This window comes from Eleutherodactylus coqui, chromosome 3, assembly GCF_035609145.1.
Source record: "Eleutherodactylus coqui strain aEleCoq1 chromosome 3, aEleCoq1.hap1, whole genome shotgun sequence".
NCBI lineage: Eukaryota > Metazoa > Chordata > Amphibia > Anura > Eleutherodactylidae > Eleutherodactylus > Eleutherodactylus coqui.
In genome coordinates, this window is record NC_089839.1 from 154,455,472 (window position 1) to 154,527,560 (window position 72,089).

A 72,089-nucleotide genomic window follows, 5' to 3' on the forward strand; every position below is an offset into this window, starting at 1 on the left:
CCGGAGTATAAATAGATGATGGGAGAGATCTCTGTATTGTCCTCTGATATATTATATGAAGCAACTGAATCAGTCCAAGATTTCACTTTCCTTGGCTCTAGGATCGACTGCAGTGGCGAATCGGGGCCTGAAATCAAACAAAGAATCAGCCTTGGCCGTAGTGTAATGCAAGGAAGGGCAAAGATATGGAAAAGCAAAGACAACAGCATTACCACAAAGATCCGAATAATCAATGCAATCATTTTCCCAATAACTACATATGCATGCAAAAGCTGGACACTCAAGAAAGTAGACCGAAGAAGGATCGAGGCCTTTGCACTGTGGTTCTGGCGGCATATGCTGCGCATACCATTGACAGAGATGGTCACAAATAAGGCGATCCTAGACCGCGTCAAACCAAAAGTATCACCAGAAAGCAAAATTATCAAACAATGGCTTTCATACGTTGGTCATGTCATATGAGCCAATTCTCTAGAAACAACATTAATGCTTGGCACAGTCAGGGGGTCCACAAGCAAACGATACCAAAGAACACGCTGGCTAGACACAGTCAAGTTTGACACGGACATGACTGTGGAAAATTTGAAGGAAGGGGCCAAAGACAGGGAAGCATGGCGTATGCTTATCCACAAGGTCACCGAAAGTCGGCAACGACCGAACAGATAAATCATCATCATATTATACATAGCTACTATGTCACCCCTCAGCCATATTTTTCTAAGCTAAATAACCCGTTTTGATAACCTCTCTATATTATAGTCCGCCCATTCCATTTTTTACTTTAGTTGCCCGCCTCTATATCTGCTCAAGCTCTGATATTTCCTTCTTGAGTACCAGTACCCAAAACTGTGCCCCTAGACCTCTTTTTTTGGTTCAAAAATGTTTATAAAATTTTTCAACATACAAATTATTATAACATCCATAAAAGAAATTGGGATAAAAAGGGGTGGGACTAGGGAATTGTGAGCATTACTTATCATTATAGTTTTTACAGTAATCCCGTGGCATGACTAGACAAGACAAACTTCCTAAGGGGCATCACAATTAGTAGGCAAACAAACAAACACTACAAGACGTAGACACGGACCAGGAAGGACCACATTTGGGAAAAAACACCAGGGGGGGAGAAGAAGAGAAGGGGGTGAAAGCGCAAATCCGAGCCTACTCATCTACCGCACCCCCCTAGACCTCTTTTGATGCACCCCATAATCCTATTTACCTTGGCAGCAGCTGCCTGACACTGGTCGCTCCAGTTAAGCTTACAGTTAAACTAAAATCCCCAAGTCCTTCTCCATGTCAGGGTTACCCAGTGGTTAACCATTTAGTGTTTAATGGTGACATGTATTTCCTCTGCCCATGTGTAGAACCTGACATTTATCAGTGTTAAACCTCATTTGCCACTTTTCTTCCCCCAAGTTATCCAGATTTATTTGCAATTGCATTCTATCCTCTTTTGTGTTACTTACATTACATAGTTTTGTATCATCTGCAAATATTGATATTTTACTATACAAGCCCTCCATAATGTCGTTAATAAATATATTAAAAAGACTAGGGTCCAATATGGACTGTTGTGCTACCCTACTAGTAACAGTGACCCAATCAGAGTATGTATCATTTATAACCACCCTCTGCTTTCTAGCACTGAGCCACTTACTGACTTACACACATTCTCACCCAGACCAAGCATTCTCATTTTATATACCAACCTTTTATGCGGCACAGTATCAAACGCTTTGGAAAAGTCCAGATACACAAGATCCAGTAACTCCCCCGATCCAGTCAAAAATGTATCTCCTCATAGAAGCTGATCAGATTGGTTTGACATCAGCGATCTCTCATAAACCCGTGCTGATATGGAGATATACATCTATTTTCCTTGAGGTCCTCCAGGATAGCATCTCTTAGAAACCCTTCAAACATGTTAACCGCAATAGAAGTAAGACTTGTAATTTCCAGGTTCGCTTTTCGACCCCCTTTTGAATATTGGCACCACATTTGCTGTGCACCAATCCAGTAGAGCAGAACCTGTCACTATAAACTTCACAAAAATATATGAAATAATGCTCTGTTTATTACATTATTTAATTCCCTTAGAACCCGGAGGTGTACGCCATTACAACCCAGCGATTTGTCTATTTTAATCTTTTTAAGGCAGCTCTACACTTCTTCCTGGGTTAAACTAGTGACATTTAATGGAGAGTTTACTTTATCAGTCTTTAATTTACCTGTCATTTCATTTTCCTGTACAGTTTTTGGGGGCTAATTCAGCAAAATCCCATTTTCCATCATTGCACCCCTCACCTGATTACCTGTCACACTATGGACATCTCCTATGTGTATTGTAGCCACTTCCATGCAGTGTAACCTCCTGTCTGATACTTATCAGGCATCATCTTGACTCAGATTTCTACTTTCACCATTCTGTGCTATCAATTTCATGATACATCGGTGTACCATTATATGAGCAGCTAGAGAATATACTATATCTGCTGCAGGGAAAATACTGCTATAATATCTACATTTACCTAAATAAGCTATAGCCCTTAAGACTACAGTCAGGAGGATGAATTGTGATCTCCTCTATTATAACTGTGTGACAGAGGCTGTGATAGGATTGTCTGTGCTCTCCTCTGATGAGCATGTGTGGTACATTCCATGTGATATCACCACAAGAATTATACTGACTGAGAAACTGACTACTTTGTGACTACATAAAGCATGCTCACAGGTGAGAAAGTCAACATGCAAACATTTTTTTTTTATTGCATTACTGCTGTATGTCCTATACTTACAAATCTGAGGTTCTTAGCTCACATTTTGATCAATGCAAAGGACCTATCTGAGGGAGGTTGGCACAGTTCTTGCTAATGGGGGACCATTTATTTGCAAATAAAGGATTAGAACTGTAACAAAATTGTAGTTTTACTGGTGAGCATAGAGAAGATTGTTAGGATTAGGCATAATTTCAGGGACAATGGAGATAGGTTAGTGTAGAGGCTTATACCAGGACTTGAACCTCTGATACACAGGCACAGTAGTGATTCTGATATCACTGGTATGGAGGTATGGAAAGCCCAGCTTAAAAAAATAACCTCTCATTTGCTAGCTATATACATTTTTACATCTGCACGAGGGTTCCGCCACAGATCCGGCACAAAATACTGGTAGAAATAGCACTGCATGCAACACTTTTTCTTCCAGTAAAATGCCAGGCAGCTAAGTGAAAACCCAATGGAATCCATTATAGTCACTAACATGGAGTTTGAATAGTCTGAGAAAAGAAAAAAACTCGGTGCATGCATAACTGCGCTTAGCAGCCGTGAGCATAGATGCGAATACGCCCATCTGAAGAAGCCCTTAATCTGGATTATCTAAATTGCCTTTACTCTCCCTGGCATCAAACCTCCCTTAGCAACTTTTTATTTGTAGTTAAAATAGACATTTGCTTTCTGTTCCCTTCTTCTCAGATAGACAGATGGGTATGTTCAGGAAGGAGAGAGTTTGGGAAGTTATATTTAGCTTTCCTGCACTGTTAGACAATATAGTCTGAACCATCCATTGTTTTGTAGAGGAAAGGGTGCTCAGTTCTATTGAATTATTACAGTTCTAAAAACAGGTCAAATCTGGCAAGAAATAGAGAATATCTTGTAATAGGAGACTATCACACCCAAGTGGGTTTGAGATGACTTGTAATTGAATGCATGCATCTGGATGTACCACAGATAGGGGACTATGCTTACAAAATGTTAAATAAGTGCATTGTACTCACACATACGTAAAATTTAAAAAATCATGGTCTTGGAATGTAGTGACTGAAAAATATATTTTTTTGCATAAAACATGTTTTTATAGTGCAAAGTAGTAAAATATGCAATAAACTTTACATGTTCGGTATTACGACAATCAAAATAACTTGTAGAATAAAGTTACAATGTTATTTATATGACATAGTGTATGCCTTAAAACCAAAAACCGATAACCGTTTTACAATTTTTTTCCCATTCTGCCTAAAGAAAATTAAAAGGGATGGCTGCTTCCTCAAAATTTTACATAATCACCAGAGACGTAACTAGAAGCAATGCAAAATCTGTAACAGATATCTACCATGTGCTGTTTATAATACTGTTGTCTTCTAATGTGATGGAGGAGCCTTTGGACCAGGTAGTAACTGCTACCCTTACACCCCCTATAGCCACGCCCCTGATTAATCACCTCTAAACTGTCAAGCCTGCAGAATCTGTGATGAAGGCTCCAAATGGACCCTCAGGTGGCATTGTGAGTCTTATAACCAATCGCTTCCTTGGGGGCACTTAGTTGGAATGTCTTGTTACTAAGGGATATTAGGAAGATCGAACAATACCTGTACAGCACCACCTATTGGATAGCAGCATTCTTGCAAATCAGTGTCTGGCTATTTATACAGGTCTTTATATCAATGATTGGGAATTGAAAATCATTTTTCTAAAGGACCTGTGTAAAGGGTTGGGCATTAATTTGCAGGAATGCTGCCATCCAATAGGTGGTGCTGCAGAGGTATTGTTCCATCTTCCTTATTTGCACGTTTCCCAGAGGAGCATGCAAGGCCTTATAAGTCTCCTCACTCACCTCCAAGGGGCTCTCCTTAAGGAGAGATGATACCCCTCCCGACCAACGTCACTGGGGGATACTTGGCTTGAAAAGGTTGAGAAACACTGAGGATCTGTTGCTGACACTTAGATTTTTGTGCAGTTTGATGTGCCACAGATCTGCAGAAGAATTAGCCACATTCAATGTGACTAATATGCTAGGGGGGTAATTGATTGTATTTCTGTGTGGAATCGGTAAGTATAAGAAGCATATTACTTATTTTTGCAGATTCTTCTATTTTCTGTGGCGCTGACAGCACACATTAATTATTTTCCGTAGCACTCAAGTCGCATGCATCAGATGTGAAATGTAATTGGACTTGATGCAGATTTTGGAGTAGAATCTGCATTAAAATTTATGTAAAATCAATAATGTGAATAAACCCTTATAGCAGCAAAGCAGAGGGAGGGGAAGTGACTCTATAATTATGCCAAAGCTTATGAAATGAGATGTTCACAGAATATATTGTTCAGGTATCTTTCTACATTTCCCATGTTGGGTCCTTGCCTATCACTGAAGAATTTAGCATTAAAAGAGGTGCCAGTGACTCGAATATTACTTGTCTAGATAAAGGTTGGATAGCTGAGAGACCTGAAGACCTCTCTGAAAAGTTTAAAGGAGTTCTACTAGAATTTGAAGTTATTCCCTATCCACAGGATAGAGGATAACTTGCTGATCAGTGGTAGTCTCATCGCTGAGACCCTGCCGGTCTCAAGAACGTTCTAGAGATCAGCGGGGGTCTCAGTGGTGAGACTCCCACCGATCAGCAAGGTATCCCCTTATTCTGTAGGTAGGGGATAGCTTCAAATTCTAGTACAGCCTTTTTAAACAGTGTAATAATACATGTAATGACTACATACCTAGGTCAGTACCATTGGCGAGTTTATAGAGAGCACGTGTATACTGGTTAAAGCATTGCCCATTCTTAAACTGTCTGGTACCTAATGTCTGACTTAATCTAAATTCTCAGACGTATTTCAAGTCCTCGGGTGTAATTCCAGCACAGCAGCAAGCTTGGGATACAATCCTAGAACAATAGCCTTATTGAAAAAGACAGCTAGACGAGGAGTGAGACAGATGCACAAAGATGTCTGCAGTCATATTGCACAGACATACAGTACATGTTAAAGTATACTTACAAAGTTAAATTGTTAAAAACGAGAGTTCATAACAGGTGAGAGAGACATTCAGATGTTTAAAAGTAGAGTCGAAAATGGAAAGATGATATACAGATAACAGATGAAACACTGTGACAAATGTAAGCATATAGGAATTGCTCTGATTAATCGTCATACATAAAAGGTCAAATGCCATGAAGCCCAAAAATGGGCAACTCATAAAACTAGAATACTATTGGAATAAAACTTTAATACTAAACTGTGCACCGGACTCTGTTTTGGGGGTCCTCAAATACAAAGTGTGCAACTAGAATTTCTTTGTAGCATAGACTGTCAGCTGAAGGTTTGCACCCTCATACAAATATTTTACCCCGGAACACCATCTATCCACCTGTAAGCTGCTGACATGACAGGTGCTTGAGGACAGTCATAAATCAATGAATGAAGCACAAAAGACAAAGGGGAAATTTTCTTTCAACTTTTACTGACAGAACCAAAGAGTTATATACTGAGCCTGTGCCGCAGAGTGTAAGCTCTTGCCTACGACCTGAAGGTTGCAAGTTTAATCCCTGTGTGATTCAGGTAGGTTGACTTAGCCTTCCATCCTTCTGAGGTTGGTAAAATAAGAACCCAGCTTGGTGGGGGGTAATAAGTAATAATTACCTGAAAGCGCTGTGAAATAAGTTGGTGCTATACAAATACCAAGATTTACTGTAGATAGGCTAATACAAAGCTGTGTCTCAGCTTTGGTGGACAGTCTATACCACCCAGGTATAGCTTCCTAGTACGCAAATGTTGTTGTTCTTTTCCAGCAGCAGAGGCTACACAGGTTACACAGTGCACTGGTCTTCAGGGTGACAATTTCAATTACAATCCTTTCCACTACATTCAATTTCTCGGTGCCCAATTGGTCGCCTTTTCTGGCCCTACTGTCTCAGCCACATTGCCCGCAGCCGCAGTCTCTTTCTGTCCCGGTCTCCTGCACCAGACATTCCAGGGGAAAGTTCTTGTAGCAAGGAGGTAAGCACCAGCTAACTCTCCTGGGGTTTATTCTGTCACAGCTTTATGCTGTCTGGCAAACAGACATTCTCTTGTCAACAACCACAGCAGCCGGTTGATTAAAGGACCGCGTAAGCAACAAAGATCTTCCTCTGAATTTCTTCTGCTAGACAAATGTGTAAGAAACACATGGTAATAAAGCTTAAAAAAGTTTTTCCATCCCTAAACTACTGATGGTCTATCCTCAGGAAAGGTAAATAGTTGATCGGCAGAGGTCCACCATTCAGGATCCACTGATTGAAGTGACAGCCATGCTCAAGTGAGCTGTGCTGTCATTTTAGCCCATCCCTGCACAGTGCTATATATTGAATAGTGGCTGTGCTTGGTATTATAGCTCAGTCCCATTTACTTGAATCGGACAGAGCTGTGCTCAGGCTATGCAACTGATAATGTCACTGGCCTGAGAAGAGAACTCATGCCAATCAACTATTGATGATCCATCCTAAGGATAGGTAATAGTTTAGTCCCAGAAAACCCCTTGAGTCATACTATACAGTATTAACCAATGGGGCTCCTCCATTGCTTACATACACACAACTGCCCATTCCATAATTAGTAAATGGTTCTCAAGCCCCCAAAATGTCAACCACAGGAATAAAATGGTTAGGAATAGGAGAAAACCAATATGGCTCAATAAGGTTGTAAAGAGGGCAATAAACAACAAAAAGAAAGCATTTAAATTAGTAAAAAAAAAAAAGGCTGCGAAGAAGCACTAAAACCCTATAAGGAAAAAAATAAATGATGTATAAAGCAGATAAAGGCAGCAAAGATGGAGACAGAAACACTTATTGCCAAAGAGAGTAAAACTTACCCTAAACTGTTCTTCAACTAGATAAACAGTAAAAGGATTAATACTGAAAGTGTTGGCCCTGTAATACATAATCTAGGAGAAATCGTAGAGGGTGATGAGGAGAAAGCAAATCTATTAAATAGTTTTTTTCTCTAGAGGAAAATGAAATGTCAGATGAGAATCAGAGTGATAATGTAAATTCCCCACTAAATGTCACCAGTTTAACTCAGGAGGATGTGCAGAGCCGCTTTAAAAATATTAAAATAGATAAATCACCATTTCCGATGGCAGACACCCCCAGGCTCTAAGGGAATTAAACAAAGTTCCAGTGGATTGGCATATAGCCAATTTGGTTCTGATATTCAAAAAGGGGTCAAAAAATGACTATTCCTAAGACCGATGGCCAATACCTACCAATAAGTACGAACTTACGGTACTTACAAAAATTTACTGCATATCGGTTAAGTGTGTTATACAAATACACATATAGGGGGGAATTTATCATGTGCGCTTTTTTAAAGTCAGTTTTGCTGGAGGCCATGTTGTTATTTGTGACAAATGTATCAAATGCCGCACGCTGATGATAAAGTATTTGGATATTCTAGTAGATCTAGTAAATTGGGGTCCTTTTTTACGCCATCCAGCTGCGGTAGTGAGATTATGACAAATTTTGCCTCTTTTTAAAAAGTCATATTTCTTAAATCTATCTAAAAATTTCACTCCACTCAAACCCTGCCCTCTTTTTTAGACATTTTGGAATAGTGGGGTACAAAGGATACAACAGTAAGAAGCCACAAGATTTGAGCAACACTCTACTTGCACAAAAATTTTATGACTTTTTGATGACAGAAAACTACCAAATAGTCTTGATAAATCCCCTCCATATTGTATTGCCACAATTGTAATGACCCATATACTGAAATAAAGGTAGAACATTATTTAAACCACAAGGTAAATGGTTAATGTTCATGCTTGCAGGAGTGGGAGGTGTTCATTCAAAAAACTTACTATGGGGTCTGGCTTTCCTACTTACATCCTAGGCAGTTGGTTATCTATGCTTAACAAGCTTGCTGCAGTTGCCTCTGGATAGAGCTCCATATGCCAGTGTATGAACATATTAAACAACTGGGGGATTTCTGAAAACTGTCTTTGTTGCCCATCACAATCAATCACAGCGCAGATTTCATTTTGCAAGAGCAGAACACATAATGAAAGCTGAGCTGTGATTGGTTTAAGACTGTTTATACAGATGCTGTAGACCAGGGGTCCCCAACCACCAGTCCATGGACCGGGCCGCCGGGGGTTTCTTGCTGGTCCGCGATTCCGCTGTCGGCAGCTCACCCCATTAGTGGCAAATACTGTCAGGGGCCGCGGCTCTCCTGCCAGTATTCACTAAGTAGCATTACTACTGGCACTGATCCCAGCCACACTGTGACGTCAGTGTACAGCCGGGATCCTCCTCCCCTGACGTCTCCTACTACTTGGTTCCCCAAGAGCAGGGGAGGAGGCGTCAGGCAGCACACTGACGTCACAGTGTGCACTGGGATCATCGCTGGAGGAGGTGCTAAGTTTATAGGTCTCATGGGGGGCACTGTCACTGCTGGGGGCCACTGTGGGATGTCACTATTATACTGGGGGCTACTGTGGGGTGTCACTATTATACTGGGGCCACTGTGGGGTATCACTATTATACTGGGGGCCAAAGTGGGATGTTACTATTTTACTGTGGGCCACTGTGGGGTGTCACTATTATAGTGACTGTGGGATGTCACTGTTACTACTGGGGCCGCTGTGGGATGTCACTATTATACTGGGGGCCACTGTGGTATGTCACTATTACTACTGGGGGCCGCTGTGGGATGTCACTTTTACTACTGGAGCCGCTGTGGGATGTCACTATTACAACAGGGGGCTGCTGTGGAATGTCACTATTACTACTGTGGGCATGTTGTGGGATGTCACTATTAACACCAGGGCAGCTGTGGGATGTCTCTATTACTACTGGGGCTGATGTAGGTGATACTATTAGTAATAGTGTCCCCTATATCGGCCCCATTAGTAATAGCATTACTACTGAAGCCACTGAAACCCCACCCCCATATGGCCAAAGACCCACCCTGGCAGGCCATGGAAAAATAGTCGAGCCTGAAGCCAGTCCCTGGTGCAAAAGTTGGGGACCACTGCTGTAGACTGACCATAAGCGGGTATTATCCACACACCTCAACACCTGCAACAATAGCAACACTCCACACACATTAGGCTCTATTTGCATCTCCTTTTTACTCTAGAATTATTGAACCTCATCTCTTCCTGGCAAATATATTAGTTTGTTGACACTTTTCCTGACCATTAACCCCAATTTATTGCAGTTGTCATAAAGAACATTCACCCTGTAGCACTGGGTACTGTATACATTGTGGCATTCGCAACAGAAGTTTCGGAAAATGCAAACTATATAGTAACAATTATATGCAATATGAGTCGTTTTTGTGTGAATCACTCCAGCTTTCCAAAACAAATTGTTGCAGTTGTCAAAAACTGTTGCAATGACTTTTTGTGACCTAAACTGCATTCATGTGATTTGCCGAAGGGAATTTTTTTCACTTCAAAATTCAGTTGTTCCTTTTTCTGTGTGTAAAATGAAGATGTGTGCAGATGCTGTTACAAATGTCTGCTGAATAGTTTCACAAGTTTTCCCAAGCTTGTGAAATGGGTGTGAAACGGCAGGGGGGTTAATCTACTTTCGCTCCCTCAATCTTGCACTTTTTGCAAGATGGAACATAAATCACTCCCCAACACAGTCCTCTATGCCCCAACATATATGCTGCCACTACAGGCTGAATTATCAGTACAATGGTACTGTATGATAGATACAGACACTCAATCCAGCAGTTAAAGGGCTACAATCTATCAAAGGCTATAACTTCTATAGAACACACAAGGACTGAACTTATAAAAGTTTTAAGCTTTAATACAAAAGATGGAGTGCTTACAACAAGATACAAAAAGACATACAATACAAGGCAGAACAGTTTTCAAAATAAAAGCCAGTAAAAGACTACCAGACCTTTCACTAATTCGATTGGCGGAAAGCTAGAATGACAAGATACGCCAAAGAAACCTTATTGCAAAGATGCATTACAATCTTCTGGGTCTGACTAGAATCTGTGTTAATTTGATTCAGCTAATAAACATAATTTATGAATGATTGGACAATCCATATCAAGCAACATGGATTTTTTTTTACAAATTAGAATAAAAATACTAAAAATAAGGGGCCTATATTTACCATCTTGACCATGTTTGAAGACTGCAAGAATGCTAGTCATATCCATTATCATATAAAAAGATTCTTTTTGCTAGGATGAGCCTGAGATCATTCCCATCATAGAATAACATGGTCCTTTCATACCAGCTCATTGATTTCTCTCTCCCCAAAAAACTATAATTGAATAATATATTTTCAGTTTGAACTTATTTTTCATAGTATTTAAAGTTCATTCCCATCTTAGGGTCTCTTCACACCTGATTTAGGGCTTCTGTCGCAATTCAGTTTTTTCTGTTTAGTCTTTCATGCAGAAAAAACAGAATTAAAATGGATATAAACGTTTCATTTTTTTCCCATTGATTTCACTGGGTTTTCAACAAAAAGGAGAGTAAAAGGAAAGCTTTCAGTTCACTTCCATTCCGTCAGGTTTCAGTTTTTCAGGAACAAATAACTGCAATTCTTTTGACATTGTAGAAGCTCTTGTTCTCTCTTTTTCATATACTAAAAAAGTAATAAATAATTGGTAGTGAACAATATTCCTATTTAATGCCACTTTTAGAAGTAAGATGGGAACTGTATGCGACTGGATTCCATCTGGACGGACCTGTCACTACAAAATATGGCCTGGAGTTCCGATAATCATCTGGCTGCAGAGCTGACAACCAGGAATAACATATTGCAAATAGATAATTAAGCGGCACTGCGAGCTTAAGAAGATCTGGCTCCACCCTCTTCCACTTCAGCCCACCAGATGAGCAATCATGTTCCAGTATATCATTTTGAAGTTGTGCCCACTGATTGATCTGTGGTATTATGCTGACTGGGATCTTCTTAAAGGGAATCAGTCAGCTTGAACATGGTCTCTATAGAGCAAGAGGAACTGAGCAGATTGATATGTAGTAGAGATGAGCGAACGTACTCGTCCGAGCTTGATATTCGTGCGAATATTAGGGTGTTCGGGATGCTCGTTACTCGTAACGAGTACCACGCGGTGTTCCGGTTACTTTAAGTTTCCTCTCTGAGACGTTAGCACGCTTTTCTGGCCAATTGAAAGACAGGGAAGGCATTACAACTTCCCCCTGTGACGTTCAAGCCCTATACCACCCCCCTGCTGTGAGTGGCTGGAAAGATCAGATGTCACCCGAGTATAAAAATCGGCCCCTCCCGCGGCTCGCCACACATGCCTTGTGACTTAGCTGAGGGAAACTACTATCGTGCTGGAGCTGCTGTAGGGAGAGCGTTAGGAGTTAGTGTAGGCTTCAAGAACCCCAACGGCCCTTCTTAGGGCCACATCTACTAGTGTGCAGTACTGTATTAGCACAGTATTTTTTTTTTTTTTCCAAAATTGAATCTGCAGAGCATTGCGTCCTGCAATAGGGACAGAAGTGGGGGTTAGGCAGGGAGAGTGTTAGGAGTTAGTGTAGGCTTCAAGAACCCCAACGGTCCTTTCTAGGGCCACATCTATTCGTGTGCAGTACTGTCCAGGCTGCTGTTAGCAGTGTTGCATTTTTTTTTCTTTCTCAAAACCGGCTGTGCAGAGCATTGCACCCGGCATTAATACTACAGGGATAGAATTGTGTAGGCAGGGCCAGAAGACATACATTATTCATTGAATACACGCAGTGTGGGTGTTCCTTGTAAAAAGCAGGGAAAAAATTATATTTGGCCTGCCTCTGACAGTACTCAGGGCTCTGTGTACGTGTGTGCTGTGCGCTGAACGTTCAGAAAAAATCAGACGCAGTCAGCTACGTTTTACCGCAGGCGTGCGGCAATTTTTTTCCTGCATGGGAAATCCCTGATCTGCTGTAGGTAGCGAATTACTTTGCATCACTGCAGTTCTGGGACAAATTGGCAGGACCACAACACAGTTATTAAACTTAGTATTCATTGAATACACGCAGTGTGGGTGTTCCTTGTAAAAAGCAGGGAAAAAATTCTATTTGGCCTGCCTCTGACAGTACTCAGGGCTCTGTGTACATGTGTGCTGTGCGCTGAACGTTCAGAAAAAATCAGACGCAGTCAGCTACGTTTTACTGCAGGCGTGCGGCAATTTTTTTCCTGCATGGGAAATCCCTGATCTGCTGTAGGTAGCGAATTACTTTGCATCACTGCAGTTCTGGGACAAATTGGCAGGGCCACAACACAGTTATTAAACTTAGTATTCATTGAATACACGCAGTGTGGGTGTTCCTTGTAAAAAGCAGGGAAAAAATTCTATTTGGCCTGCCTCTGACAGTACTCAGGGCTCTGTGTACGTGTGTGCTGTGCACTGAACGTTCCCTTTTAAACAAAAGGGAAAAAAGTATATTTGCCCTGCCTCTGACAGCCGTCAGGGCTCTGGGTACGTGTGTGCTGCGTGGAGAACGTAAAAAAATCAGACGCAACCAGCTACGGTTGAGTGCAGCCTTGCGCCAATTTCTTTCCTGCCTGGGAAATACCTGCTCTGCCACAGTTAGTAACTCTGCAACAGTAAAGTTCTGTGACAGTTTTGCAGGGCCGCAACACAGTTATTAAACTTAGTAGTATTCATTGAATACACGCAGTGTGGCTTGTCCTTTGAAAAACAAGGGAAAAAATTGTATTTTGGCTGCAGGCTTGCGCCACTTTCTTTCCTGCCTGGGAAATCAAATCACTGGTAATACACCATGCTGAGGGGTAGGGGTAGGCCTATAGGATGTGGACGCGGGCGAGGACGCGGAGGCCCAAGTCAGGGTGTGGGCACAGGCCGAGCCAGTGTGGTGGCCAGGGGTAGAGGCAGGGCCTGACCGAATAATCCACCAACTGTTTCCCAAAGCGCCCCCTCGCGCCATGCCACCCTGCACAGGTCAAGGTGCTCTACTGTGTGGCAGTTTTTCACAGAGACGCCTGACGACTGACGAACAGTGGTGTGCAACCTTTGTCGCGCCAAGATCAGCTGGGGAGGCACCACCAACAGCATGCGCAGGCATATGATGGCCAAGCACCCCACAAGGTGGGACGATGCCCGTTCACCGCCTCCGGTTTGCACCACTGCCTCTCCCCCTGTGCCCCAACCTGCCACTGAGATCCAACCCCCCTCTGAGGACACAGGCACTACCGTCTCCTGGCCTGCACCCACACCCTCACCTCCGCTGTCCTCGGCCCCATCCAGCAATGTCTCTCAGCGTAGCGTCCAGACGTCGCTAGCGCCACAGTTTGAGCGCAAGCGCAAGTACGACGCCACGCACCCGCACGCTCAAGCGTTAAACGTGCACATTGCAAAATTGATCAGCCTAGAGATGCTGCCGTATAGGCTTGTGGAAATGGAGGCTTTCAAAACCATGATGGCGGCGGCCCCGCGCTACTCGGTTCCCAGTCGCCACTACTTTTCCCGATGTGCCGTCCCAGGCCTGCACGACCACGTCTCCCACAACATTGTACGCGCCCTCACCAACGCGGTTAATGCCAAGGTCCACTTAACAACAGACACATGGACAAGCACAGGCGGGCAGGGCCACTATATCTCCCTGACGGCACATTGGGTGAATTTAGTGGAGGCTGGGACAGTGTCAGAGCCTGGGACCGCTCACGTCCTACCCACCCCCAGAATTGCGGGCCACAGCTCGGTGGTGGTATCTGCGGCAGTGTATGCTTCCTCCACTAAAGCACCTTCCTCCTCCTCCTCCTCCAACACAACCTCTGTCTCGCAATCAAGATGTGTCAGCAGCACGTCGCCAGCAGTCGGTGTAACGCGGCGTGGCAGCACAGCGGTGGGCAAGCGTCAGCAGGCCGTGCTGAAACTACTCAGCTTAGGAGAGAAGAGGCACACGGCCCACGAACTGCTGCAGGGTCTGACAGAGCAGACCGACCGCTGGCTTGCGCCGCTGAGCCTCCAACCGGGCATGGTCGTGTGTGACAACGGCCGTAAGCTGGTGGCGGCTCTGCAGCTCGGCAGCCTCACGCACGTGCCATGCCTGGCCCATGTGTTTAATTTGGTGGTTCAGCGCTTTCTGAAAAGCTACCCCCACTTGTCATACCCGCTCGGAAAGGTGCGCCAGCTCTGCGCACATTTCCGCAAATCCCACACACACGCTGCCACCCTGCGGACACTGCAACATCGGTTTAATCTGCCAGTGCACGCACTGCTGTGCGACGTGCCCACACAGTGGAACTCTACGCTCCACATGTTGGCCAGACTCTATGAGCAGCGTAGAGCTATAGTGGAATACCAACTCCAACTTGCGCGGCGCAGTGTGAGTCAGCCTCCTCAATTATTTACAGAAGAGTGGCCCTGGTTGGCAGTCATCTGCCAGGTCCTTGGAAAATTTGAGGAGTCTACCCAGGTGGTGAGCGGCGATGCTGCAATCATTAGCGTCACCATTCCTCTGCTATGCATCTTGAGAAGTTCCCTGCAAAGCATAAAGGCAGACGCTTTGCGCTCGGAAACAGAGCCGGGGGAAGACAGTATGTCGCTGGATAGTCAGAGCACCCTCCTGTCTATATCTCAGCGCGTTCAGGAGGAGGAGGAGGAGCATGAGGAGGAGGAGGAGGAGGGGGAAGAGACAGCTTGGCCCACTGCTGACGGTACCCATGCTGCTTGCCTGTCATCATTTCAGCGTGTATGGCCTGAGGAGGAGGAGGATCCTGAAAGTGATCTTCCTAGTGAGGACAGCCATGTGTTGCGTACAGGTACCCTGGCACACATGGCTGACTTCATGTTAGGATGCCTTTCTCGTGACCCTCGCGTTACACGCATTCTGGCCACTACGGATTACTGGGTGTACACACTGCTCGACCCACGGTATAAGGAGAGCCTTTGCACTCTCATTCCCGAAGAGGAAAGGGGTTCGAGAATGATGCTTTACCACAGGGCGCTGGTGGACAAACTGATGGTAAACTTCCCATCCGACAGCGCTAGTGGCAGAAGGCGCAGTTCCGAGGGAGGACCAGGTAGCAGGGGAGGCGCAGAGATCAGGCAGCATGTACAGCGCAGGCAGGGGAACATTCTCCAAGGCCTTTGCCAGCTTTATGGCTCCCCAGCAAGACTGTGTCACCGCTCCCCAGTCACGGCTGAGTCGGCGGGAGCACTGTAAAAGGATGGTGAGGGAGTACGTAGCGGATCGCACGACCGTCCTCCGTGACGCCTCTGTCGAAGCTGGACACGTGGCCTGAACTCGCGCTGTATGCCCTGGAGGTGCTTGCTTGTCCTGCGGCTAGCGTCTTGTCAGAGAGTGTGTTTAGTGTGGCTGGGGGAATCATCACGGATAAGCGTACCCACCTGTCAACCGACAGTGCCGACAGGCTTACACTCATCAAGATGAACAAAGCCTGGATTTCCCCAGACTTCTCTTCTGCACCAGCGGACAGCAGCGATACCTAAGCAATACGTAGGCTGCACCTGCGGATGGAAGCATCGTTCTCTCTCACCATCCAAAACGGGGACATTTCTGCTTCATCAATCTGTGTATAATATTCCTCCTCCTCCTCCTCCTGCTCCTCCTCCTGAAACCTCACGTAATCACGCCGAACGGGCAATTTTTCTTAGGGCCACAAGGCTCACTCATATAATTTTTCTAAACAATTTTTATACGTTTCAATGCTCTTAAAAGCGTTGAAAGTTTAACTTGAACCAATTTTTCGTTAAACTGGGCTGCCTCCAGGCCTAGTTACCACTTAAGCCACATTAACCAAAGCGATTAATAGGTTTCACCTGCTATCTTGGTTGGGCATGGGCAATTTTTCTGAGGTACATTAGTACTGTTGGTACACCAATTTTTGTGGGCCCTCGCCTACAGTGTAATCCAATTAATTTTTTGCCCACCTGCATTACAGCTGACGTTACATCAGCTGTGTTGGGCACTGCAATGGGATATATTTATGTACCGCCGGTGGGTTCCAGGGAGCCACCCATGCCGTGGGTCCACACGGAGTTGTAACTACATGTGTCCACTTCTAAAGAGCCCCAGTCTGACTGGGGCATGCAGTGTGGGCCGAAGCCCACTTGCATTAAACATGACATTACCTCAGCTGTGATGGGCAATGCAATGGGATATATTTATGTACCGCCGGTGGCTTCCTGGCACCCACCCATGCTGTGGGTCCACAGGGAATTAAAAATGCATCTGTTTCCACTTGTAAAGAACCCCAGTCTGACTGGGGCATGCAGTGTGGGCCGAAGCCCACCTGCATTAAGCACGACATTACTACCTCAGCTGTGTTGGGCACTGCAATGGGATATTTCTATGTACCGCCGGTGGCTTCCTGGCACCCACCCATGCTGTGGGTCCACAGGGAATTATAAATGCATCTGTTTCCACTTGTAAAGAACCCCAGTCTGACTGGGGCATGCAGTGTGGGCCGAAGCCCACCTGCATTAAGCACGACATTACTACCTCAGCTGTGTTGGGCAATGCAATGGGATATTTTTGTGTATCGCCGGTGGGTTCCAGGGAGCCACCCATGCTGTCGGTCGACAGGGACTTCACAATAGGGAGTTGTACCTGCCTGTGTCTATGAATTAAAAACCCGGTCTGACTGGGGCATGCAGAGACACCTTGACAGAATGAATAGTGTGTGGCACATAGGTTCCCCATTGCTATGCCCACGTGTGCAGCTCCTGATGGCGGTGGCACAGGATTCTATTTCTCATTGCTTCTGTACAGCATTGTGGGCTATCGCCCCGCCCCTTTTAAAGAGGGTCGCTACCTAGCCGTGCCAGTCTCTGCAGTGTGTGCCTGCGGTTCCTCCTCATGGCAGACGCACTTCTAAATAGACATGAGGGTGGTGTGGCATTAGGGCAGCTGAAGGCTGCGCAGGGACAGTTTGGTGTGCGCTGTGGACGCAGGGTCGTGCAGGGGGGGGGTTGGGCAGCATGTAACCCAGGAGAAGTGGCAGTGGAGTGTCATGCAGGCAGTGATTGTGCTTTGTTGGAGGTAGTGTGGTGCTTAGCTAAGGTATGCCATGCTAATGAGGGCTTTTCAGAAGTAAAAGTTGTTGGGAGGGGGGGGGGCCCAACTCTAGCCGCTATTGTGGCTTAATAGTGGGACCTGTGAACTTGAGATGCAGCCCAACATGTAGCCCCTCGCCTGCCCTATCCGTTGCTGTGTCGTTCCCATCACTTTCTTGAATTGCCCAGATTTTCACACAAGGAAACCTTAGCGAGCACCGGCGAAATACAAAAATGCTCGGGTCGCCCATTGACTTCAATGGGGTTCGTTACTCGAAACGAACCCTCGAGCATCGCGAAAAGTTCGTCCCGAGTAACGAGCACCCGAGCATTTTGGTGCTCGCTCATCTCTAATATGTAGTTTTATGGGGAAACATTCAGTAGAGCTAGTATCTTATTCATCTAAATTTCTGCTCATTCTGAGTTGAACAGTCCAATGGGCAGGGCCATCAGTGACTCTATATACAGGAATAGCTCTCAATCAATGATAGCTCCGCGCACTGGACTGTTCAACTCAGAATGTACAGAGATATAAATGAATAAGATACAAGTTATACTGAATCTTTCCTCACAAATCTATATCATTCTGCTCAGCTCCTCCTCCTATAACATGATGTCTGCAGTTTGGCAGTATGTTCCAGCTGACAGGCTCCCTTTGAGCGGTTGGATTCCTGAGTCGTGGACTCTGGCTAATCAGCTATTGATGACCTATGCTGAGGATAGGTCATCAATGGTATTACTGCCTGGAAAAGCCTTCTAATGAAAGAGTGAGCCATAAAAATGTACAATGTTTGAGCAGAGTTTTGCCTATATGTGCATTTATTACTGACTAACCACTCATCACCAATTTTTTGTCTTATTCAAATTACTAATTGCTTTCACATAAGAGTGATATCGTTCAGTGAATGGAGGTGAAGCAGCCGTAGATTGCTTCTGGCTGCCCACTTCCATTCACAGTAAACAGGTAGTTGTTCATAGATAAATGACTGCCTGTTTACACGGGACAATTGTTATTTGATTTTTATGTCTGCAGAAACTGAAGAATGAATGATACACAATTGAGTTATCATTGGTCATTCAGGCACCGGCAGTGTTTACACTGAACAATTATGTTCAGTTTCACACAATCCTGCGATAAACTGAACAATAATTGTTCCATGTAAAAGGGCAATAAGGATAGGTCATCAATATTCAAGTCCAGGAAAACCGCTTAAAGTACAAAGAAATAAGCAAGTCTCAGAATTTCAGACAGAAAATGAACAGGTTGACATATATTAGCGCCCTATAGTATCAATCAGAGTAATATGGTGGATTCCACTCACCTGGTACATGGAATCCTGGATAGGGATCCCACCAGTACCTAGCATCCAAGCTTGCGTATCAGTATATCTCTGGTCCTTGGTTCCAGGTTCCTGGAAAGGCGTCTCAGAGAATAGAATCCCTCTGAGTGGCCAGGAGCTTACATTAAGCCAAGCAAAGAAAAAAAACAAAAAATCTTAGCGCTCTGGGACTATGAGAAAATTTTCAGACCCCCAGGTCTAATGGTTAAAATAACCGAATTTTATTAAACCACCTCTGCAACGCGTTGTAGTGCACTTCGGCCGAAAGGCACCGAAATGCGTTGCATAAGTGGTTAAATAGAATCCGGTTATTTTAACCATTAGACCCAGTGTTGCAGCCGTGCTGAGGCCTGCACCTTGCCGGCAGGCCAGACCAGGTTTTGGGTGTGCCCTTGCTTCTCCGGGAGCTGAGGGGTGTGGTAGCTGCAGGAGGAAGGTCAGTCAGCACCTGGTGCTGAGTAGCCTGGCTCCTATTTAAACAGGGCTAGCACTATCTCCTGTGCTGGTCAATCACTTCAGTTGTATTTTGGACAGCGACGGAGCAACACAGCTTGGCGGAAGCTCTCCATGCAAGCTAAGTTCTTTTCTGTTTTGCTTGGTTCTGTTTCGCTTCTATTTTGTGCCAGGGCTCCCTGATAGGGACTTGTTAGTGGCCCAGGCACACGTGCAGGCTCGCACTTGTCAGAGCGATCGGTCCGCCGAGTAGGCAGGGCCCCCACCCGGGTTAGGGGACTATAGGGAGAGTATTCCTATAGTGTTATGTTTCCTTTACACAGTTGTGCCTTTGATTTATGTTACTGAGGTTGCACGTCCTGGAAATTTTTTTTTTTTTTCTACAATGTCAGACAGACAAAGCAAAAGTTAGCGGCTGAGTCTCAGATTCGCCAATGTTCGATTACTATTTGAGGGTGATAGAGGTTAGATTTACAAGAAGGATGGCAAGGCAGCAAACACATATTATTCTGATTAATAAAGTTGAGTTTTTTTTCACCAAAACAGGAAGAAAAACAGCACACTCTTATCCACTGGCTGTCTCTGGCATTGTAGCTTATCTCTCTTAGTGCAAACAAAACTATTTGCTATATGATATGCTTCTGGGGTCCAAATGTTTAGTTAGAGGATAGACAGAGCTCAGGAAATAACCTTCAGCACAACACATGGAACGCGACCAAAAGGTACCTGTTTATTGATTGACAGGCAGCAGCTTTTATAGAGGCACATGCTTCGATTACAATAATTAAAATTTATTATTATAATTAATTTATTACCACCAGTTCATAAAACATAAACACAATGTGAATATGCAAGATAAGGAATTTAACATTTAAAATTAAAGGCAAGTGCAGAAGAATCATATGTGATTAACGTCTCAGAACACAAAAGTACAGTAATTCTAAACAATAAGTTGTTTAGAGAGAATATTTTGTAAGATGTGTGAACATCGAAAAACATGTCATCTTGACCCGACAGCGAGTCTAAATGCTACATAGCTATCTCCTGCAGCTCTGGCCTCGGTTATTCACTCAAGGTTTTTTGAGTAACTATTTAATATCTATAAAATCCTCAAGGAAGAGGGAAATGAATATAATGAAATGAGGCATACAAGATGGCTACCTGACAGATAATGGCTATGCATAGGATAGAAATATTCATTTCACTAACGCCTCCATTCACTTCAATAGAAGAAAGGTGCAAAACCAGTGACAACCATGGACAAGAGTGCTGCTGTTTCTGCAAAAAGCAGACCTTTTTAATCAAGGGCAGCCTTTTTAAGTATGCTATATGTTATGTAATAATAAATTGTTGGGAAGCTAGTTCCCATTTCTCTGCAAATTAATACCTAATTAATGTGATGTATGAGGGGCTATGCATCCATTAGTATGTATACACAACATATAAAAACAGCCAGGTGGCATAGTTTAAGCCCTCAAAGGGGTTGTCAAGGAATGCGATAAAATGGCTGCTGTCCCTGCAGCCTATAGAATCAGACCCTAGAATGTAAGAATGCATGTGTGGACAAGAGGGGAAAGAGATCTGGGCGAGAGGTACGGCCAAAGAAGGGTCAGAACTAGAGATGAGCGAGCATACTCGGAAAAGCACTACTCGCTTGAGTAATGTGCTTTATCCGAGTATCGCTGTGCTCGGGTCTGAAGATTCGGGTGCCGCTGCGGCTGACAGGTGGGTCGCAGCGGGGAGCAGGGGAGAGCGGGCGGGAGAGAGGGAGAGAAAGATCTTACCTCCGTTCCTCCCCGCTCTCCCCTGCAGCTCCCCGCTCCGTGTCGGCACCCGAATCTTTAGACCCGAGCACAGCGATACTCGGATAAAGCAAATTACTCGAGCGAGTAGTGCTTTTTCCAAGTACGCTCGCTCATCTCTAGTCAGAACCTAACACTACACTGTTCAGACTCCTCTCCCACCTGTATATCCAATATTTTACCTGGGAAATGGTAATCCTTTAAATTAACTGCATTAACGTTATAACTATATATACAGCAGTGTGCAAAGGTTTTAGGCAGGTGTAGAAAAAATGCTGCAAAGGAAGAATGCTGTCAAAAACAGAAGTGTTAATTTATTAAATTAAGAGTTTATTTTTGTCAATTAAAAAAATGCAAAGTGAATGAACAAAAGAGAAATGTAAATCAAGACAATATTTAGTGTGACCACCCTTTGCCGTAAAAGCAGCATCAATTCTTCCAGGTACATTTGCACAAAGTCATGGATTTTGTAGGACTATAGTCAGGTATATGATTAAACAATTATACCAAATAGGTGATAATGATCATCACTTTCATATGTAGGTTGAAATATAGTCAATAACTGAAATACAGACAGCTCTGTTATAGGCTTAAAACTGCATTAGGAAGAGCCAAACTCAGCTACAAAGGTGACATGGAAGACAGTTTCACGTCACAGGTCATACACCATGGCACGACTGAGCAGAGCAACAAGGTAGTTATTCTGCATCAGCAATGTCTCTCCAAGGCAAATATTTCAAATCAGACTGGTGTCTCAAAATGTGCTGTTCAAGCTCTTTCAAAGAAACAGAAAGAAATGGACAATGTTGAGGACAAGGAAACAGTGTAGCAGATTAAAGACACATCATGCTTACTTCCCTTCGAAACTGGAAGATACCCAGCAGTGTCATTAGCTCAGAACTGGCAGAAGCAAGTGGGACCCAGGTACACCCATCTACTGTTTAGAGAGGTCTGAGCAGAAGTGGTCTTCGTTCAAGAATTGTGGCCAAAAAGCCATACCTTCCACATAGAAACAAGGCAAAGCGACTCAACTATGCACAAAAACATTATGGCAGCAGGTACTCTGGATTGATGAGTCAAAATTTGAAATATTTGGCTGTAACAAACAGTAGTTTGTTCACCGAAGGGCTGAGAATAGTACAATAATGAGTGTCTGCAGGAAACTGTGAAGCATGGTGGAGGTTCCATGCAAGTTTGGGGCCTAATTTTATCAAATGAATTTGGGATAGGTCAGGATTAATGGTGCCCTCAATGCTGAGAAATACAGGCAGATTCCTACCCATCATGCAAAACCATCAAGGAGGTGTCTAATTGGTTCCAAATGCAGCAGGACAACACCCACAAACATCCCGCCAATGTCTTTAAGAACTAAGGAATACCAAGGAGTTCTGGAGGTGATGATACAACCCCCCACAGAGGCCTGAACTCACATCATCCAGTCTGTCTGGGATCACAAGAAGAAACAGAAGGAGTTGAGCAAGCCTACATCCACAGAAGATCTGTGGTTAGTCCTCCAAGATGTTTGAAATAACCTTCCTGACAAGTTTCTTCTGTGCAAGTGTACCTAGAAGAACTGATGCTGTTCTGAAGGTAAAGAGCGGTCACCCCAAATATTGATTTGATTAGATTTCTCTTTTGTTCGGTCACTTTGCATTTTGTTAATTGACAAAAATAAACTATTAAGACTTCTATTTTTGAAAACATTGCTACACCACGGCATTTTCCCCCACACTTGCCTAAAACCTTTTCACAGTAAAGTACATACTGGTAACACTCCAATGTGGGTGTGGCAGGGGTACCGCCATGATGTATTGTGCCATCCAGTGAGTATATCCAATCTTTTTACTTTGTTGGTCTGTGTCATTTAGTGAGCTGGCCCTCTGTTGCTCCTTAATCCACCCTTCGCTATAAAGAATATTGTCTATTAAAAACTCAGTGTATCCAGATGGCATCAAGAAAACGCTTCAGTTCACACCAAAGAAGGTGAAATCAGGAAGGATTACTTAATACACCTGTGTATTATCATCTCCATTGATCAAAGGCTAATCCATGGGATGGAACCTGTCATTCTTGTTGTAATGCAGCCAAAATGCCCTTGAGAAACAAACCATGAATCAACACAACCTTCCTACACATACTTCTCTGCCTTAGCTTCATTGAACGCTACCCAATATCCAGACAAGGAAAGAGACAAAAAAGAAGAATCCCAGGGCCATGTAATAATGATAAAATGTACCGAGCCAACAACTTCACGAATGAAGATGACATATTAAACTACCAAATGCAACATGATTCCTTTTGCATTGAATTAAAAGCCCTGTGGCTGGAAATGTAACATTTTTAAGAATGATCTTAAAGTATGATATAATTAACCCCTTAATGAACATTAATGAACATAGTTACATCCTGGACATTCAGGGTTTGTATGTAGGTGGATCGGAGGCCAATCCCACTCCATACAATGCGGGTGCAATCTCACTGATCACATCTGTTAACCTTTTAAATGGTACCATCAATTCTGAGAGCAGCATTTAAATGCCCCGATCACAGTTCAGGGGTCCTGAACGCCTCCCCTCTTCCCCATACAAGGTGCTGTGTGGTTGCCATAGCAGCCAGGGGCCCTATGAAGGCCCCCAGGACTGCCACTGCAGAGTATCTAACAAGCCATGTCTGTGGCATAGCTGGATAGATTGTGATATAATGTAATACTGTGGTACTACATCATGCTGCAGGAGAAATTAAACCATCTATTAAGACTTTAAAAAAAGTCCGAAACGCGTTGTGTATACCCTGATTGCACAGAATAAAAGTTGTGATAATACCTCCGCTGCCGCTGGCTTTCATCTCCGTGCGATAAGCTAATCCTGGATTGGGAGGCGCCTGGGCTATAGGCGCCTCCACCGAGTAAGTTCCACCCTCTTTCATCTACATCTATATGCATTATATTGGTGTGAGCGCTGAGGAGTTTTTCTCTTTTTGTCTTAAGACTTTAAAAAAAGTATTAATCAGTTTTAAAAAGTTTTATTAGTTATTAAAAAAAATTAAAGGCAATAAAGGTTTAAAAAAAACGATTTTCCTATATTTATAATAAAAAAAACTTATTTGATATCGCTGCACCCATAAAGGTCCATTCTATCAAAGTAATGCATTATTATCCCGCCCCTTCTCCGCCCCTCGCCACTATTTGCAATGGAAGTGGCGGGATGGGTGGAACTTAGCTCCACCCCCATACCGGCCCTCCCATTGCAAACAGTGGCAAGGGGCGGAGAGGGGGTGGGAGCTCACTGCACTGATTCCGGCTCAGCTCGCCTCCTCCCCCTGTAGAAAAGGACAGCGTGTATCGGCCGGGTGTGAAAACCCGGCCTATATAAGGACATGTGCATAAGCCCTAAAGGTAGTACAGCAAGAAAAAAAAAATAGTTTGATATCGTAGTAATCGTACTGATACCAAAGAATACCCATAGAATAAAGTTATCATGTCATTTTTCCCACAGTATGTACACTGTAGAAACAAGACATACTCAAAGATGGCGGAATTGCAATTTTTTTCCATTTCATTCCACTTAAAATTTTTTAAAGCTTTTTCAGTACATTATATGGTACATTAAATAGTACCACTGAAAAATACAATTCTCACAAAAAAACAATCCCTCAAACATCTACACTGATGGATAAATAAAACAGTTAGGATTTTTTGAAAGTGGGGAGGAAAAAACGAAAATGAAAAAAAGGGATCGAGTCCTTAAAGGGGTTGTCCCGCGGCAGCAAGTGGGTCTATACACTTCTGTATGGCCATATTAATGCACTTTGTAATGTACATTGTGCATTAATTATGAGCCATACAGAAGTTATAAAAAGTTTTTTACTTACCTGCTCCGTTGCTAGCGTCCTCGTTTCCATGGAGCCGACTAATTTTCGCCGTCTAATGGCCAAATTAGCAGCGCTTGCGCAGTCCCGGTCTTCTTCTTTTTTCAATGGGGCTGCTCGTGCTGGATGCCGGCTCCGTGTAGCTCCGCCCCGTCACGTGCCGATTCCAGCCAATCAGGAGGCTGGAATCGGCAATGGACCGCACAGAAGCCCTGCGGTCCACCGAGTGAGAAGATCCCCGCGGCCATCTTCATCAGGTAAGTAAGAAGTCACCGGAGCGCGGGGATTCAGGTAAGCGCTGTGCAGTTTTTTTTTTAAGTCCCTGCATCGGGGTTGTCTCGCGCCGAACAGGGGGGGGGTTGAAAAAAAAAAACCCGTTTCGGCGCGGGACAACCCCTTTTAGTTATATAGCAACAAATTCCTTCACAATTCTAAGGTTAGGGAGAAAATTATAAGATTACCTCATGTAAGCTTAAGGCCTCTTTCACAGGGGCTACAACATCTCGCTACAAAATCATCACTACAAAACGCATGTATGTGAGGCTGCATCTACACGCAGCGATATCGCATTGGTGGTCCGTGTGCTATTCCTGCGTTTACTGGTGGCGATACTGAGATTTTGTGGTGCTACAGAGTCACAAGTAGTGCTACAAAGGTGCGTGAATTTGTAACACCACTTGCGAGGATTTTCGGATGGGGCTTGAAATATAAGCCCTACCCTGAAAATAAGCTCTAGCTGCAGGAAAAAAAGAAAAAAGAATACATTACCTAGAAGCACTGTCCAGCTCCGCTGCATCTTCTCCCCAGTCACCGGCACTGTTCTTCATCAACTCTTCTGGCCGGGGATTGAAAAATCCCTGCCTCCCAGAAGCGCTGCCTCTGATTGGCTGAGTGCTGTAACGCTTAGCCAGTCAGAGCCAGCGCTCGATGAACCAATCACAGCCATTCATTGAGCGCTGGCTCTGATTGGCTCAGATTTTTCAATCCCTGGCCAGAGGAGATGATGAAGAACAGTGTCGGGGAACGGGAAGAAGCTGCAGGAGAGCTGACAGCACTTCTGAGGTGATGTATTATTTTTTTTCCTGCAGCCAGGGCTTAGTTTAGGGCTTTGACAGTAGGATTTCCTACTGTAAAAGTTGCATAGCATTGTACGAAAACCGTGTTTTCATGCGTTGCGATGCAACAGAGAGGAAGGGTCCGTAGGGAAATATGGGCTACTAAAAATTGCAAATTGCAGCTGTATAGAGCAATGTCGCAGGCTACAAAACATCACTCATGTGGAAGAACCCATAGAAAAGCATGGGTTTTACATACATGTAATTTGTAGCACGGTCACATAGCAACAAAATTGTGCGATAAAGTCGCCCGTTTAGAAGAGTCTTGAAGCCCATGGTTTCCAATGGGTTCTTTCAGGCTACAAAACATGTGAAAGAACTCATTGGAATCCATGGGCTTCACATACATGCGTTTTGTAGCAAGATTTTGTAGCCCGTGTGAAAGAGGCCTTAGACAGTACAGCAGGGTGAGAAGAGCTGTAAAGTATGTAGGTATATGTTGTCTCATTACACTAGCCATCCATGATATAAACTGTGCATACTATACAAATAAGGTTATGCTCACATTTGCAATATTCTTCAATGCCCTAATGTATTTCTATAAAAAAAATAAACAACTTTGCAATGTGCCTTGATTAGAATTAAGCTATGGTATTATTCTGTTTCTACACCTCCTTTGCAGACCTATGTGTCTGCACTGCAGCAAACAACTAAACTGTGAGCTCACACATCTTGATCAAAGTGTTCATCACCTCATTTGTAATATACATTTATAGTTTTCCTTGTATAAAAATGTATTTGACATTAAAGGGAACCTGTCATGTCCTCGCAGCACCATAAATTAAGTTATAGTGCTGTTTAGGGGAAGTGACAGGGAGCTGGGTGAGGTATTTTTTTATACTTGCACGATCCTGTGATTCAGCGCTGTGCCCCTCAGAAATAAGCGTGCAATATGAAAAACCGACTCTTCTCAGAGTCCTGTGCGCCCTCTTCTATACAAGTCTATGCACACGGGACTCTGAAAAGAGTCAAGATTTTCATTGCGTGCCGACGTCAGAAGGGGACAGCGCTGGATTGCGGGAATGGGTGAGTATATAAAATACTTCATCCGGCTCCCTGTCACGTCCCCTAACAGCTACTGACAACAGTAACTTAGCTTATAGTGCTGTGGGGATGTGATAGGTTCCCTTTAATATGCAGAGTGCTTCATGACTCCAGCTGTCTTGGATATTGCTGTTTCAGAGTAAGTACTATAAAGTGGGGCGGGGAAGACGCTATACCTAAGTGGCTTTACATAGGGGGCACTATAACTAAGTAAGGCCACAGAGAGAATACTATTAGTAAGTAGGACCACAAAGGGGACATTATTACATTGTGGGGCTACAGAGATGGACTAGTACTATAGGGGGTTACTGAGGTTCATTGGGGTAGTGGTAGGATGGGGTGATTGTACAGAGATGAGTCAGGATTGGAACAAGTCATCATAGTGGTCTGGACACAGATAGAGAAGAAAAGCTGAGAACTCCAGAAGAAAAGCTGAGAACTCCAGACTGCTCCTCCTCCATTCTCCGACAGACTATTGCGCCTGTGTAAAAGCATAGGAGCGATAGTGGCTGGAATGACAAGTGCCCATCACTCGTACCTTGTAAAAGTCTACATCAACGCAGCCATATATATTTTAGTCTATATTGGCCACTACAGTTGTTCAAACTGGACATACATGTTCAATGATAGTGGGTGATGTATGAACAATCTGTCTGTTAATGCTTTTTCATGTAAAAGATGTTCTTGGACTAACGATTATCACACGGGTTGGCTAAAACAATCGTTTGCTTTCAGATTTCTCCCAACAAATGATCATTTTGGTTGAAATAGTACATTTTGATAGACTAATGTGTAGGACTATGTTTACAAGTATAAGGACTCCATTGCCACCCGTATGTTCTTTCTTTTGTAGGTGCAAATTTTATGCGCATGTAAAAATCGGACATGTGACCGCTGCCATTGAAAAGCATTGGTTCTATATAGATGCGGATCGCAAATGCAAGTAACATGCGCACATAAAAACGCCCGTCTGACTGAGGCCTTATGGGTCTAGGCAAATTAGATTTTAAGCTCCACTGGTTCAAGTGCTGATAAAAAAAAATGTTCAGCAGACAGCAATGTAATAAACATTCTATACATTAAGATGATTCAAAATGTATGCAACATGCTGGAAGCTATAAGTGTTTTGTGGCTTTACGTGGGTGGGTTGTGTTAGTGGAACATTTGTGTTGTAGTGACATTGCAGTTATGCTTTGCTATATTTACAGTGTTTTGTGGTTGTACATGTCCTGTATAAGGCGAATGTGCCTTTCCTGGCCTTCTATATCTGATTATGTAGGCAGGGTGTTATACTGATTACTTATCACTTCCTGTGATAATGTGATGCATTATACGCTCACTTCTATTACTGCATCAATGTGGCTGAGTGTTTAGTAGACCATTTCTCTATAAAGAGGAAGTGTCACACTAAAAATATATGAGCTTTTTCCAAAACATTTTTGTTCATAATAACCATTCCAAAAGCTCCATACTTCTCTGTTCTCTATGGGAAATGGTGCTTAATACATTCTAAAATATAGTGATTGCAAATAATGTAATTCACAACTAAAATTGCATTTCCTGCTTGTATACAATGGGCCTGAAGTATCAAAACTCTCTAAAGATGGCCAGACACAATAGAGAATTGTTGTCCAAGCCTGCTGATTTCGGGAGTATTGATCGCTGTCTAAGCCATCCTTAGGGGTGTCTGATCATGGCTTATTCCCCTTTTTCCCATCATACAAAACCGTGCACACTTGGCACTACCAAGCATGCATTCTTAGGCTATGTTCACACTTGTGTTTGGTATTATATTTTCCTTGTTCCATCATGAAAATGAAAAACTGCCCAAGACACACCTGTTCTATGATGGAAAGAAATGGTGCCCAACAGACCCCATTGACTATAATGCACCCCAGCGTTCTTCCAGATGAAATAGCGCAGCCTTAAATAAAATGTATGACCAATGTTTTACTAATTTAAATCAGATACTAAAACACACACACATATACACTGACATGCCAAAAGTCGTGGACCAGGATCTAATATCGTGTAGAACCCCTTTTAGCCCAGCAAAGTGCAGCAACTGAGTGTGGCATCTGTTTCACAAGTGGACGGAAGACGTCTGGAGAGATGTTGAGCCATGCTTGTTTGGATAGCCACTTACAGCTCCATTGTATTTCTAGTTCAGGATCTCGGGTGCAAATGCATCTCTCCATCACATCCCATAAATGCTTTATTGGACTCATGTTGGGCAAACTGGCAGGCCACGCCATTCATTGGAACTCTCCAAAATGCTCCCAGAACGAATTCTGGACAACTTAAGCCTACAGGCATGGTACATTATCCGGCTGGAATATCCCATCATTGTGAGGGTACATGAAGTTCATGAAGAACTGCAAATTATCACCAAGCAGTGTAAGGTAGCAGGCACTGGTCAATAAAGTGTAATCTAGAAAGACCATTGGACCTAAGCCATTCCATGAGAACACACCCCCACACCAGTATGGAACCACCACCAGCCTGTTCAGAGTCAAACACAAAACCTACTTTCAGCCCTAAATAATTAGTACTGTGACATATTGCCAGTCCTCCAGGATCCAGTTAACAACTTCACGATCCCAGGTGAGGCGTTGTGTCCAGTCTTGTGATGTTAACAGAGGCACTCTGGTGGGTCTGCTCCTGTAGAGGCTAAAGAACTACATTAACCTTCAGGATATGCATGTGAGGCCTCCTGCATTGAATGTGGAGTGATGTCTAATATAGTTGGTTCTCTGCTTGGATGGACTATTCTAGAAAGACACTGTTGGTCGTAAATGTTAAGCACTGCACTGTCCACTGTAGGTGGTAATGCCTTCTATGAAGTTTTCCTGGTACAAATTACATTGTGGATCAAGGAAGTACAACGTTCCATTCATCTGGCGCCCACTATCATATCTCATTCGAACTCCGATAATTGACGTTGTCTTGCCATGAGCACGTTGGCCAGTGTTCAACCTTACTCACAAGGTAACTACTTGCAAATTATACAGGTGTGGGCATTCCCAAGCCGTCACTTGAGGCAACACTACTTCACAATCCATTTACATACTGCTATCCTGTAATTTTTGGTATGTCAGTGTGTATGTATTTATTATATATATATAAAATCCAGAGGTAAAAATGATAGCACTACCTGCGCCAATCAGGACTAGTGCTCTCCAAACTCGTGCAACTGTTATCTCTGTAGTGGTACATCAATGATAATCAAATCATAATAGCCCAGAAATGTACTTGATCCAAACATGCAAGAAGAGTGTGAATTATTGAATTGTTCAGAAACTGCCAACAAGTTCGCTCATATGAAGCTGTTGGTCTGCTCTGTTAGTGGAGATATGCATTACAACTGATTTCTGCATCCATTACAAGATCCTCTTGTAAATACAGGTAGGATTTGCCGTGGGCAGATATAAGATGCGTGAACATTCCCTGACACGTCCCCAGAGGGGTTCAGAGGAGGACAGGAAAATGTTCAGTGACTGCTGACAGCTTTCAGTTTTTAAACTATACAAATTGTACAGATCTGTAATTATTCATACAAATTCAACAGAAAAAAAGCAGCATGCTCCCTATATGGGCGGCCTCACAAGAGCGCAGTTGTGCAGCAAATAGAATCCTTCACATCTTTTTTTTAACCTCTGTGTTGAAAAAAAAAAGTACCATGCTCTATTTCCAGGCGCAATTGCGCGCCGAAGGCCCCATCTGCACAGAACTGAGTGATTTTGTGGGATTAAACAATGCCACTTGGGCCTACTATGTCAGCTGACCCACCTATAAATCAGCTTACCTGCTTACCAAGTCAGCTGACCCACCTAGTAAGTAAGCTGCCCTGCCTACTCAGCAGGAGCCCCATGTGGTGCAGAGTCATAAGGCAGCAGAAATGCAGTTCTAAGTTCTCGCTCACAACCTGAAGGTTTTAAATTCAATTCCTGCATGGTTCAGGTAGCTGGCTTGAGGTTGATTCAACCATCTGAGTACTCAGCTTGCTGGAGCGTAAAAAGATGACTGGGGAAGGCAATGGCAAACCCCCCTGCAAAAAGCAGTCTGCCAAGAAAACATCATGATGTGATGTCATGACTGCACCAGGGAACTTAACCTTTACCTGCCTACCTGCGGTTGAACAATAAAGTACAGTAAAATGCACAATTGCAGGTGCAATAGACCCCAATTGTGCACTCTACTTAGTGCATATACACCTCGCGATAGCAAGTGTATATACGCTTACGCCGTGTAAGACTGCATTTACATTGCCAAGAGCGAGTTGCACCCAAGATTCTTTTGAGTTGCACCCAAGATTCTTTTTGCAGCACACAGGCACCCTAACCATGTGCTGTACGATGTAGGGAACACTGCACATTACATGCCCTATTCTTGTGTGAAACCCAGAGCAGCAATTTTTCAAACTCAGAACATCGGTCTAAGTAAAAAATCGCTCATGTGAATGGGTTCATTTCCCGTGTTCCGAAGTTCTCTCCGCCTGGGACAGAGAACGTGCGTGAGAATATTGGCCGTGTGAATACGGACTAATGCTATATGTACAGAGATCTTCTCACCTGGAAGGGTTGTCTCTAGGATAAAATGGTTGGCTGCAGAGGTCACCTGACTTCTGGTGACATCATCTGTCACCATAAATGTTGGGACCACAGCAGGGCTGCAGCGCTAGACTGTGGCGACAGGGAACAGGTAAGTACTGCTTCTCTTCTTATTTTAGCACAGAAGGCTCTAAAGGAGACATGTTGTCCAGTAACTGGACAACCCCTTTAAGTGGAGCTGGGGACGCTATGCATTCAAGACACGCAGTGACTAGAGTTAATAGCATCTCCAGAGCTGAAAATGTCAGTCACAAGTCAAGGGATGGGGTTTCGGTTAACTGAGTGAGAAGAGCCAGACGAGTCCAAGCGGGTGAAACGCCCCTGAGATGTTCACAGTTAATTAGCAAACTGTGTGTGCCACACAAAATCAAAGATTTAGGGGCCTTGGCAGCAGTGTGAGGAAAACTAAAGGTATAGATAGGGATGTAAATCCCCCACCTATGGTTAGGATTTGTTCATGGAGGGGAAAAGTTAGTAACAGACTTCCTTTAAATGCAGCAACTCTAGACTGTTACAAAGTTGAACATTCTTGTTTTCAAATATAACAAAGCACTCCGGTACTCACTAGCAGTCATCAGGACGATAAGGTATACAGCTTTGGAACTGTAATCCAGTACCCAGAGAGGTACATGAAGCCTCTACTATACCTGTAGCTCTACATGCCTCAAATTTCTTTAAGCCATACAGAAGTTTTTCTAGGTGGATTCCATACAAAATTGTGCCGTGCTCCATTGGATGCCATTATGTACAGCCTTTCTGCTCTAGAAGTAATGTGAGAGACAATATAGGCCACCTGCAGACGGCCGGGTCGGATCCCGCTGCGAGAATTCTCGCAGTGGGACCGGAACCAAGCCCCTGCAGGGACCAGCGCAGCACTCACCTCTCCCACGGCTCTGGCTCTTAGATGTGCCAGCTGCCAGCCATACGGCGCATGCACAGAGCGGAGCTGACGGACGGGGAGTGACATTTCTGTGCGGGGCTCTGCGAGCCCCGCACAGAAAGAGGGCATGCCGTGATTTGTTTTCCGCGCGTAATTTCATGTGGACAAATCACAGCTGTCTACATAGGATTGCATTTTCTACTGCAATCCTATGGCAGCTGCCACGGGCGGAATTCCCGCCCGTGTGCAGGGGGCCATAGGCTAGCTCTATGCATATGGCATCTGATGGAGCTCTGTATGGGGCACAATCTTGACAAATGTGTGATGCATTCAGTCTTGGCAATACACCTTATAATCAAGACTAGGAATTATTAGGAAATTATAGTACCAGTGTTGCACCACACAGCTGTGCTACATGGTGCATCCATTATGATCCCCACACATCACGCACACAGCTCTACTACATCCATCCTGATTCCCACACATTAAACACACAACACATTACACAGACAGCTCTACTACATGCTACACACAGTTCTACTACATCCATCTTGGTTCACACACATTATACACACAGCACATTACGCACACAGCTCTGCTACATTTTGATTCACACACAGCTCTACCTTATCCATCCTGACCCCACCACACATCACATGACACACACAGCTCTACTACATCCCCATTCATACACACAGCTCTGCTACATGGTACATCAATTATGATCCCCACTCTTTACACACACAGCTCTACAAAATCCATCTTGATTCCCACACATTACACACACAGCTCTGCTACATGGTACATCCATTATGATCCCCACACATCTCACACACACACAGCTCTACTACATCCATGCTGACCCCATACATCACACACACAGCACATGACACACACACAGCTCTACTACTATCCGGGTTAAAATTCTAAGTACAGCACCAATCGGGCCCACCCCACTTGCCCCGTTGCCGGCCGTAAGAAGAGACACCACACAGAGGTCTGGTATAGTTTCTCACACAGGACATGGCTCTCAGCTGTGCCCACGTCGCCGTCATGCTTTATTACAGATTACATGAGATCTTATACCCTTTGTCCCATCCCCAGCACGGGGTGATGGGCTCATAACCATATATGGGAAGTCCGGATTTCCGCCTTAGACAGTGAGGCGCCTCTGGCTTGTACAGAAAATCACGTATTTAATTAACTCCAGTGCAAAGAATCACCCACTCAATTCTAAGAAGTCCGGATTTCGGCCTAAGACAGTGAAAGTTATGTACATGGTTGAACATCTTGATATCTTGTTTCTGGGAAAACGGCCAAGTACATGCGTCCTTCATGTCTGGTTCTTTTTTGCTGTGTTTCTAGAACATCTCTTGCAAAGCCTTGGGATATCTGATGTAAGGCGACATATAAGTTTTTTCTCTCATTTGGAATTGAATAAAACTTGCATACAGGTATAAAAGCATAAAAAACACATATGGCAATATATATATGTCGAGGGTTAATTTGTTCAAACAGACTGGTCAGTTATGTTGTCGGTTCCAAATTGACCTAAGCAGGAGGAGCGCTCCTTTTGAGAGTCAAAGTACTGACCATTACACACGGTATATGGTGAAGTAATGAACTCTGTTTATTGTCTGTATCGTCTCAGTTTATATAGAAGATCGCCCACGCAGGGATGCGACCTCTGGTAATACAAGGAATAACCTCATGATTTCCATACATCTTAAACTCATGACTTCTATATCTGACAATAAACTTATGACATAATCATTCAATAAACTTTGACATTTAGGCTTGATATATGACATTCAAGAAATAGCTGATTTCACATGACTTTTAGACGAGTACATTAGTAAATATAGAGAAAGAGCTGACAACTTCTTTGCGGTTAGGCTATGTCTCACTACATTTTATGAACATCTGCTCTTAACTTCCTGATTCCACTTAGATCAGACGTTTGGCCTATTACTCAATAGTCATGAGTCCTTCAGAGCAGAATAGAATATTTGCAGTATTCAACCTTATTGATTCAAATAGATTACTAAGCAAAATATATTAACTCCTTTTTGATTAGCGACATTTATTAATTTCTTTACAGCCCCTATTGGCCCTTATCATTCCCCCATTTTGGACATCAGGAAGACACACGCAGGGTCCAGTTCTATTTTGAAAAGTCATAGTCGAGGTAGGTCCTATTGGTCGACTAGCCCATATAAGGCGTCTCTAGTATGATGTTACAATACTAGTAGCGTGCATAGGTACGCACGGCAGGGGATTCCCTAATCTTCACCCACACCAATGTCCCTCCTGGAGTTAGTTCTAGTGGTGAACACGTCCAGGTCGCGTTACCCTGACCCTACACTACCTAGTGACAAGACTGGAAGGAACCGCCGTATGTTCTGCCTTCATCCAGCAGGGGTCGGCCTACACAGGGGCTGTAAAGGCTTTTGCCGTACATTTGCTCACACAAGAGATTATGACTTTGATTATTATATATATACACAACAGCATGACAATTATCTGTAATATACTTTGTAGGATTCCCATGAACCATCCTCCCAGACCAGAAAACCAATTTGCAGGGTTAAGAAAATTAAACCATCCCTGGTCTTTATCCTGTTTTATGCTAGTGGCTATTTTTCCCAAGGTATTGATCTTTTGGTTAATGGATTCTGAGTGATCAGAGAGGTTGAAACAACACATCCCCTCAAATTCCTCACATCCGTGGTTTATTGTGAGCAACAGATAATCTATGGCGGCTCTATTTTGTAAAGCTGCTTTCCTGACTCCTTGTATGTCTAGTAGGAGGAGGTCCAAGGCCTGTGATGTAGCATTCAGGCCCTTTACCATATCGCATGCTAATCCATTGATTACTCTTGTGTTATATTGTGCCAACCCGGGAACACCCACAATACTGACTGCCAGTGCCGTATGTTCTGAGTAGCTAAGTAGAGTGGGTGGTCCTTCACAGTTGCTATCCAGTCCTTCTACCTCCCTCTTTTGTCTGTTGGTGAGTTGTGGGATGCTAGGTTTTTGGTACATTAGTATACTTAATCTAGCTAGGGAGCAGGGACCTCCGGTCAGGTTAGCTGGAATATATGTGTAAGTCAGGTTACCGCAGGACAGGACCCAACCTAATGGTAATTTGACGTGCCTAAAATGGCTGGGGCTTCGGACTGTGTGGTTGCAAAGCATAGGAGTATGTACCTTTCTACATTGCTCGACTGTGCGATTACAGAGTCTCTGGGAATCACTAGTCACCCTGGTTCTCTGCGCACAACCTCCCATATATTCTTTATTACACGTGAAGTTATAGCATACCTCAGCCGGAGCGACATTCCTGACCCGGAAACGAGTCATATTTGACCAAAGTGTATGTTCGACCGCATCACAGTGGGGACAATATTCATATACATTAAGAAAGGTATTTTCCTGAATAACATTGCTCTCCTCCACATCACTATCGTTATGCACTATTGAATATATATCGCGAAGTGTCTTTATTGGAGTGGGGATAGACAGTAAGCAAGTCCGTAAAATATCTTCCCCACTCCGCAGGTTGGGCATGCACATGTGGGAAATATTCAGTACGTCTTTTGCAAAGTATTCCCACATGTTGGGGTGTCCTTCCGCCCAAACAGTCCATCTTCTTCTTTTTTTTTTTAAATTTGTCTTTATTAAACAGGTTAAAACATACATTCAATGTTATCATAATTTTGCAGGATTTTTCTTTGTGTCTTGTATCAACCTGCATTTTTTGTATTTTTATAAAACATAAAATAAAACATTAAATCAAACAAATTATACATATTAAATCAAAACTTTGACCCATTTTGACCACAGGTTTTTGTTATTTTGGTCTACTGACCTGTTTGTTGAGGATCTGCAAAACTTTGTGGAGGCCCCGCACGGCTACGGCACGGTCTGTGTTTCACCCTAGATAGGTATGTCTCCTATTGCCACCTGTTCCTGGAACCAGCAAGTATAGTGGAAGGAGCTTCTCAGTCTATCTTTTACCCTTTGTGGTAATAATTGAATGAAACTCCCCCAGGTTTCAAAGAAGGCTTGTACTTTTTTTTCTTTAAAAAGCGATGTTTCTGCCCAGTCCATTTGAAACAGAAACGCTAGCTTGTCCAGGAACAGTCCAAATGGAGGCCCTGTTGGTTGTATCCATGTCTGTAAAATGGCCTTTAGTCCTGCTGCTGCTATGAAGTGCAGTAATTTCCTGACGCCCCTTGAGCAGTGATAGATTTCGGGATCTAAATAGCCAAGTATTGCCCATGTTGGTTCTTGTGGGCAAAAATTCGTCAGGTGTGTTTTTGTGTAGTCGCCTATTCGTGTCCAAAAATCCTGTATTGAGGGGCATGTCCACAAACTGTGGTGTAGGTTTGCGTGTGGTGCTTGACATTTGAAGCAGTTTGAGGCATTGTAAATTCCTGTGTGGTATCCTCTGCTTGGGGTTAGGTATGACCTATGAACAATTTGCAATCTCATCTCCAGGAACCTGGCCGATGGTAAGTATCTATGTGCCGAGGTTAGGGATTTCATTATCAGTGTCGGTGTGAAATCGGGGTTGTCCGTGGCCCATTTGCCCACCCCCGGATCAATATCCTCCTGCTCTCTCCTATTTCTTATTGCCCTGTACCTCTTTGAGATCATGCCCCGCGGGCCCGTTTTCCTGATCATCCATGTGTCGCCTGTTTGTATCCAATCAGGTTCTTGTAATCGTGGTATGAGTGCTGTGATATAGTGTCTGACTTGCAGGTATGAAAATAGTGGAATTCGGAGTTCGGGGTATTTTTGTTTCATTTCGTCGTGCGTTAAGACTCGTCGTTCTTTTATGTGTAATAGTTTGTCTATAGTGTGTATTCCTTGGGCCTCCCATTCCACAAATATATTGTGGGGATTACCGTCCTGGAAGTTGGGGTTGTTCATTAGTGACAAATACAGTGATGTTTGTGGCGATGTTTGGTTATCTTTGCGCAGTTTATTCCATGTTTTCCAGGCCGTCAGTATCAAGGGATTCTTTTTAGTTTTTTCTGGGAGTTCTGCGTATGTATGATGGAGGATGTTCTGGAGTCGTGTTGTGCCGACCATCTCCTGTTCAAGTGGTCTGTTTGTGAAATATGACTTATCGTGAATCCAGTCGTGGATGATTCGCGCCTGGGCTGCTAGATTGTAGTCTCTGAGATTAGGTAAGTTAGTTCCTCCGTTCTCTCTGTGTTTCTGTAGCGGTTTGAGCGCGATACGCGGTCTTCTTCCCCCCCATATGAAATTCCTATATAGGTAGTTTATTCTTTTTATATCTTTTAGTTTTAAAAATATAGGTAGTGAGTGTAGAATATATAATAAACGGGGAAATTCTATCATTTTTATTAGGCTTATCCTTCCCAAGAAGGAGATCGTAAAGTTTTTCCATGTGTTTAGGGTAGTTTCTAGTTTTTTGATGTGGGGTTCTATATTTGTGTTATATAGTTTGAGTGGGCTTCTTGTGATTTGTACTCCCAAATATTGTATAGCGTGTTTTTCCCACTTGAATGGGTATTGTGTTGACCACGGGGGTTTGGCCGGTCCTCTGAGAAGCAAGGCCTCTGTTTTGTCTAGATTTAAGGTGTAGCCCGAGAGTTTACCGATTTTCTTGACGTCTTGTAATATAGGAGTTAGTGTTTCCCTGGGGTTATTTATCACCAATAGGAGGTCGTCTGCAAATGCTTCAACTTTTATCTTAGTACCTCCGCAGGTCGCCCCTGTAAAGAGTGCCGTTTGTGTCAAGTATCTAAGTAAGGGGTCTATTGATAGATTAAATAACAGTGGTGAGAGAGGGCAGCCTTGTCTGGCTCCTCTAAATAGATCTATGTTGGTGGTGTTAAGGCCGTTGACTGTGAGGGTGGTAGTGGCGTTCATTTGCGTCGTGTCTATGTAATTCGCAAAGATCTGTCCAAAACCTCTTTTTTCCAGTATTATGTTTAAGAATGGCCAGGCCATCTTATCGAAGGCTTTTTCTGCGTCCAGACTCAGTAGCATCGTGGTCTGGCCCTCGGGGTTTTGTGCTGCCACCGTCGCCGCTATGGCGGCTCTGATGTTCTTTAAAGCACTCCTCCCCTGTGTGAAGCCTTTCTGTGCTGGGTCTAGTATGGATGGGAGGATTAGCTGGAGTCTGTTGGCTAGTATCTTGGACAGAAACTTGTAATCACAGTTTAGCAGTGCTATTGGTCTGTAGGATCTTGGGTCTGTCAGGTCCTTGTTTGGTTTGGGGAGCAATATTGTTCTTGATGTTCCAAAGTCTTCTGTCTGTGTATTGTGTGTGTATATTGTGTTGTAAAGTTGAGTCAGGACTGGCACAATGTCTGTTATTAATATTTTATAATATTCTGCGGAAAATCCGTCGGGGCCCGGTGTTTTCCCCCCTTGTGCTGTTGTGATCACCTCTCGTACCTCCTCCTCGTGTATATCTGCGTCTAGTAGGGATTTTTGTTCTTCTGTTAGTTTTGGTAGGTTCACGGATTCTAAGAAGTTGTTTATGTCTTGTACATTTGTTGGTTCTGCCCTATATAGATTTTCGAAATATTCGTGTAGTATTTGAGCCACCTCTTCTTGTTTTGTTGTAAGACTATCCCCATTAATATGTCTTAAGGTCAATATTGGCTTGTGTGGTTGTCTTTGTTTGGACAAATTAGCTAGCAAGCGTCCCGTCTTATTACCCCACCTGTAAAATTTGTTTTTTGTTAATTGGTTTTGCCAATGTGCGTGGGTGTGTACAAACGTATTTAGTAGATGTTTCGCCGTGAGAAGGGTTTGGTATGAGTTGTCATTATGGGAATTCGTGTGTTCTTTTTGTGCTTCTAGGAGGGAGTGGTGTAGTGCCTCAAATTCCGTTTGGAATTTTTTCCTCCTATGGGACAAGTAGCTTATGATGTGGCCCCTCATCACTGCTTTTGATGCCTGCCAGAATAGGTTTGTGTTGTCAATATGCGCACTATTGTCGTCTGCGTAGTTGTTCCAGTGAATTTTCAAGTATGCTCTAAAATCCTCTGATTCCCATAGGAATGAGGGGAAGCGCCATATTTTAGTTAGCCTTTGCGGGGTCCTCAGTTGTAGTCTCATTGCTATCGGTGCGTGGTCGCTAAGGGATATTGGGTGGATTTCCGATTGGTGGTGGTACTCAAAAATGCTGTTTGATATTAGGAAGAAGTCTATGCGTGAGAATGAGTGGTAGGCATTGGAGCAGCATGTGTATTCTTTGCTAGTGGGGTTCAGGAGTCGCCACGGGTCACATACGCTGAGTTGTTCTTTAAGTGTTAGTAGTGCATGTGTAGTTGAGGTTGCTTGGGTAGATGGTCCCGTTCTGTCTAGTGTTTCGTCTTGTATGCTATTAAAATCGCCTCCCAGGATTATTCTGTCGTTTAGATATGGTTGTAGTTTTTCTATTAGTGTGACATAGAATGTTGGTTGGTCAGTGTTGGGGGCATAGACGTTCACCAAAGCGTACGTCTGTTCTTCCATTTTGATTCTCACTATTAAGTATCTTCCCTCTGGGTCCGCTATGCTTTGCAGTATTGTGTGTGGCATGTTTTTTCTGGTCAGGATAGCTACCCCTCGTGATGCAGATGTGTGTGAGGCCGTGTAACATGCTTCTATCCATGGTGCTCTAAGTTCTCCCCTCCCCTCTTTCTTCCAATGTGTTTCCTGTAGGAACACTATGTCTGGTTTGTATCGTTTCAGGTGTGTCAGTACTTTTTTCCGTTTAATGGGTGTGTTTAGTCCGTCTACGTTCCAAGATAGTGTTTGTATTGTGGTGGGTGTTTGGTATTCTGTTGTTTCTAAGTCTCTAGGCATGTTGGTAGGTGTGATTTGGTTATAATTACCGTAGCTTTTGCCTCTTTTTTTTTGTCGCATCCCTCGGTCCCAGCGAGCCGTGGGTGCAACTGGATGTTGATCGTGCCGTGCCTGCAGGGCCTCCTGATCCCCCTAGTGGTCCGTTTTTTAAAGGTCAGATGGGTCAAAAAGAAAGAAAAAAACATAAAAAATATAAGAAACATAGTAATAATGAACATGTAAACTTTAAACATCTATTTCGCCTTTTCTTTTTGCGTGGCGTGCGCCACATCCACTGTATTTGGAACAGGGTTGTAATAAAGAGCAACAGTACAGTTCCTTTTCCCATTCTTTTTCAACCTTGTTCTCCGTTCTCTTCCATCTGTAGGTGTCTTCTTGCTTCCTCCGGGGTATTGAATAATAAGGATTTGTTGCCATCTTGGATCTTTAGTTTTGCTGGGTAGAGCAGTTGGAAGCGTGTGTTTCGCTCGTGTAGAGCTTGGCAGATTGGGGTAAACAATTTGCGTTTTTGTGATACTGCCACCGAGAAGTCTTGGAATAGCAGAATTTTCGATCCTTGTATTGTTAGTCCTCCTTGTCGTCTATAGGCTTGTAAGACTGTTTCTTTTGTTGCCCAGTGCATGTACTTTGCTATCACTGGGCGGGGTCTATTTCTGTTATTACGTCCATCCCCTGGTGGGCCGATTCTGTGGGCTCTTTCTATTATTAGGGGGTCTCTGGGCATGTCCAGTTGAAGTGCTTGCGGTAGCTCGGTGGTTAGGTATGTTAGGAGCTGGTTGTTGGTTACTGTCTCGGGTATTCCCACAAAGCGGAGGTTATTGCGGCGATGTCTATTCTCTAAGTCATCGATTTTTTCCCGCAGCATTTCGGTTTCTGACTGGCTTCTTTGTATTGAGGCTTCTAAGGTTGCTATGATTTGTTCCGTGTTCTGGGTTTTCGTTTCTAGTTCTGTCAGTCTTTGGGTGTTGTCCGTAATTTGAGACAGTGCTGAGTTTATAGATTTGTGTAGTGTTTCCAATCTGTTGTCAAATAGGGGGAGGAGCAGTTTTGAGACCTCTTGTGCCACTAATGTCGCCTGTGTCATGTCCACGTCGTTATTTCTCAAATGCTCGTTCATTTGCGTGGAGGAGGCGGCCATTGCCTCTTGGTCGGAGTTTGGTGAGGCTGTAGTGCGCGGTGGGGTGCTCTTCAAGGGGGATACGGGTTGGTGTGTGGTCTTGCTCTCTTTTTCTTTGGTGTTTTTGAGGGGTTTATTCTTTTGTTTCCCTCCTGTGGTTGTTTTGTCTGTATCTGGCTGACGTGTTGCTCACGTTGAGGTGCCCGCGTTTCTTTCGTTTAAATATTTGTCCATGTTTTGACTTTTCGAAGTCAGATAGTTATGCGGGTTGTTTGAGTCCATCTTCTTCTTACATCGACAGTTGATGAAGAATTGTCCCGAAAAGAGAGTAGTCCAAGAAAACAAAGGGTAAATAATACACCTATCCAGACTATCAATGCTGGTGTCCAGGTTGCCATCCTCCTCCCCCACCCTGGGTTGGGCTTATTCTCCACCCCCCTCGTGGTGCTGAGGCGTTGGAACTTTCTTGCAGTGTGAGGCATGGATCCAAGTGGGTTTGCCTTCTAGCTTGACCGAGGTGGGAGTGGTTAACAGCACTTGGTATGGTCCGTCAAAGCGAGGTTCCAAAGTCTTTCTGACGTGTCTCTTTACCACCACCCAATCTCCGGGATTCAGAGAGTGGGATCCTTCCAAACTATCAGGGTCTGAAATAGAAGAGAAGACTAGGTCGTGCGTTATTTTTAGCTTTTGGCATAAGTCCTGCACAAAGGAAGTAACGTTATCATGACCCAGGGATAGAGCTTGGGGGTGATACAGTCCTAACCTGGGCACGGAGCCAAAGAGAATCTCATAAGGAGACAGTCCTGTTTTCCTATTTGGCGTGGTTCGTACTGAGTAGAGGGCCAGAGGTAGGCACTCGGGCCAAGGTTTTCCTGTTTCAACCATGGCTTTCTGTATCTTAAGTTTGAGGGTGCCATTGAGTCTTTCTACTTTTCCGGAGCTCTGCGGATGATAGGGGGTGTGAAAGGCCTGCTCTACTCCTAAGGCGGACATGACTTCCTTCATCACCTCACCAGTGAAGTGAGTACCACGGTCGCTCTCAATGGTCTCTGGTACCCCAAATCTGCACACTAACTCTGACACAAGTTTCTTTGCAGTGGCCTGGGCAGTGGCCTTCGTGACCGGGTAGGCCTCAGCCCACCCAGAAAAGAGGTCAATGCATACCAGGACATACTCATACCTTCCTGACCTGGGCAGCTGGATGTAATCTATCTGTAGTCTCTGGAAGGGGTACAAAGGTCGCGGAGTGCACTTCTGAGGGGTCTTTACTACTTGACCGGGGTTGTGTAGTGCACAGATTTCACAAGCCTTGACGTATGCCTTTGCCATCCTGTCAAATCCCGGAGCGTACCACATTTTCTCCACCAGGGCTACCATGGCATTACGAGAAGCGTGCACCTTTCCATGAGCCAAAAGGGCCATACTAGGATAGGCAGCCGCAGGTAAACACATACGGGAACCCATCATCCAACCTTCATTTCCTTTTACTGCCCCTGCACTTGCCCAGCGCTCCTGCTCTTGCCCTGAGGGGAGTAGGTCCACCTCCTTCTGTGGTGGGACAGAGAGGGTCTGGTCCTTGGCAGGGGGATCAGGATCCTCCTCCGCTGGGCAGGACCTGGTCTGAACTCTGCACACGGGTGCCCTCCAGTCCAGCAGGGCTGCAGCCTTAGCTGCTCCGTCTGCCTTCTCGTTGCCTCTGCTTTCCAAGGAGTCCCCTTGGGTGTGTGCCTTTACCTTTATTATGGCTACCTGCTTCGGGAGCATGATAGCTGACATTAAACTACTTACTGCCTCACCATTCTTTATCGGTCTGCCTTGAGCTGTTAGGAAGCTCCGCGCGCGCCAAATCGGCCCATAGTCATGCGCAACGCCAAACGCGTACCTGGAGTCCGTGTAGATATTAGCAGTGACTCCCCGGGCTAACTTGCAGGCCTCGGTCAGAGCGCACAGCTCCGCTTCCTGTGCTGACATATGTGGGGGCATGGCGCGGCCTATCAGTACTTCATTCATTGATACTACAGCAAACCCTGTCACAAATCTGCCCATCTCATTCTGGTATCGTGATCCATCCACAAACATTTCAAGGTGGGGGTTCAGGAGAGGCTTATCTGTGACATGAGCAAATCCAGCTGTCTCCTGCTCCATCAGAGCAGCACAGTCATGCTGGTGCTCGGTGTCAAAAGCTTCCTCTTCGCCTAGGGAATTGACAAAAAGTTGATCCCCTGTGCTTACTCCCCCTTTTGAATCAGTGTCACCTAATGGCAGTAAGGTGGCCGGATTCAAAGTTGTGCAACGTTGAAATGAGACATTGGATGAAGAGTGTACTGCAAGTTCCATTTTAACCTGTCTAGCAAGAGACAGATGTTTACGGCTCACCTGTGTCAGAATTCCATGTACGTCATGGGGCGTGAGGACCACAAGAGGGTAGTCTAGGACCACCTCAGAAGCTTTCTCAAGTAGTGCTTGTACAGCCAGAACTGCTCTTACACAGGAGGGTGAACCCCTGGCTACTGCATCAAGATGTGCACTGTAGTATGCTACAGGGCGCTTTTTGTCACCATGCTCTTGTGTGAGGACGGCAGTAGCATGTCCCGCCATCTCAGTCACGAACATCTGGAAGGGTTTATCATAGTCTGGCAGACCCAGTGCTGGAGCACTGGTAATCTGTATTTTCAGCTGATGGAAAGCTGACTCGGCTTCCGGAGACAAAGCAAATGGCTTGGAACTCAGGCAGTCGTACAGAGGCTGCATGGTCATGGAGGCAGAGCGAATCCACGGCCGACAATATGAAACTAACCCCAGAAATGTCCGCAACTGAGCATGGGAGGTAGGGAGTGGCATGTCCTCCACCACCTTGGTACGTTCTGGCGTGAGGTGTTTTGTACCAGGACCTAGGCAGTGACCAAGAAACACAACATGAGATTTGCAAAACTGTAATTTGTCTTTACTGGCTTTACACCCGCTGTCTGCAAGAAAACAAAGGAGGCTGAGTGAAGCCGCAACACAGGTGGGTCTGTCCGGTGCACAGAGTAGGAGATCATCAACATACTGAAGCAGGGCCACACCTGGTGGGACCGTCCATGCATCAAGTACAAGCCTCATACATCGGGTGAATTGATTTGGGCTGTTTTGTGCCCCTTGTGGTAGGACAGTCCAGCAGTACTGTTTTCCTCGGAACGTGAAGGCGAACAGGTACTGGCAATCGGGGTGGATCGGGACGGACATAAATGCATTGGCTAAATCGATCAGAGTGTACCAACAGGTTCCGGATGGTATGGTGGACAACAGAGTGTAAGGGTTGGGGACCAAAGGTGTTTCTAGGATGGTCACCTTATTGATTTCTCTTAGATCGTGAACCATCCGGTAGGTATCAGGTTCGCCTTTCTTCCCTTTCTTTTTAACCGGGAAGAGTGGCGTGTTAGCGGGTGAGACGCAAGGTTTTAAAGCATTCAAGGCACATAACTCTGTAATAGTGGAGGCTATTGCGTCTTCCTGTGCCATGGCTAGGGGATATTGGCGGATCATGGGGGCTTTTTCCCCATCTTTGAGATATACCATGACTGGGGGTACGTGGAGATGGCCCAAGTCTGTCTTCCCTTTTGCCCAAAGGGTCTCTGGCACTGCTGAGAGAACCTGTGTATCTTCTGGGGTCAACACATATACAGTACAAGAAGGAGGCGGAGTGACCAAGTCTGCTGCCATGAGACAGAATACTTGGTGGTCGGCCGCAGAGGTACTGACATGAGCCTCACCGGAAGGATGGAGCTGAATACAGCACCCCAGGGGTCCCATCACATCGGTTCCCATGATGCAATCCCCAGCGGGTGACACCAGGAAGCGAGTGAGGACTCGTGACCCTTGAAAAGAGACTTCTATGGGCTCGGTCTCACGCATGGGTGTTGGTTCACCGGACACTCCAACGGCTATGGCTATGGAGTCTGAGAGGGGAATACTAAGGTCATTGACTTGTGAGGTACTGACACATGATTTAGTAGCCCCTGTGTCAATTAAAAAGGGCACCTCCTTCCCCTGGATTTTTAGAGGCTGAAAAATTTGTGGCCCACGTGCGTCAGTAACTATAAGGGACACGGGGGAAGGAGTGCCAGACCTTCATTGGTAATTGGTATACCCGTTATTTCCCTGTGGGCGGGATGATGTGGTAGTGGCCGTACTTCCCTGTTGCCCCCTTTCGTCTGACATGTTCTGTCTAGGGCGTTTAGGGGCTCTACAATTACGGGCCAAGTGTCCAGTCTTCCCGCAGTTATAACACTTACGGGTCTCCCGCCTGGGGTCGTTAAGTCGGACTGTGTCCCCCTCCATGGTGTAATGTTTAATCATAACACACTTTGCGTGGTCTTCTGTATCCATGACAAATCCTACAGCTTTCTTATATAGATCACGCGGTCTGGCCTGTCGCCAATCGGGGGTACATGCTTTAACGCGTTCAGACAGGCGCTTATCTATTCCTTGCATAAAGGCTTCACAAAAAGCAGCATTACGTATTGCTTTTGGACAATCATATAAACCCAGATCTCTGCCAACGTCCTCTAAACGGCCAAAGTAACATTCAATAGACTCGCCCTTGTTCTGTCTACACTGGGTTAGGGCTGTACGTCTCTCTTGGGCTTTGTCCTTAAACCAGGTTTTAACCTTGTCAACATATTGAGTACCACTAAGTAATGTCTGGGGGTCATCTGGGCGATCTTCAAGACCACAAAATTGAGCAATACTATTGTAAAGGCCCAGAGGACATTTTACATTCATAAGACATTCCATATCTGTCCAAGTGGCAGAGTAGTTTTTCTGTATGACTTCCAACTTTCTATGGAAAGCTGCTGGCTCTGTCTGGGGATCGGGCAGTTGCTGACACAGTGCCATCTGGTCTGTGGCGCTCCAGGGTCGCCATGTAGTGACTGTAGACCCGGGAGTTGGTCTATGTGCGTCCGTAGGTCTGTCATTAGAAGACGATGGTCTGTCGGTGTCCTCTTGTCTGACCGTGCCCAATGGTGGACTTGGTCTGTTTGGTTCTCTATAATGGGTAGTGGAGGTTGTAACTGGGAATAAGGGAATCGGTTGTCTACACTGATCCCTGGGACGTGGAGTCCCACATACTGTACAGAGTTCTTTAAAACAGGCATTCTGTTGACCACAACGTGGACAGTCCCAAGCCGGACCTCTATTTACTTCAGGGCCCGGGGATCCTGATTGAGGGCTGTAGGGAGGTGTATCCATCTGGGCAGTAGCCTGTGGATACGTAGGAGGCAAGGGTGGCAAATTGGGATACAGAGAATTAAAGGGATTATTAGGAGACATTGGTGGAGCGGCCGGGACGACAGGAGAGACTAATGGAACCGTAGGGGTTTCCATGGGAACGTCTATTGGTGGCCGAGGCATAGGACAATAAACTAAAATGCCCTCGCCTCGGGACTCGGAGTCCCAGTGTTCGTCTTCTGCTGTTTTAGAGCAGTCCAGAATAGCCTTCATGCCTTTTTCCAAACCCTTATTTCTTATTTCCTTTCTATGCTTATCCTCATATTGTGACCAAAATTCATAATTGAATGTTCCCGCCTTCTTAAGGCCTATACGTTTGTAAACTTTATAGGCTTGTCTGCAAATGTCCTCCCCTTCTCTATCTTTAATTATCTCAATAGGAGTCTGATATATCTTAGATTGTTCAGACCCCATCTTGACCACTTCCGACTATTCTTCACTAAGTATACAGGACGTATATTTCACACAGTAAACTAAGATAATCACTGAGACTATCTGGGAACACACAGTTCCCTGTCCCGGAATAGATTTACAGAACTAAAACGTGGTCAACTTCAAACACTAGGATTCAGGGGAGACCAGACTTCGCCTCTTAGGGAACTTTTAGTAATATTATAACAGATCCAGAGTAAGAATATGACTGCCAGAAATGAGACTATAACAATAACAATTATTTCAATCTCCAATACAGACAACATGACTCTTTAAGTCCCAATGAGTGAGTTCTTCCGTCTAGGACAGTTAAATGAACTTATTCACTCTAAAATATGGACGGGGCAGAAAATATAGGAAACAGGCAACAACATACCTCTAGTCCGTTAGAGACACAGATCAAAAGAATCCAGACTGTATAATAGTAAGATAAGCTCTTACCTGTACACCGGTATTTTAGTCTGGGGTCTCCGAATCCAGTATCCACGTCAACGGGCCAGGAGTTTGTTTCAGTCTACTGGTTGCGATGTCCCGTAAAGGTAAGCCCCGCCCCACGTTGGGCGCCAAGAACTGTCGAGGGTTAATTTGTTCAAACAGACTGGTCAGTTATGTTGTCGGTTCCAAATTGACCTAAGCAGGAGGAGCGCTCCTTTTGAGAGTCAAAGTACTGACCATTACACACGGTATATGGTGAAGTAATGAACTCTGTTTATTGTCTGTATCGTCTCAGTTTATATAGAAGATCGCCCACGCAGGGATGCGACCTCTGGTAATACAAGGAATAACCTCATGATTTCCATACATCTTAAACTCATGACTTCTATATCTGACAATAAACTTATGACATAATCATTCAATAAACTTTGACATTTAGGCTTGATATATGACATTCAAGAAATAGCTGATTTCACATGACTTTTAGACGAGTACATTAGTAAATATAGAGAAAGAGCTGACAACTTCTTTGCGGTTAGGCTATGTCTCACTACATTTTATGAACATCTGCTCTTAACTTCCTGATTCCACTTAGATCAGACGTTTGGCCTATTACTCAATAGTCATGAGTCCTTCAGAGCAGAATAGAATATTTGCAGTATTCAACCTTATTGATTCAAATAGATTACTAAGCAAAATATATTAACTCCTTTTTGATTAGCGACATTTATTAATTTCTTTACAGCCCCTATTGGCCCTTATCATATATATACCCTCACAAACCCCCCTAAAAAACTTAATACTCTTGTACTCTTTTTTCCAGGGGTAGAGGAAGAGGTTAATGCCGATTGTTTCCAGCATAGCTGCTGCATTGTGAAGGGAGCGCAGACTGGACATCCGCAGGGACTTATATACCCTCACACTACATCCTCATTCACACACAGCTTTGCTACATGGTACATCCATTATGATCCCCACACATCACACACACAATTCTACTACATCCATCCTGACCCCACACATTACACACACAGCACATGACACGCTAAACTCTGCTACATCCTGATTCACACACAGCTCTACTATATCCATCCTGTTTCACACACAACTCTACTACATCCATCCTTATTCACACACATGACACACACAGCACATGACACAAACAGCTCTGCTACATCCTGATTCACACACATCATGCACACAGCTCTGCTACATCCATATCCATCCTGATCTCTACACATCACCAGACTCCTGGATACAGTGATTAGCCCCTGGTTATGTGATCCCTGACTCCACCCACACTTTAGCCCACCGGATCACTGTGGTGGTGGTAGGTCGGTGTCTTCTGTCAGGACCGCTGAGTTGTGTCTGAGATAATAACGGCTCAGTTGTATTCTCATTTTGTTATTTTTGCCCTCCCCTTTTAAGAGCCCTAAGGCTGAGTTCACACAGGGCGGATTTGCCGCGTAAACGCCGCGGTTTTACCGTCGCGGTTTTGCCGCAACCCTGCCGCATCTGCGGCAAATCCGCATGCAATACCCAAATGTAGTCGTGGTTTTCATCGCGTATTATTCTGCGGTTCCACCACAGTTAAATCCGCAGGTCCTTTGCTGCGGAAAAAAACGCAGCGGTTTTTTTGGGAGAGGCGCGGTTTTAGTTGCAGATTTGACTGCGTATTTTAGTAGGTGCAGATTCTAAGAAAACCCTTTCCTGTGAGGTCATCGTCCACGCCCATTTCTGCACAGGGTAGGAAGAGGCTAAAATTTGTGGCCATTTTCTCTTGAGCTATGGAGCCTACCACAAGAATTCGGCTGAGGCGCGCCAAGCGCCGCACACTCATCGTCCTAATGTTGTACATGCAAGGAGAAGAATCCGAAAAGGTAAGCAGTGTTTCGACAGTGTGTGCTTTGTTTCCTTGTTGTTTCTTTAGATGCATTGTGGACTAGAGTGCGATTGCTGCCATGTTCTTTAATTCCTGCTAATATTCTTTTACAGACTGATCGTGCTTCCCGGCGCCGGAGGCGCTACTGGGTGCATCCCCTACTCATCGAGAGGGGGACGAAGGGGCATTTCGCAAGCCTTTACCAAGATTTAAAAAAGTAAGTGAAGTGTATCATGTGATGTGAATAGGTTTGAGATTGTGCAAAGAATTTGTATTTAGTTTAGCCCGCTCTCCCTTTCTCTCTCTCTCTGCAGCCATCCGGAGAAGTTCGTAGCCTTCTGCAGGCTGCCTATGGAGGCCTTTGACCGCCTTCTGGAGCTGTTGCGCCGGGATCTTACGTACCAGGATACGCACATGAGGAAGGCGATCACTGCAGAAGAAAGGCTGCTCATCACCCTTCGGTAAGTAACCTTTCTTATCCTGTCCCAGTTGTTTTATCCGTAATGTAATTTGCAACTGTATAATTTTTTTTTTTCTTACACGTTTTGTGCAATACATTTTAATTTTTCATGCGATGCTGTGATTGCTCCGGCAGTAGGACGTAATGCAATCGCATTACGTCACACTGCTTTTGGACAGCTTGGCTATCGAGCACCCCTTTCATTAGCAACACCGCCATAATGACACGTGTACGGCATCCCCGAACTCACCAGTCGGGTGGGTGTTTGGTTGCCTGTGCGTGACCCCTCGACACCATTTGTGCAATGTAAATGCCGCTGTCAGAATTGCTAGTGGCATTTCAATGGTTAACCCTTTCCAATATTTTATTTTTTTTTTTCTCACCCATTCTCCCCAGTTCAAAATAAATTGGTGCTGGGGAGAATGGGTAAAAAGAATTCCTTTGTCCCTGCACCCTCCTGAACTGACAGAGTTCAGGACGGTGCAGGGAGGGAACTGCTTACCTGTCCGGCGTCTTCCGCATTCTCCTTCTGCCTCCTGGCTCGGCGATGATGTGATCGCAGTGGTCAGGTGGCACCTGGCGATCACATGATGGCCGGGAGACAGAAGGAGAATGTGCAAGAAGCAAGTCAGGTAAGCATGTCCTCCCACAGTGCTGGCTCCCGGCTCGGCTTTGATGTGACCGCCGTGGGTCGGGTAATCGCGGCGGACACATGATCGCTGGGCTGCCGGAATCTCTATGCATTACATGGCGCTAATTGAGCGGTATGTAATGTGTAAAGGAGAAGGCTGAAATGGTTGAAAACCCTTTCTGCATTCTCTACGGGGGTCCTCGATGAGGATGAGTGCAGGAATGCATCTGCACCCGATGTGTCTGATGATCGGGTGCAGATGCACTGCTGCACTGCACTGTTGGGCCTGCCACCACATCGCAGCTGTGAAGGCAAATTATGATGTCGGTGCAGGCCTGGAAATGGATTGGAAAGGGTTAATAGCCGCCATTGGCCCAGCGGCCATGTGTTGTAGTTCAAACCACCTTACGCCCTTGCTGCGTGGAGTGAGACAGCGCTGCTAGCTTTGGGAGAGGGCGGTGGAACAGTTCGTTGTCTTTGGTATTCTGTCTTCTGCCACATAACACAGGCATCATCATCTTGTGGGTGGTTGACTTCCGAAACAAATTGGCAGAAGTTAGATTGTTGAACTTACCATAGCAGCCAAGTTGGCCAACCACTGTTGCGCAACGGCAGTCAACGTACCCTAGTTATGTACCTGAGTGTGGCAGGAACATCTTTGCACTTTAACTTTCTCTCTCCCCTATGTTGTAGATGGGGAAAATGGAATTGTGAACCATGTGTGGCGTGTAAAGTGACAATGTAACCTCCCCCATGGCTACCTCTGCAATGCTCATGTTATTTCCTTCACATGAATTATACTGTGTTCTCATATAAATGTTGTGTTGAGATTAATATCTGAATACTTAAATAATTGTTTGAAGTGTTGTCATTATGCAAGTCTTCATTGTGTACTAACTTTTGTTTCTCTTCTCTGCTTCTTTTCAGCTTCTAGGCCACAGGAGAGAGCTATGCATCCCTGCATCTCCAATTTTGTGTTGGTAAATCTACCATCACCGAAATTGTGAGGTGCACATGCAGCGCTATCTGGCAGAAGTTGCAGCCCATCGTGATGCCTTCACCTACCGAGGATACTTGGCATCGTGTTGCAGCAGGCTTTCAAGATGTTGCCAAATTTCCTAACTGCATAGGCGCAGTCGACGGCAAACATGTGCGTGTGCTTCAGCCAGCCCACTCAGGCTCCAAATTTTATAATTACAAAAAAATTTTTTCTATTGTCCTGATGGCCGTGGCTGATGCACATAGCAAATTTGTTTGCATCGACGTCGGCGCCTATGGCAGCACTGGAGATTCTCGGGTGCTGCGAACTTCACAGATTGGGATGCAAATTCTTCAAGATGGCGTTTCGCTCCCAGCCCCACAACCTTTCCCGGGAACCACACATCCAGTCCCCTTTGTGATGGTATCGGATGAGGCTTTCCCGTTGTTGCCAAACCTGTTGCGCCCATACCCACGAAGAGGACTGAATGCCCGGAAAAGGATTTTTAATTATCGGCTGAGCCGGGCACGTCGCGTGGTTGAGTGTGCCTTCGGGATCATGGTCAGTCAGTGGAGAGTTCTAGGGACTACCCTAATGGTAGACCCTACCACAGTTGATGACCTTGTCAAGGCATGTTGTGTTCTTCACAACTACCTCCGGGACTATCGCCCCGAGGTAGATGTCGAAGAACTCGCTCCTGCCTTTGACACGGTCATCAACTGGGGTGCAGGTCGCACAGCTGCTACCGCAGTGCAGGTTCGAGAACTCTTCACTGACTATTTCCTTAGTCACGAAGGCACCGTGCCATGGCAGTTCTCCTGTGTGGGTGGTGTGCAGCCCTAAACTGGAGTGTGACCCTCCCCCGGCGCCCAGCCCCAGAAGGATGCAGAAGACATTATTGGCATAAAGTGCATTTATTCAAGACCCACCAAAGGCGGTCCATGCAGTTTGTGATCGGTCATTAAAGTTTACAAAATAGTTAGAAAAAAGTTTGGACAAATAAATTTTACTATATTTAATGAAAAATATCACTCTTCTTTTTTTGTCGTTGAACAAAATACCAGAACTTTATGTTAAGTTGAAACAAATGTTAGGCTATGTTGGTTTTTAATAAGTAGCCTAATGAACATGGCAGGTGTATTGGTTTTTAAACGTAACCTTTTTGAAGCATTTCAGCAGTTAACGATTACAACAACATGAGTAGCACAATACATTTCACCCAAGCAATGGAACCACATTCACAAGCTTCACGCCACAGCACTACCGAGCGTTACATTAGGCACACCCCAGGAGCACATGGAAGCGACGTATGTGACCGTTTTTTATCCACTAAAATACTGTCATTAATTTACATCAATGTTGGATAGCGAAATTCAGGGTTTGGTGTTTCATTGCTCCCCACACAGTTGCAGTCATTTTGCACGTGGTGATTTTTTTTTTTTGGTAAATGGTGTAACGTTTCTCTCTGTCGCCGGGCGATCCAATACCAATTTGGCTTTCGCCACACTTGACGGATATACCGCAAGGGGAAATGCGGATGGGAACAGGCCGACAGACAGACTGCCCCTGTTCTCATCAGCATTTCTTGGAGTTTATTTCATGTTCGAACTCCGGTAACATGCGTTACACTGGAGCAAACATGAAAATACACATGAAAATAAAAAAAAGGAAAACAACAAACAAAGGCAATGACCCCGAGAAGTGAAATACCCCAACCTTCGAGGACAGCGAGGTAGCGGACAAAAATCACTCTAGACGCACATACACAATCCTTCACATACAGTCGCACAACCTGCGAATAATTTCACGGTCATGCCACTCACGGGAATGAGTGTGTGTGCCTTGCCTATTTAGCAGCAGAGCAGATAGTAGCCGGCAGTGAGCGATGGAAGAAATTGCACCCCAATCTTTCACCTGAGCATCCGTTAGGATTTCTGGGACAGCAGGCAACTGCATGCACCGCTACAAAAGGCAGCATCACAACGGATCCAGCACTTTACAATGCTTGCGTATAAGACATTGCAGTTATCACCATGCAACAGCTGTTATCACTGCAGTGTCGTATAATTGATAAAAGAGCCGTCTCCTGTACTGGATTGAGATCCGCTTGGCGGCGTGTACAGTACCGTGGTTGTGTGTTGCGAGGTCTGATGCACAGGGCTGCTCATCATTGATAGAAACGATTGCTGGGAAGGGGAAGGGGACCCGCCAGAGACCGTGTCGCCGTAGCCAGTGTCTTGAGAAACATGGTGCATGGGGTATCCCGTTGTCCTAGGAACCCTGCCTGGTTGGTCAGCGAAAGATTGGGGTGGAGGCAACATGCGGTGCGATTCTGGTACTGCAAAGCCTGTTTTTTTCATTGCCGAAATAAGGGTACAGCTATCAGCAATGGGCCTTTCAGAAGCAAAAAGCTCTAAAGTATAGTAAATAACGGGCGCAATAGCCCACTGACGCTCCGGCCTCAGTTCACGAATGCGTGACGCAATGGTGGCACCCATTGTATCCCACTGATCCTCCGTGTCAACCCGCCGCAATAACGTCAGCGCCTCGTTTGCGGCATCTGCCTTGTTCTTCCGACGCGGACGAGCAGCAACGCTGCGGCTCGTCCGCTCGGAACTCACCTCCCGGCTACTGCATGCTCTGCTGCTAGGGCCAGCACTGCTGCTACGCGACACGTTTTGTTCCACCACTTCCGGTGTTACAGAAGTGATTGACAAATCGGGCGTGCTCCGCTGGCTGTCTTCCAAGGTTGGGGTACCTTCTGTGATATCATCATCCCGTGACTCCTCTTCCTGCCCTTCTGTGTCAGCTGCAGCGGTTTCGACCGAGGGAGCGGCGGCCGTGACGTTCCCGCTGGATCTGTGGACGAAACAAGAGTATCGTTAGAGACACAGAACATCAAAATGCAACAACAGTGAAGCTGAGCTATAAAAACTCGCCTAAAATACAGCACTTACGGACGCAATGCTCGACTTGTTCTGAGGAAATGCAGTATTTCCTGGTTTGGACACTTTTTCTGAGACGGGGACATGCCGCTTTTTTCACACTCTTTCTCGTGTTTCTTGTAGCGGTCCTGAACTGACCTCCAGCGATTCTTGATGTCTTTAACTGCAATATAATAAAACATGGTTAAAAGCAGAATGTCAAATTATGGAATCTACCGCATGCTGCAATAAACAGTGTGGTTAGATGCAGTACAGTTCAAAATACATGGAAGAAAGAAACACCAAAGCGTTACAACCAATACTGTTAACTTACGGATTTCACTTTGGGTGGCAGCTGTAGCAGAGTCCCAATCGGGATACATCCCAGTGCAGACCGCATTCCAGGCGTCCGCCTTTATGTCGCGGTCACTGTAGCCCGGCTCGGCTGGGTCCCAAATCTCCGACCTATTCCGAGGGGGGTGGATATGGTTGTGTCAGCGGAGACTACACTCACCAAGGTTATCATCCTGACGACGTTGATCCCCATTCGTTGATACCAGGCCATTTTCCGGAAAGTGGCTTGACGTTGCAAACGGAATGCACTCGGCGACTTCAGAAAATGTAGGTAGTCCTGTGAGCAATAAGAAACAGTTAACATTCATCATATACACATGTTGGCCCACTAGCGCACAATTGCAAGTCGCCAAAAATATCGCTTACAATCACATCTGCAAAAAAGTGACAGGCCAAAGCGAGAACAACAATGTAAAAGGAAAAATGGTAAGAAAAAATGTGGGTCGCCTATGCAAAAATTGGACTAAACGCGTGTCCTCGGCCGTGCCAAAAAATGCCATGCAACCGGGTGTGGGGGCCATACAATGGTGGAAATGACCGATGTTACACCGAGCGTGACCCTAGGAAAGGTACACCATGCAACAGTTGAGTAAAGCAAGTGAGCTAACCAGCGAATACCGCTGGTGGCAATGGCCAAAAAAGGCGCGCAAAAGGGCGGAAAGCTGCGAAGAGAGAGCACAAGAAGGTGGAGTGGGTGGAGCTGGACGCGTGTTGCCTTCAATGCATAATGTGGTGAAGTAGTTACTTACCTTTTTTAGCAGAGGTTCCCGATGCTGCTAGAGGTGATTGCGATGGCGGTGCTGCTGCCGGTGGTGGTAGCTGTGGTGGACAGGCTGCTCGCCCCGTTGGGGGTTGTAGTGCTGCTGTGGTGGACAGGCTGCTCGCCCCGTTGGGGGTTGTAGTGCTGCTGTGGTGGACAGGCTACTCGCCCCGTTGGGGGTTGTAGTGCTGCTGTGGTGGACAGGCTGCTCGCCCCGTTGGGGGTTGTAGTGCTGCTGTGGTGGACAGGCTGCTCGCCCCGTTGGGGGTTGTAGTGAGGCTGTGGTGGGCCCGCTGGGGCTAGTGGTGGGCCCCCTGGGGCTAGTGGTGGGCCCGCTGGGGCTAGTGGTGCCACCGCTGCTTTTCCCGCCACTGGGCGTGGTCGCAATGGGGGTTGTAGTGAGGCTGTGGTGGACCCGCTGGGGGTAGTGGTGGACCCGCTGGGGGTAGTGGTGGGCCCGCTGGGGGTAGTGGTGCCGCTGCTGCTTTTCCCGCCACTGGGCGTGGTCGCAATGGGGGTTGTAGTGAGGCTGTGGTGGACCCGCTGGGGGTAGTGGTGGACCCGCTGGGGGTAGTGGTGGGCCTGCTGGGGGTAGTGGTGGGCCCGCTGGGGCTAGTGGTGCCGCCGCTGCTTTTCCCGCCACTGGGCGTGGTCGCAATGGGGGTTGTAGTGAGGCTGTGGTGGACCCGCTGGGGGTAGTGGTGGACCCGCTGGGGGTAGTGGTGGGCCCGCTGGGGGTAGTGGTGGGCCCGCTGGGGCTAGTGGTGCCGCTGCTGCTTTTCCCGCCACTGGGCGTGGTCGCAATGGGGGTTGTAGTGAGGCTGTGATGGACCCGCTGGGGGTAGTGGTGGACCCGCTGGGGGTAGTGGTGGGCCCGCTGGGGCTAGTGGTGCCGCCGCTGCTTTTCCCGCCACTGGGCGTGGTCGCAATGGGGGTTGTAGTGAGGCTGTGGTGGGCCCGCTGGGGCTAGTGGTGGGCCCGCTGGGGGTAGTGGTGGTGCCGCCGCTGCTGGCGGTGCTTTTCCCGCCACTGACGGGGTTGGGAGTTTCCCGCCTGTTGGGCAATATTTTCCCCTGGGCGTCAGTGAAGTGCCTACCGGTGGTGGTGATAGTGCTGCTGCCAATTGGTGTACTGGTGCCGCTGGGGAGGGTCTGGTGCCGCTCAGTGGGGTGCTGCCGGCGGAGCTCCTGCTCCCTGCTTCCTCTCTCCATGCAGTCCAGGCTGAAATGGCGCCAAGCGTCTAAAATGGCCGAGGAACCACTTCCTGTTATTGCCCCTCCTTTCTCATGCGGACAAGCAGCTGCGGAACCGCTTTGAAAACCGCGACAAAATAAGCAAAAGCGGTTTTCATTGCGGTTTTTGCTGCGTCCATGGGGCCCTATGGAAAAAAAACCGCTGCGGAAAAGTCGAAAGAATGGACATGCTACATCTTTCAAAACCGCGACGCAGTTGCTTATCCGCACTGCGGCTCTGCGGTAAATTTTACGCCCTGTGAGAACGAGATTTTTGCCAAACACATTGGCACTGCATTGCACTGCAACCGCGACGGAATGGCCGCAATGCGGATATGCAACAGCAAACCGTGGCAAAACCGCTGCTAATCCGCCCTGTGTGAACCCAGGCTAACTGTGTTGTTCTTCTGTTGGTCAGGCTCTGTGTTTTATATATGCTGTAGGGCCTTCGATGACATCACGAGGGGCGGAGTATCAGAAGCACTGAAGTGGTCATTAGTAGTTTGATTATTGCAGCCAACATCTTGTTGATCAAAACACGACATAATCATCTACTCATTAGGGTACATTCACACGAACAAAAGCAATTTACGCCCAAAATTCCCAGGCGCGACTTGCATCCCACAGCTATGCGGAAGACCACACATCTGCATGCTCCATTTTCATGAGAGACTCATTTGAAAATAGAACATGCTGTGATTTTTACATGTTTCAGCATCACAGCGAGAGAAAAATCACCCATGTAAATACACTCATTACAAATAATGGTTGTATTTTCATGCAAGTTTTGTATGTTTGGCAATGAACAAAACTCACATGATTTTCTTTCCAGCGTGAATGCACCTTTAGGCCGGTTTCACACGATTGAGAAAATCGCATGAGATTTGTGCATTGCGAGAATATGAACCCCATTCTTTTGAATGGAGTCATATACCTGAGCAATGTTTTCGCGCAATGCAAAAATTGTGGCATGTTTTATCCTATCGCGTTTCTTGGAACGCATCGCACATTGATTTCAATGGGACCTTAAAAACATTGCAAGGCTCCCACATGCCGTGTGATGTGCAAGCAAGGTTTCCCGTTCAAATCAATGGGAAACACTTCCAATCCTCTGCGGCATGTAAAACTCGCAATGGGAGAATATGAACATCACAGATGCGATGCGAGGCCACTATAGCACTGGCCTGTGTATAAGAAGCCTTACTGTTAGAACTTGTACTTATAAGCTCAGATACAAAAGAAAGGAAGCCCTAATATAGTTTAAAAATAGTTATGAAAACCGTTTGCGCTCATGGAGGCAGTTTCATCTCTGTAATGCTATCTAAAATACTAATTGCTTCAAAGATGAAATCATTCTTAATCATGTCAGTGTGACTACTACTAAACCATTTAATCCTGCTGTGTATAACATGAATGAGTATGTAATATGAACCGATTAATAGTAAGTACCATGAGAACAGGAAACAAAAATTCATGGTAAGTTAAAAGTAATGTTACAATGCACGCCTTAACGCTCAACTAAGAGACTAATATAATCAGTAATACAACACGCAGCACTGGAATGACTCAATTCTCCAATCAGAGACTGCCATCTGGTGGTTAAAACTATTACAGCAGTGTTGTGTTTTTAATGCGGAGCTGAAAAGCAAAGCTAAAGATCTGTGTTACCAACTTATCTGTCTATAGGTTCTGGGCAGTAAATAAAGATACTCACTTGAAACTTTCTTTTCCAAAGGCAGAAAGATCACGACTACATAATACCTTTTTCAGATGGCCATAATAGAGGGTCAAAAGGAAGCCCACCATATAGGGGGTGTAGTCAAAAGGACTATCCAGCACTGTATCTCAATACTAGTGACCTATATTGAAATAACAATAGCGTACTTGAGTAGGAAGGCATGGATAAGCTACCCGATGGTATTGGGGCCCTGGGACATGGATTTCAATTTTGTGTTGTGGCCTCTGTAAGGCTGGCTGTCCACGGGCGATATTTCATAGTGTGATCCAAGGCGATAAATCGCACGCGGATCATGCTTGAAACGCTTTCCATAGGATAACTATGGAAAGTGCAGTATGATGTACACGAGAGAGAAATCCATAGCGATTTTCCACATGCCATTATTCTACACGATGAACCTATCATTACGATAGGTTAATCGCGGTGACTTTAGTGTTCTCCTGCAGCGGAAATCCGCAGCGTTAAAGCGCAACGTCCGTGGACAGGCAGAGAGAGAACATAAAACAATTGCAAAGTTAAAAAGTAGCATAATTGAAAGTTAAAAATCCACTTTCCGCGTCTCTTCAAGTCCTGAGGGACCACGGCTATGACTGAAGTAAGCAAAGTGTACTCGAAGTGGCCTCCTGCCATGATACATACATGCAGAATGTCGTTGGACCATTCAGTTAAATGAGACTTATTATGCAATACCAGCTGGAGCCACTGTGTAATGTACAGAGTTGTCTGCTTCCGGCACAAAGACAGCTCTGTACCAACAGTGACCCCTTTAAGGTCCCATACACCTTTAACAATTGTCAGATGAACAACAGTGGAAGCAGGTGCTGCTTGAAGAACAACAGGTGGACACCACCAGATCGTTACAGACCTTTGTTGATTCAGGCTACAAGTTTCAGAATGACTCCTTCTTCAGGCCATGGGCACAAAAGGGAATTCAACCACAATGTCTAGAAACTGCAGTATTTAAAAAGTGGAGGGAGACCCAACCAGCATATAAGGTCACACGATGAACTACTTGGGACTTTGTACATTAAAACAAAAACAAAGTCTTGTCATTTCAAGACATAAATCTTTCAAACAAAAAATTAAAAAAGGATAATAAACGTTAAAAATGACAAAAGTGATTTGCATATGTAAAAACCAAGACCATAACATCAAAGGCCATTTTAGACACAACGATTTTCACTCAAAAAGCGCTGAAAGCCATCTTTTGAGCGATAACGGTTGTGTCTAACTGCACTGACATCATGCAGTTTTCGTTAAGCCGTCGCTGATTGCTGATCTTTCAGCATGCTGAAAGATCATCGATCAGTTATCAGGAATTCACAGCAGGATACAGCTGATACTATTGTTTCAGCTGTATCCCGCTCCCTGAAGACAGGAGGGGTGTGAAGAACACAGCTTTCCATCTGTGTTCTCCATACCCCGCTTGGAGCGCTCGGCTGTAGAACAGCCGGGCGCTCAGAGCAGGGAACAGCTGGATGCAGAAGACAAGCGGCCGCGTTTGTCTTCTGCATCCCCCCGCTCAGAGCGCTCGGCTGTATAACAGCCAGGTGCTCCGAGCGGAGAACAGCTGGATGCAGAAGACAAGCGTTGGGAGAGCTCAGCTGTATAACAGCTGGGTGCAAGGTGATCACCTTGTAATAAAGCACACAACGATTATCACTCAAAAATCGCTCAAAAGATTTTTTGAGCGATAATTGTTGTGTCTAAACCGGACTTTAGTGCCAATGCTATATCTCCCAAGTATGCACATATAAACATGCACATTAGAATTAAAGAATTGCGGCGATTGGGAGATTGTTTTGCCATTCTTCTCTGCAGATCACTCTGGATCAAGTTTTCATCAAATATATCTCTGTACTTTGCATCATTCAGCTCTCCATCAACCTTTACGAGTCTCCCTCTCTCAGGTGATGAAAAACACTCCCACAGAATGATGTTACCACCACCAGGCTTCACTGTAGGAATGGTATTGGGCAGGTGAAGAGCAGAGCCTGATTTCCTCCAGAAATAATGCTTATAGTTGAGGCCAAAAAGTTCAATCTTGGTTTCATCAGCTTTTGAGCAAACTCTATGCGGAATTTTATGTGTCTTACTAAGGAGAGTCTTCTTTCTGACCACTTTGCCAAAAAGCACAGATTTGTGGAGGGCTGCAGTGATGATTGACCTTCTGGAGGTTTTTTCTCTATTGGCACACAGGATTTTTGGAGCTCAGCCAGTGACCATTGGGTTCTTGGTTACCTCTCTTACCAAGGCTCTTCTCCCCTGATTACTTAGTTTGGTGGGTTGCCCGGCTCTTGGTTGTTCCAAACTTCTTCTATTTAAAGGGGTTGTCCCGTGATAGCAAGTGGGGTTAAGCACTTCTGTATGGCCATATTAATGCACTTTGTAATATACATCGTGCATTAAATATTGGCCATACAGAAGTTATACACTTACCCCTCCGGTGCTGGCGTCCCCGTCTCCATGGCGCCGTCTAAAGCTGCCTTCTCCCTAGATTAGACGCGCTTGCGCTGTCTGCCCTCTTCTGTCCGGCTCCGGCGTGCTCACGCTGCAGAGGTCTTCTGAGCATGCGCAGAAGACCTCTGCAGCGCGAGCACGCCGGAGCCGGACAGAAGGAGGCAGACAGCGCATGCGCAGAAGACCTCTGCAGCGCGAGCACGCCGGAGCTGGAGAGAAGAGGGAAGACAGCGCAAGCGCGTCTAATCCAGTGTGAAGGCAGCTTTAGTCGGCGCCATGGAGACGGGGACGCCAGCACTGGAGGAGTAAGTGTATAACTTCTGTATGGCCAATATTTAATGCACGATGTATATTACAAAGTGCATTAATATGGCCATACAGAAGTGCTTAACCCCACTTGCTATCACGGGACAACCCCTTTAAGAATTAGGGGGCCATGTTTTCTTGGGAACTTTCAGTGTAACAGAAATTTTTTGTAACCTTCTCCAGATCTGTGTCTCCACACAATGCTGTCTCTGAGCTCTATAGGTAGTTCTTTCCTCCTCATGGCTTGGTTTTGACTCGGAGATGCATTGTGAGCTGTGAGACCTTATAAAGACAGGAGTCTGTATGTCTAAAGAACTGACTCCAATCAAGGAGTAGAAATATCTCAAAGATGATCACGAGAAATGGGTGGCCCCATGTCAATGCAAAATGTTAGTTTTCTCATTTAAAAAGAATTACAAAAATTTCTAACATTTTGTTCTTACTTTGTCATTATGGGGCATTGAGGGCAGAATGATGGGGAGATTTGCACAACATCACAACATATAAAAAAGTGAAAGGGTTTGAAGACTGTATATTGTAAATTGCTGGGGCATTCAATCACATAATCAGACCCACAGTTGAGGAGGGATTTTTATGGAATAAATCTCTTGGGTGGTTAATGAGAAATACTAATATAGAGGCAACATGATTTCCCACATTCATAGGAACCCAAATTAATGGGAAACATATCAATAGAATTGGTCTGTTTCTTCCTCAACCGACTATGGGTCAGCATACTGCAAAAGTGTAATGGACCTACAGTAAGTAATCTATAAGGCCTCAGGAATCTTATTGTGTGACCAAGAGGCACTAACTAAGATGTGCAAGTGCTTGGCTAGAATATCTCATACCTTCCATATATTATAACCTTTAAGTAAGAGCTCAAGAAAGTAAGAGAGTGTTGATAGGTATGGCTATGACCCCGTCTGTGAGCCCAAAGAATAGGAATATGAACATACGCATCTTTTAGATCGATGGTGGCAAGTACAGATAAGTGAGCACGCTCGTTTAAGGCTGATGCTCGAGCGAGCATCGGTCTTTTCGAGTAACTGATTACTCGTCTGAGCACCATGCGGGCGGGCGGCCGGCGAGGGGGGTGGGGGGGGAGTGAGAGATCTCTCTCTCCCCCCCTCTCCCCGCCGCCGCTCGGTCTAGTAATCAGTTACTCGAAAGGACAGATGCTTGCTAGAGCATCAGCCTTAGACAAGCGTGCTTGCTCATCTCTAGTGGCAAGGTAATTGTTTTTCTACAAGGCGGATACAACTGACTCGACGGTCTACTTTCTGAATGTTTTCTTGATCATAAATCTTTCACAAAATACCAGAGACTTTCCTTATTTGGAACCACAAAAGCACTTTAATATATGCCTGAACCAAGTCCCTCTAGGCATGCCAGCCAGATCCACGCTTCTTCCTACTAGGGGCAGAACAGAACAAACTTATTGTTTCCAGAGGGCTTTTAGGGACTTATGTAATTAGTTTGTGTTCCTTCTGTCCTAGTAGCGTGGAATGATATTTTAACCCCTTTGTTGCGCAATTGTAGGACAATATTCATTAGTGTATGAAAAATATTGAGAAATTCCACATGAAATTGATATACCTATTACATGTGGATCTTATTAATGTGGATTTTTAGTCTCGTTCCAATGCAGTCTTTATGCAATATGTGAAGAGGCTAAAGACTTATTCACACCTGGCAAATAATTGCTGTGCATTTTCCCATGCCGATTTGCAAAAAGAAAATCCGTAGCAGCAGCAGGAAAGAAAAGGGAGATCTATGAAACTCTTAAAAAAAAAAAACTGGCCTAGTTGCCCATAGCAGCCAGTCACAGTGCAGCTTTTACTTTTGAAGCTGCTCTGGTAAAAAGGAAAGCTGCACCGTGATTGGGCGCTATGAGCAACAAAGTTTTTCTTTTAGACAGTTTTGATAAATGAGGCCCAATGTTTTACAGGAACTTCAGCCACATGTTGCAGATTTTAAAGGATTATTAAAAGGGGGTTTTCATGGAAAATACTACTGACGATCTATACTCAGGATTGGTCATCAATAGTTGATCTGCTCGGGTCCCCGACCGACCAGCTGAGCGGGCGCATGAGGTCGGAGTGGAAGTCTCCACGCCGACCTCTATGTAGTGGCATGGCTCTCATTGAAATCAACGCAATCTGTGCCTGCAGTTACAAGCACCGGCCACTACACAGAGATCAGTGTGAAGACTTCCACTCCAACCTGTGTATTTGGGCACGGACAGCATGCACCTGCTCAGCTGATCGATCGGGGTCCCAAGCGACGGTCCCCAGATGATCAATTATTAATGACTTACCCCGAGGATAGGTCATCAATAGTTTTCTCTCTGGAAAACACTTTTAACTGCAGATCTGAGATGTCTGGTCTATAGAGATGTGATGTTATGCATCTTTAAAGATCAATGGTGCACAGAAAATTTTTATTAGTGGAATTCTAGCTCTAATCATCTCTATCTTTAACCCCTTAGTGACGAAGCCTGTTTGCGCCTTAGTGACGGAGCCAAATTTTGGAAATCTGACATGCGTCATTCAACGTAGCATAACTCCGAAAAGGCTTTACATATCCAAGTGATTCTGACACTGTTTTTTCGCCACATGTTGTACTTCATTTTGGTTGTAAAAAGAGACCGATATAATTTGTGTGTATTTATTAAAAGCGCCAAAATTGGGAAAATTTTGAAAAAATTATCATTTTTTTCACATTTTCAACTGTAATATCTCAAATATGTCCAAACATACTGTACAAATTTTTGATAAGATATATATTTCCATCTGTTTACTTTATTCTGAATGCACATTTGTAAAAATTTCGTGTTTTTTTAACCATTTAGGAGACGTACAAATGTAACATTACGTTTTCAGCATTTTGAGGAACACTTTGTTTTCCTGCACCAAGCCAAGTTTGCAAAGGCTCATGAGTGTCAGAATAATAGATACCCCCACAAATGACCCCATTTTAAAAACTACACCCCTTAATGTATCCACTGAGGGGTGTCATGAGTATTTTGACCGCACCATTTTTTTTCAGGAATTAATTAAATTTAGAGGAGAAAAAAATAAAATTTCATATTTTTGCAAATATGTCATTTGAAAGACATATTTTTTTCCTATAGTGCCCATGAAAATGAGGATTTACACCCCAAAATGGATACCTTCGTTTCTCCCGTGTTCAGAAACATACCCATTGTGGCCCTAATCTTATGTCTGGATGCACAACGGGGCCCAAAATGAAAGGAGTAGTCGGTGGCTTTTAGAACATAAATTTTGCTTGAAGGCGTTTTAGGCCCCATAGCACTTTTGTAGAGCTCTTGAGCGGCCCAAACCATAGAGAACCCCCACAAATGACCCCATTTTCAAAACTAGACCCCTTAACGAATTTATCTAGGGGTGTACTGCCCATTTTGACCCCACAGTTTTTGAATGAATTCTATCAAAGCAAAAGGAAAAAATTGTGATTTTCGTTTTTTTGTCAATTCTGTCATTTTAAAAACAGCTTTTTTTGTACAGCACACACATGAATGAAGCCTTGCACCCCAAAATGGATACCCCTGTTTCTCCCGTGTTCAGAGACATACCCATTGTGGCCCTAATCTTATGTCTGGATGCACAACGGGGCCCAAAATGAAAGGAGTAGTCAGTGGCTTTCAGAACAGAAATTTAGCATGAAGGTGATTTAGGCCCCATTGCCCACTTGTAGAGCCCTTGAGCGGCCAAAACGACAGAGAACCCCAACAAATGATCCCATTTTGAAAACTAGACCCCCTAACGAATTTATCTAGGGGTGTACTGTGTATTTTTACACTACAATTTTTGAATAAATCTAAGCAAAGCAGTAGGAAAAAATTACAATTTTCACTTTTTTGGCCGTTGTATCAATTTAAAAACTGGGTTTTTTTGTACAGCACACATAGGAATGAAGACGTCCACCCCAAAATGGATACCCCTATTTGTCCCGTGTTCAGAAAGATACCCATTGTGGCCCTAATCTACTTAAAGGACACATGGCTAGGCCTATAATGGAAGGAACACCCGTTGGATTTCAGGGAACAACGGAATAAATTTTTTTTTACTTTTTACACTTTTTTTAAAAAACTTTTTCACTTTTTTTTTTACTTTACATGATCACTGCTATCCATTGGATAACAGTGATCATGTGCCCAGTATAATCCCTCTGCTCCTGGCTACACATGGCAGCCAGGAGCAGAGGGATTTTAAATTTCCCGGGGCTCGAGCCCCTCTGTCCACGCGCCCGATGATTGACATCGGGCGCGCATGCGCAGACGGGGATTCGTGCACCCGGGACATCGGGGATGACTTAGGTGAGTATTCGGATCGGATCCATGAGGGGAGGTGAAACTGACACTTTCAAAAACTTTTTTTAAACTTTTTCGCGATCGTCGCTATCCCCAGTAACACCTCCTGGTTCCCGGCTACCTTCAGGAGCCAGGAACCAAGAGGTTTTAAATTTGCCGGGGGCTCCCGGGCTTCTGCGCGTGACGTCATCGTCTGTCGCGCATGCGCAGAAGAGCAGCGGCGGAGGGTCCAGGAGGATCAGAATCTTCGGGGGCAGCTTGGAGAAGGCGGGTGAGTACTTTCAGCTGCCCTGATGGATCAGATCCATCAGGGCAGCTGAATCTTTACTTTTTTACACAGTTTTCTTTACTTTTTTGCGATCGCAATGCTGGAGGGACTGCCCGCATCCTGGGATGACAGCTCCATGCTGTCGGCTACCTGCGGCCACTGACAGCATGGAGCTGTCACGTCCTCAGGCAAGTGGGCATTAATCCAAAGAGGATGCATAAAACTACGTCCTCTAGTATTAAAGCCCACTTTCTGAGGACGTAGTTTCCCGATGGGGCAGTCGTTAAGGGGTTAATCTACAGTAGGTGATCTATTTGAGCGATTTCAGGTTGATAGTCTGAATGACCAATTGGATTTACAATCAAGAAATAATGGAGAGTAATAGCCCAACCTCCACTCATCTTTGGGTACTGGAACAACTACCATGGTTAAACAAATCTAATACAACCCTCTTAGAAAAAAATTAAAAATTAAGAGAAAGGTGGAGTGGGGGTGGGGTTGACTTTTTTGCATTTACATGGGAGGATCACTCAATTTTGAGCAATAATTGTCACATGTAAATGGCCCTTTAGTTCTCGAGATTCCTTGTCACCCTGTACATGACAAGATACTGTTGTATTACCCATATAATATATCACGCTTGCCAAGGAGGACCTCTCACGGGTTGCTGGGTTTCCACCTCTACTTCACAGCCTTCCACGGCACTGCTGAAGTGCATTAAGCCCTTATTGCTAATCTTTCAGGCCAAGACAAGTTCACTAACATCCCAACAGTAGGGGGTTTTAAAACTGGCGCTGTAGAGAGAATAAACCTCTCACACACAAAACACTGCTTTGAGCAAGCGGGACATCAGCTGTAACACACAGAAGATCCTTTAAAACTTATATTTTATTTTAATATCTTAAAAGACATACACACATTGGGCTCAATCATCAACTGATGAAAAAACAAAGACAGGACAACATACAAAACACACGTGCTCATGTAAACCAAAGTATAACCGTACACGGGAAGTTTCAGATTGCAACTGAGTTCATGCGTATATGATGTAGCTGCGTGAATCTCAGATTGTAAATGACTTCCCAAGAGGTCGGTATTTTAAATCGTATCTCATATGTAGCTGGGATGACTAAGGTGTAATTGTTTGGGATCACATCTCACCACAGTGTCTCATCCCAGTCTAATTGTCAATTTTATTGAGCACTTTTATTTATTAGTTCAACTTGGTGGACTAGTCAATTAATCAACAGCTAGATCAGTTCAAGATTCAGAGTACAAGGTTCGATGCATTTCTGTCGGACCTTCGACTTTTCAAGAACCGTATGGTCAATGATCTGAGATACATTCATAGGTCTGTCTATATATCAATTTGGCAGACATATGCTAAATGGTATCAAGAAAAATTTGTCTAAAGAGTTGATTTTTGTGTGAACAAAAATAATTACTAGTATCCCCTGATCTTCTATAGATAGAAGATTAAGAATCTCAGGATTGTTGTTCCATACTAGATAGTAATTACATCTCCCTCATTTAGTAAGTATCAGTCAAATTGTTTGACCCGTCTCCTGATGATCAGAGATTGGTCAGGCGATTTATTGAAACCTGCCCCTTAAGGGTCCCTGGTCTTAGGTTTTTATCCAGGCCCACCTGGAGGAAGTCCAAGATCTCCGCCACCGAGCTGTCGCGGTTGGAGACTTCTGACCCCCCCTCCAGGAGAACCTCTTCCATATCTTGTTGTAGATAGAAGATGTTACGGGTTTGCGGCACTGGCGCAGAGTTGATATTACTCTGGCGGACAGACCTTGTCTCAGCAGTATCTGTTCCTCAACATCCATGCTGTCAGGTTCAGCCTCTGTACGTTGGGGACAGTACTGGGCCCTGCGATAGGAGATCCTCTCTGGCTGGGAGGCGGATCGGATCCGCGATGGCCAGTTTTAGGAGTAGGGGGAACCATGCCCGCTTTTCCCAATACAGGACGACTAATATGACGGTCGTGTGGCTTTACTGAATCTTCTGTAGGACCCTTGGGATAAGGGGAATGGGAGGGAAGGCGTAGGCCAGACCGATGTCCCAGCTCTGGGAGAAGGCGTCCATCCCCTTGGCCTTGTCCCTTGGATCAAGGGAAAAGTAAACGGGGCATTTTGCGTTTAGACCGCTCGCAAAGAGGTCCACTTGCGGCCTGCCCCAGGTGTCTATAATGTGCTGGAACTCTTCCTGGTTCAGGGACCATTCCCCTGGGTCCAGGCGTCTTCGGCTGAGGTAATCGGCTGTTGTGTTCTGGGACCCCTTGAGGTGGACTGCTGTCAGAGACCGCATCGTGGCTTCGGCCCACTGGAAAATCCGGGCTGTCAACTTTAGTAGATGGTAATTCCTGGTGCCTCACTGGTGACGAATAAGGGAGACCGCAGTCACGTTATCAGAGAAGATTTTGATGTGCTTGTCCCTAAGGGTGTCCTGCGCTCCGTGCAGTGCTTCCCAAATGGCCATGAGTTCCCTGAAATTTGAGGTCTGGTTTCTAGTCCTTGGGCCCCATTCCCCCTGTAACAGGCGTCCTACTTGCGCTCCCCAGCTGAGTTGGCTCACGTCGGTGACCACACTAATGAAGGGTTCCACCACCCACGGGGATTCTGCGTTTAAATTACGCGCTAACTGCCACCGGTGAAAGGACCGAGTGACCGATGGTGACGGGCATCCTGGCGTCTGAGGTCGCTGCTCCGTCCCAGTTGCCCAGGACAGCCCTCTGAAGTGTTCGAGTGCACCTGGGCCCATTAAATGATCTGAATGCATGATGTCATAAGGCCCAGGAGTCTCATTTCGTCCCTTACCAGGGACCTTATGTCCATGAATACCGACTGTTCCTCTTTGAGGACTCTTGTCGTACATTCTGGGCATAGCGATTTTTTGTATGCCTCGTCCAATTTCTTAACACATGAAACACTTCCTGTCTCTTTTCTTAGGATCTTGTTTTGGCGGATTCCCTGTCCTGCAACGATACATGCATAGGCATAAGGAAACCCCCACGTATGTCTGCCCATAGACCCAAAATTTTGTACATATGGCACCTTTTCTTGGTTTTAGCCGGAACACTCCGTTTGCAGGGCTTCCACGTCGGTCTCTCTGCTTGGCATGCTGTCCACAGTAGCAATAAGACAGACCTGTGCCTGGATAAGCCTTCTCTGAAGGTATCCTGCAGTGGAAGCTTGTCAGGGGGCTTTTTCAAATTTCCTGGGCTCTACTTCCGGGTTTTGTGGTGTCTTATGTCACCACGTAGTGCCGCATCACTAGCCCCGCCCCCTCCGACGTCACACACTGGAGCCTGCTTGTCAGGAGGAGAGGGGTCTTGAAGCCTATGGCCCGCTGCTCTCCTCGGCGCTACGGTGGTGAAGCGGGGGAGGCAGACCTGTTGCATGCTGATCCCCGGAACCACGATAGGAGAGGGGTCTTAAGAGCCTCTGGGCCGCCGCTCTCCGTGGCGCTGCGGTGGTGAAACCGGGAGGCAGAACCTATGGCCCGCCATTCCCCCGGAGTGCGCTGAGGAGGAAAGGAGGTGAGGCGAGCCTGTGGTCTCAGGGCAGAGGGATCAGCTCTATTCTCATTTGCACAAGGATAAAACTAAAAGCAATGGGATGAAACTGAAAAGGAGACAAATTAGATATTAAAAAAACTTTTGACAGTGAGGGTGATCAATGAGTGGAACAGGTTACCCAGGAGGTGGTTGAGTTCCTTCAATGGAAGTGTTCAAACAAAGGCTGGACAAATCTGTCTGGGATGATTTTGTAAATCCTGCACTGAGCAGGGGGGGGGGGGGGGGGGGGGGGGGGGGGTTGGACCCGATGACCCTGGGGGTCCTTTCCAACTCTACCAATTTTATGATTCTATGACCCATCCGTGTGATGCTCGCTCTGCACAGGATCGCTAATCGTGTGGCCAGCAGGAAGGCTGGAGGAGAGTTCTCTCCTCCGCCCCTCTCCATTCACTGTAAACAGCAGCCATTCAGTACTGAACGGCTGCTGTTTACACTGAATGATGGTAGTTTGGATTTTAAGCTGCTTAAAAGTAAAACGACTGGTTCTATAGCGCTCTATACCAATCCCAGATTGATTACTCGATTACTGAACTAAACTATTTATATATCCCTAGAACTCCTGATAAGACTAAACGATGTTTAGGTTGGCCTGAATTTGATGATCAGCTAGCAGTGCGCGATGGCCGCACGTTTAGCCGCAACGATGATCGCTCTAGCAATTTGAGCGATCGCTCTGTGTAAATGGGGTTTTAATCTGAACATTGCTCCCCTATTAGCATCACTCCAACAAACTTAAAATCTGGAGTGCCTTCCCAAATATTTATACTGTCTAGAACGTGGACACAATTGTACTGCAGTTTTTCAACAAGACCAATTCAGCGGTAGTGTCCTCTATTTGGAAGAAGCTAGGGCCAAACTCTGTATGGAAACATTAGTGTCCAAAAGACAGCAGGAATGGCACTCCCAGATTTCAAGCTGCATTATTTAGCTGGACAAGATTCACCACCGTCTCAGGTTCTTCCCTTCCATACTCCGAAACACCATTAGATGTTCAGTCTGAAATATTTGTGGGTAGTTTTGGAAAGACCAGAGTTACTGGCCAGGCAGATGCTACCTATCCACAAGTTGGCAGTTAAGAATGTGGCAGACATATAAAGCACTAAATACTCAGACACCCCATTAGAAACCCCTCTGTGGGATAATAGAGCGCTCCCACACCTTGTGAACTTAGCAGATAAGCAGTTCTGGGTAAACTTGGGAATCACCATGTTAGAACACATCAATGGAGTACTAGCCTCCTTTAAACAATTACAGCAACTCTACCAGGTCCCAAATTCTATAGATACCTGCAGCTCCAAAATGCCCTTATGACAGTTTCCAGAGCCCAGACAACCATTTTCCCTATACCCATTGATAGGTGTGATGCGCACCCAGGGCCCTAGAGGCCTGATAAGTGATTTACCCATCTGCTGCACATGAAAATCTCCTACATGCCAATGAAGGTGGTGATAGATGGAAAGAGCTCATACCCTCCCTTACCCGGCAGGAGTGGGAAACTGCGATTGCCTCATACCATGGTGTCACCAGCTGCTGTTTTAGGTCCCCTGCACATGGGTGGAAATTGTGGTGGGATTTTCACCTGTGCTCGCTGCCATAGGATTGCATGCACGCAATTCTATGCACAGAGCTGTGATGTTTTATTTCTGTGCGGGTCTCGCAGAGGCCCACACAGAAACTTCAGTAGAGACCCGCTGGCTCCACTCTGTGCTTGTGCCGGCTGGGCGGCAGCCGGAACATCAAAGGGGAGAGGAGATGCCGGGAGCAGGTGAGCCGCAGGGGCATGGGTCCGCATCCTGCTGCAAGAATTCTCGCAGCAGGATCTGACCTGGCCATCTGCAGGCGGCCTTAGTGTTATTTGGCCACAAGTGCCTGAAATATATATTTTTTTTAATGATTAACATGTACTTGGCATGCAACACAAAAAGATATGTTAAAAGTTTAGCCTTAAAGATCCATCAGTTCTACTAAAATGTATATTCTAGTAGATACATGTATTCATTAAATAATTCTGAAGAGCTTCTTCCATAGAACTATTGTGCTCCTGTTCTGTCCTAGAAACTTATGTACCAACATCTGGAGTGCAATCCTCTGTTGTCTGGTCAGTGCCGGACTACAGTAACTGGTTAGATATTTCTAATTTTTTTTTTTTTTTTTTTTTTACAGGGAAACACATTGCAGAGCATGGAAGAGATGCCAAAAT

At 45.2% G+C, this 72,089-nt stretch overlaps 1 protein-coding gene across 1 annotated transcript; it reads right to left on the minus strand.

Annotated features, from left to right (window-relative positions):
• Positions 1–53,273: 53,273 nt before the first annotated feature.
• Positions 53,274–55,460, minus strand: LOC136619847 (uncharacterized). Its single transcript, XM_066594582.1, has 3 exons — positions 55,184–55,460; positions 54,883–55,033; positions 53,274–54,784 (listed from the first exon to the last, which is right to left on the minus strand). Exons 1-3 carry the CDS (start codon positions 55,230–55,232, stop codon positions 53,974–53,976), a joined length of 1,011 nt encoding a protein of 336 aa, XP_066450679.1. The 5' UTR covers positions 55,233–55,460; the 3' UTR covers positions 53,274–53,973.
• Between the last annotated feature and the right edge of the window lie 16,629 nt (positions 55,461–72,089).

Bases quoted from the DNA above. Each gene is read 5' to 3' on its own strand.
- LOC136619847 (XM_066594582.1), bottom strand. From the start codon at position 55,232: ATGTATCCCGATTGGGACTCTGCTACAGCTGCCACCCAAAGTGAAATC. The intron at 55,034-55,183 runs GTAAGTTAACAG...ATTATATTGCAG, and splicing joins TGCCACCCAAAGTGAAATCC to TTAAAGACATCAAGAATCGC. The intron at 54,785-54,882 runs GTAAGTGCTGTA...TTTCGTCCACAG, and splicing joins ACAAGTCGAGCATTGCGTCC to ATCCAGCGGGAACGTCACGG.